At 40.2% G+C, this 71,154-nt stretch overlaps 2 protein-coding genes, 1 long non-coding RNA gene and 4 other non-coding genes across 13 annotated transcripts; 4 read left to right on the top strand and 3 right to left on the bottom strand.

Moving 5' to 3' along the window:
* Positions 1–966: 966 nt before the first annotated feature.
* On the top strand, positions 967–1,039 carry TRNAM-CAU (transfer RNA methionine (anticodon CAU)). The gene has a single exon. It is a non-coding gene; the product is annotated as a tRNA-Met (tRNA).
* Positions 1,040–7,836: 6,797 nt separating this feature from the next.
* Positions 7,837–7,918, top strand: TRNAS-GCU (transfer RNA serine (anticodon GCU)). Its single transcript has one exon. It is a non-coding gene; the product is annotated as a tRNA-Ser (tRNA).
* A 2,984-nt stretch (positions 7,919–10,902) lies between these two features.
* On the bottom strand, positions 10,903–10,984 carry TRNAS-GCU (transfer RNA serine (anticodon GCU)). The gene has a single exon. It is a non-coding gene; the product is annotated as a tRNA-Ser (tRNA).
* Positions 10,985–15,584: 4,600 nt separating this feature from the next.
* On the bottom strand, positions 15,585–15,676 carry TRNAI-UAU (transfer RNA isoleucine (anticodon UAU)). The gene is given in 2 exon segments: positions 15,585–15,620; positions 15,639–15,676. It is a non-coding gene; the product is annotated as a tRNA-Ile (tRNA).
* Positions 15,677–25,869: 10,193 nt separating this feature from the next.
* LOC132538044 (uncharacterized) lies at positions 25,870–28,492 on the bottom strand. The gene is made up of 3 exons (XR_009549446.1): positions 28,308–28,492; positions 27,669–27,810; positions 25,870–27,379 (listed from the first exon to the last, which is right to left on the bottom strand). It is a non-coding gene; the product is annotated as an uncharacterized LOC132538044 (long non-coding RNA).
* Positions 28,493–29,382: 890 nt separating this feature from the next.
* On the top strand, positions 29,383–43,740 carry ZNF322 (zinc finger protein 322). 7 transcript variants are annotated; one of them, XM_060189235.1, is made up of 5 exons: positions 29,383–29,559; positions 29,642–30,013; positions 30,566–30,634; positions 35,861–35,948; positions 39,580–43,740. In XM_060189235.1, exon 5 carries the CDS (start codon positions 39,735–39,737, stop codon positions 40,941–40,943), a length of 1,209 nt encoding a protein of 402 aa, XP_060045218.1. In that variant the 5' UTR covers positions 29,383–29,559; positions 29,642–30,013; positions 30,566–30,634; positions 35,861–35,948; positions 39,580–39,734; the 3' UTR covers positions 40,944–43,740. The 7 variants fall into 7 exon arrangements, with proteins under 7 accessions (XP_060045218.1, XP_060045220.1, XP_060045217.1 ...); XM_060189237.1 differs by having other exon boundaries at positions 29,642–29,746; XM_060189234.1 differs by having other exon boundaries at positions 29,383–30,013.
* Positions 43,741–65,270: 21,530 nt separating this feature from the next.
* LOC103123937 (olfactory receptor 1361-like) lies at positions 65,271–66,225 on the top strand. Its single transcript, XM_007534608.2, has one exon. It carries the CDS (start codon positions 65,281–65,283, stop codon positions 66,223–66,225), a length of 945 nt encoding a protein of 314 aa, XP_007534670.1. The 5' UTR covers positions 65,271–65,280.
* Positions 66,226–71,154: the final 4,929 nt, after the last annotated feature.

Below are 71,154 nucleotides of genomic sequence, written 5' to 3' on the forward strand. Positions count from 1 at the left end.
GGCATAAATTAGTTATCTAAGATGTGAGGTAATATTTAATTCTTTATGCTTTATTTACATAAATGAATCTGTTGGAAAAGTTATTTATATGAGTGGTCTTGGTATTTATAAGTCTAGTCACCTGTCAGACATTTTGGCATCACATTGCTTATTCTAATATGTTAAGCCACGCCAAGTAATTTAAACCATTTTGTTGAATTTTTAATTCTATTAAAAATAATTTAATTTATATTCTATTAAAAATTAGTGTTTCAGAATGTTCCTCTACTCATTTTTACCCTTTCGGGAATAATGTAAACCTTACTATTCCAACTCCCATAGTGAAATGCATTTAATGTCATAGCTCCTATACTTCACTAGCCTATATAAATCAGGCAGCTTCATAACAGCTTCCTCATGGGCTAAATAGCAGCAAATATTTCTGGATTACAGTTGAGAAAAACTATCTCTACCCTTCCTGTATACTGGTAACTTCCTATTCCACAGGTGATATGGGAGTTTAGACTCCTCTTTCCACCTCTGAAATTTTTAGCTCTGCACCTAGTAGTCTCCCATCTCAATTGTCCTGGGGCAGGGAGGAGTGGGAGATGATGGAGTGGTGTCAGAAAGATAGCTGAGTGATACAATACAAAGATTTGCTGTGAACAGTCCCTGGTTCAGTCCTTGGTACCACCAATAGCCAGATCTGAGCAGTGGTCTGGTCAAATAAATAAGTAAATAATGTAAACACAAATAAGAGATACTTGAGTATCTAATTCTAGCTAATTTTGAGGTGTGGTATCTAGAAGACATCAGAAATAAGTCTTTTAGTGTTCTTGCAACAGCTGTTTGTTGATCTAAGTCAGGTCACTGTGAGTTAATTTAATTTACACAATGACTTGTTCCTTGCATTTCTTTCTGTTTTTTCCTTTGCTTGGACTTCATCCTTCTAAGATCCTTGATAGAAGCAGATACAAGAGTCAGATAGCCTCCTTAGCGCAGTAGGCAGCGCGTCAGTCTCATAATCTGAAGGTCCTGAGTTCGAACCTCAGAGGGGGCAAAGCTTTTGGTCCGACCTTTGAAAAAGGTCCGACTTATTTGAAAAAGTCAAGTCTGGCAGGAATAATCAAATCTCAGTGGCAATTAATTAATTAATTGATTATGCGATTAATTGGGGAGGAGGTTCAGAGCTGGGGGCAGAGGAAGCGGGAAGGAGGAGAGGAACGTCACAGAACCTAAAGTTTCCTCCAGTGAGGATAGAGTTCCGGCTCCAACTAACATAATGCACAGCACACACAAAAAAGCACACTATTTTACTGACCCCGTAAGTGTATATTTAAACTTAACGAAACAGACACACTATCCAATGCCACGGGCTCTAGTATGGACTCAGATCTGACCCTTAGTGAAATGTTTGTAACCCTGATGGTCAAAATTGAGGTATCTAGAGGCATCTTATCACTTACAGAAATGGGTTTTCTTGCCTGTTCCTAACAACAGGGCTTCAAGCTGAGGATGAAAGCTGATTTTGAAACTCACCCCATTCATCCATACTCAATTATGCAGACATAATACTTCCCCGACCCCTACCTGCATTCTTTCTGAGCGGCCACGAAGTCTCCTAATGTGAAGAAATGTGCTGAAGTAGTATGAAATCTAGAGTTAAGGAAACAACGGATTGTAACCTAAAATATAAATACTGTATAGAATGCCTAATTCTTGAGGCTCATTCTTGAGGCTCCAAAGTTGCAGGCTCCATCTCCTGCACCATCATAAACCAGAGCAGAACAGTGTTCTAGTAAGAAAAGAAGGGAGAGGGGATGAGAGAAGAAGGGAAGAGAAGGGAAGAGGAGAGAAAAGGAGAGTTGTCCAGGAGGTGGCGCAGTAGATAAAGCACTGAAGCATGAGCTCTTGAGTCCAATCCCTGGCAGCACATGTACCAGAGTGATGTCTAGTTTCTCTCTCCTTCTATCTTTCTCATTAATAAATAAAATATTTAATAAAAGCATATAAATATATTATATAAATATATATTTTATGAGTACATAAATATATATCCCATGAATACATGACAATAAGAATAAATAGTTAAATCAGTAAATACGAAGGTCAAATTGTTATAGGAGCATTCCTCATTCTTAAATAAATATCCTTCAGAAGACTGATCTCAGCTGTCTTTCCTCTCTCCCTCATTTAATGAAGTCAGTATAGTACTAACAGTATAAAAAGGGCAAACCTAGAAGAAATCTAACAAACACTCCTTTTGTTTGCTAATAAATTTTTTTAAATATTTTATTTAATTAATTTTGAGAGACAGACAGAGACAAAGAGAGATGGAAACACCAGAGCACTACCCAGCTCTAGCTTATGGTGGTGCGGGGGATTGAACCTGGGACTTCAGAGCCTCAGGCATGAGAGTCTCTTTGCATAATCATTATGCTATCTACCCCTACCTGCTAATAAAGTTTTTATTACCAGTGAGGAAACATGTTCATATCAAACCTTAAGATGTGAAGGAACATTTTATCTCTGTGGTATCCTCTCTCAAATTTCATAATTCCCACTGAATCATAAAGGAAAGTTCAGGCAAACTGAGAAATGTTATGCAGGTGCAAACTATTGTATTTACTGTTGACTATAAAACACTAATCTCCAATAAAGAAATTAAAAAAAAAAAAGGGCAGAGAGGGTAGATAGCATAATGTTATGCAAACAGACTCTTATGCCTGAGGCTCCAAAGTCCCAGGTTCAGTCCTCCACACCAGAGCTGAACAGTGCTCTGGTTAAAAAATAAAAAAATTTAAAATTTAAAAAGTCATAGAAAACATTTCCTTGCTTCTGGTTTTGTTTGCTTATTTATTTGCTGAGGATTGAATTTGAGATTTCAGAAACTCAGGCATGAAAGTTTTTCATATAACCATTGTACTACCTAGCCTGACTACAATATAATTTAAGTACAAATCAGTCAGTTACAGAATTCTAGCTTTAAAAAGTTTCTAAATATTTGGATATTGGGAAGCAAACATTAGAGAGGCAATAAAGAAATCTCAAAGAAAAATAGTAATTGTTTTCAACTAAATTAAATGAAACCATTACATGAAAATTTGTGAAAGTGACTTACAATGAAATTATTAGTATTAAATGCTTGTTTTAGAACAGTAGAACCTCACCAATGTGTCCTGGAACCCACCTCCCCAGAACCCTACCCCACTAGAGAAAGATAGAAACAGGCTGGGGTTATGGATCAATCTGTCAATGTTCATGTTCAGTGGAGAAGCAATTATAAAAGCCATACCTTCCACCTTCTGCACCACATATCTTTGGTCCATACTCCCAGAAGGATAAAGAATAGGGAAATTTCCAATAGAGGGGATGGGATACGAAACTCTGGTGGTGGGAATTGTATAGAATTGTACCCCTCTTATCCCACAATCTTGCTGATCATTATCAAAACACTAATAGTAAACAAAAAGAAAAGAAAAATAGAGATATATCAACCTCATCTCTCCAGTGCCCTACCCCACTAAGTAAAGATAGAAAGAATCTGGGTTATGGATCGACCCTTCAACATTCATGTCTAGAAGAGAAGCAATTACAAAAGTCCGAACTCCCACCTTCTACACCCCAAGAAGAATTTTGGTCTATACTCCCAGAGGGGTAAACAATAAGGAAGTTTCCCCTGGAGGGGATGGGACACAGAATTCTGGTGGTGGGAATTGTGTAGAATTATATCCCTATTATAATTATATCCCTTCTTCTTCTTCTTCTTCTTCTTCTTCTTCTTCTTCTTCTTCTTCTTCTTCTTCTTCTTCTTCTTCTTCTTCTTCTTCTTCTTCTTCTTCTTCTTCTAGCATTTGCCCTTCTTCCGTAGCCAGTCAACAGCGTCAGATTGAGCCTGATGTAAAGTTTCGAGACCTCCTTTGAATCTGGAGAAGTGGCAGTCATTGACTATGTGGGTCATAGTCTGTCTGTAGCCGCAGGGGCAGTTCGGGTCATCTCTGGCTCCCCAGCGATGGGACATAGCGGCGCACTGGCCATGGCCTGTTCGATAGCGATTGAGGAGGGCCCAATCATAACGTGCTAGGTCAAAGCCGGGTTGACGCTTGCAGGGGTCTGTGATGAGGTGTTTGTTCTTTACCTCAGCTGACTGCCAACTCTGTTTCCAAGAGACTGGAACACCCCTTACAATCTTGTAAATCAATATTAAATAATAAAAATGTCATATCAAAAACATAAACTTTCATCTAAGAATCTAGAAAGCTAGAAGAAAATGAAATTTGAAGCAAAGTAGAAAAAATAGAGAGTGTTCAACATAAGAACACCACCTGAAGAAGTGGTTCAGAAAATAGAGCACAGAAATTGTATATATGGACCCTCAGGTTAGATTCCTGCCAGGACATATATTGAACTCTGGATTCTCTCTTCTTGTCATAGAATATATAAATCTTAAAAAAAAAAAAAAGTGCAAAAATTCAGTAAGTTTGAAAACTGAAAAATGTGGATCAGTAATACTCTAGGAAAAGATCGATGAATGTTAAAAGTCTAGCCAGAGGGGGGTGGGGGAGGGTGGGTGGGATGGGACACAGTCTTGGTGGTGGGAATGGTGTTTATGTACACTCCTAGTAAAGTGTAGTCATATAAATCACTAGTTAATTAATATGAAAGGGGGAAAATTAATTGTATGTCTCAAAGTTTTAAAACACAGACTGAGTCTTTTTAATATATAGGCTGTGTATTTGATATGCGGACACTCTCAAAAGCCTAGACCAAGTAGATCAGAAGCAACCAATGGCACAGCTACATACAAGATACTGGGTACTATACAGCAAACCCTAACAAAAGGACTTTTCAAAGTTAACCCAATTACCAAATAATGTGATGATAACATTAACTATCCATTGTCTTTTTGAACCCTAAGACAGCAGGAACCTCACATCTCCACTACAGAGCCTCTACTTCCCCCAGTCCTGGAACCTTAGGATAGGGCCCACTTTCCCACATGCCTCTCCCAATCCATATCAAATAATATTGCATCTGCTGATCACAACCTAACCAAAGCAATGATTGCCACCTCAACATGCTTCAGCACAGATTGTGTCCAGAGACTTCACGTGTGGAATAACAACCCTTCAGCTTCATTACTCAGGTGAGACCTTTCCTTTCATAGTATTCTCTAATTCCATCTCAGGTGGTTCACTTTCTAACAAAGTCCCAAAACCTAGATATACACCAGTTTCTGTGAGAGAGAGCATATGTTCACACGTATCCGTAAACTACTGCAAAATATATACCTGAAAGCAAAAGTACACTAGAGTTTGCAGTAAGTACCCCCCTAACACTTCCTCTCCACTATTCCAACCTTTGGGTCCATGATTGCTCAACAATTTGTTTGGCTTTGTATGTTAACTCTCTTTTCAGCCACCAGGTTCCAGATGCCATCAGGATGCCAGCCAGGCTTCCCTGGACTGAAGACCCCACCAATGTGTCCTGGAGCTCTGCTTCCCCAGAGACCCACCCTACTAGGGAAAGAGAGAGGCAGACTGGGAGTATGGACCCACCAGTCAATGTCCATGTTCAGAGGGGAAGCAATTACAGAAGCCAGACCTTCCACCCTCTGCAACCCACAACAACCATGATCCCAGAGGGATAGAGAATGGAAAAGCTATCAGGGGAGGCGATGGGATATGGAGATTGGGTGGTGGGAATTGTGTGGAGTTGTACCCCTCCTACCCTATGATTTTGTTAAATTATCCTTTCTTAAATAAAAAATAAATTAAAAAAAAAGTCTAGCCAGATTGACAAAAAAAGAAAGAAAGAAGAGAAAAAAGAAAGGAAGAAAAAAATAAAAAGAACACCAATAGCAATCACAAAAGACAGCAGTCACTGTAAACTTCATATGGGATACAGGAGAATTCATTCCAATATTTAGTTGAACCAATTTTAAACACTTAGTTGAACTGAATGAATTCCTTAAAGCCAAAAATTAGTTACCAAAACTCTCTTTAAAAAAAGCAGATAAAGGGTGGAGGAGATAGCATAATGATTATGCAAAGAAACTTTCACTCCTGAAGCTCTAAGGTCCCAGGTTCAATCCCCCACACCATCACCACAAGCCAGAGAGCTAAGCAATGCTCTGATAAATAAATAAATAAATATTAAAATCTTAAGAAAAAAAAGCAGATAAATGATCTAGTCCAGGATTTATTACAATAACTGGTTTTCTACTCACTCTGGGAATAAAAACATGGTTTTACTTTTATATTCTTCCAAATACTTAAAGGAGAAATAAAACTAATTCTGCACATTCTCTTCCAGAATTCAGAAGAGAAATATTTGGCTAATCTACCTACAAATTTATGTTAATAACAAAAATAGGTAACGATACAGTACAATTTCTCTCCTACAGGTGCAAGCGGCAAGTAAAATCTGTCACTATGTAAAAATATTTTTTAAATAGGAATAACAACCAAATAAGGATTATCACAGGAAATGCAAAAGTGTCTCAAGATTAGATTAATCAATGTCATACACTGATTAATGTTGGGAGAAACTTGCATGATTATCATATCATTTGACTAAAAAAATGTTATACAGTTAAACATCTATTCAAAATGGACACACTGAGCTTTTTAGAGTAGAAATAACTTGAAGCTGAAAAAAAATGTTACCTACAAAAGCTTAGCATCACCCTTCGAGTTGACAGATTTGTTTTTGCCCTTAATATCATGAACAAGACAAAAACGTGTATTCTCATATTTCCTGTTCAATAACATGCTGGGCATCTTAGTGAAATAAATCAAGAAAAAAAAAAAAGACGTTTGTTGGAAACAGAACAAAGCTCTCATATTTGCAGATGAAATGATAGGCTATGAAGAAAAAGGCATGTTATCTACAGAAAAACCCCTAGAACTCCATGTTGAGTTTACGAAGGTGCTACAACCCAATGTACAAAAACCACTTGTGCTTTTGTATATTGGTAGTGAACAATGAGAACTCAAAAGTTATAAAACAATACTGTATGCAACAATTTAGTCAAAAAGATTGGAACAACACATTGATGAGACTATAGAGAAAAAGAGTTCTGATACATTGTTAGTGGGAATGTAAATTAATTTGTACAACTTCTAAGGAAAGTTGTATGAAATTCCTTTTAAAATGGCAATACTAAAGAAAGGTATCTATGGGAGATACAAAAAAGACAGGAAAAGAGGGCCACTGGTGTCTTCAGGCATGATGATGGAAAAGGACTTAGGTTGGGGAGAGAGTATTTTGCAAACACCTATCACAGTGAGATGAGAGATTTGTATTTATGTGTCAACAACTATACTGTAAACTAGCACGTGCACACACACACACCTTATAATATGTGTGTGTGAGGAGGGGATATCATATATTATTGGACTATCATTCATTTACCTGAAGGTTATGAAAACACCAATTTGAAAGGATATATTTATTCCTATATTCATAGCACCACTGTTCACACTCTAGGAACCCCTGTTCTTTTGTGGTATAGGACGTGCTCCCAGGCGCAGACAGGAGGTGGAATTTGACTTCCCTAACGCTGGAGGGTGACCACAACTCCCTTTCCACTACTTGGTTGGATTATGACCTGCTGGGACTTGACTTCTACTCCTCCTCCTACTCCTCCTGTAATCTAGCAGCCTGACAAAGGGGGCAGAGTACCAGACAAAGGTGTTTCTATCATGTCTTTCCCCCTTTTTAATACTCGAGAAGTATTGATAGATAAGCATGCTTTTCCCACCTCTACTTTCAGTCTATCCGTATGGAAACTAGCAAATGTGATCTAATAATGCCAGTCCGATATAAATTCTGAATGAGACACGACTTTCATGTGACGAGGTGGCCGAGTGGTTAAGGCGATGGACTGCTAATCCATTGTGCTTTGCACGCGTGGGTTCGAATCCCATCCTCGTCGTCGCATTGGAGTGTTCTTTTAATAAGAAGTATGCTAGGATTTTCCACTTTGCTGAGAGATTACAGATTGTTTAAAAGGATTTGCTCTAGTTGGTCTCAGGTCCCTAGGTAAAGTGGGGAGTATAGTGAATAACGAATGGTAAAATTGGGAGTAAAAACCTCTTAAAAATTAGCATTCCAACTAGGGGAAGACAGAAACAGGTTGGGGACTTTCCAATGTCCAGGTCCAGTAGAGGAGTAACTTCAGCACCTGCCCCATAACGAATTTTGGTCCATATTCCCAGAAGGGTAAATGTTAGAGAAAGATAACTAGAGGGCTCTGAACTCCGATTTCATCAAAACACGGAGAGAAGAGGGAAAAACAGATTTTTAAAAAAGAAGGACACTCAGAAGTAGTAGTTGTGACAAAGAAAGGAAGAGAAGGAATGGCATAGAAAAAAAATAGGCATATATATATAGTTATAGAGATAATTGTTAATCCATATATAATATCTTGGGAGAACTAATGCAGTTTCCAATGGAGGGAGTGAGGACACACAACTCTGGTGGGAAAAGTGTGGAATTATACCCTTGCTGTTTTTTTTATTTAAGATTATATCTATTGATTGATGAGACAGATAGCAGAGAGAACCAAAGATCACTCTGGCGGTACATGTGTTGCTGGGTATTGAACTCGGAACCTCATGCTTGAGAGTCCAATAGTTTATCCACTGAGCAACTACCCAGACCACAACCTCTGTTGTTTTATAATTTTGTAATTCAATATGAAACCACTAATAAAAAATGAAAAGAAATTCCCATGAGGTGTAAACTTAATTTACAAAATATTATCGCGGGGGTTGGGGTGAGGGTCCGGCAGTGGTCAGGGAGTGGCACACATGGTTGGGCGCACATGTTACACTGCTCAAAGACTCAGTTTCAAGCCTCCATCCCCAGCTGTAGGGAGGAAGCTTCGTGAGTAATGAAGCAGGGTTTCAGGTCTCTCTCTATATATCCAATAAATAATAAAAATAAAATAAAATAAAGTATGGTCAGCAGAAAAAAATACCCCAAGGTAGAATTTTAATTACGTTTTGTGGGCCCAGCACGCTTCCACTGCGCTACTCTGCTATCTGAATTTTAATTATATTTTAAGGGTAAAACCATGGACCGAAATTAGTGAAATTAATAGTACTGAAGAGGTAGTTTGTTCGTTTGTTTAAGATTAAGGAATTCAGAGGTAGGTTAATATAAATGAGGATCACACAATGCTACCACCACTAAAAAATATACCTTAGTACTAAGTAGTCAGATCCTCTTATCCAGGTCTTGGCTATATTTGTACAGCCTTTCCATGTCATCATAACAATCACCCTAAGGTAAAAAACCCACCTTTTCTCAAAGACAATGTGTCACATTATTTTTTTTTCTTTTAATCTCAGTCTTCTTCACTTCCATTTTAGTAGCTACATTCTTTAATGGTGCTGCTGAATGTTGGGTGCAGGGTAGATAACATAATGGTTATGCAAAGAGACTCTCATGCCTGAGGCTTCACAGTTAAACTACTTTTAGACATTCCCATTCTTTCTTTCATTATTGTTAATTTTCTTTTAGAAACGATATTGGTCAAAAGTTGTTTTATTGTTATTATTATTATTATTCCACCAGGGTTATCTCTGGGTCAAGGTGCCTGCATGAATCTACTGCACTGCTCCCAGGGCTGTAAACAGAGGAGGAGGGGAAGAAAAAGAAAGACTCTGGTTGCAGATCCCTTGTTGGTGGGGGCCAGGGGTTTGAACTTTGGTCTTTGAGCATTGTAACCTGTGCACTCAACCAGATGTGCACACCTGGCCCCTATTTCAGGGTTTTTGTTTGTTTGTTTTTTTACAGTTGAATTGTTTTTAAAACCAGATGAAATTAACAGAAAAAATTGCCATAAATAACTCTAAGTATTGGTAAGTGAATAGATAAAATCATAGTTAGAGAATAAAATTGGAAATAGAAATGAATATATCCAAAATATGCTATGTAAATATATAGACACTTCTTTGTAAAGTGTATTTGGGAGTGGGCAGGGAGGTGGCACAATGGATAAAGTACTGGACTCTCAAGTATGAGGTCCTGAGCTCAATCCCCAGCAGCATATGTACCAGAGTGACCTCTGGTTCTTTCTCTCTTTCCTCCTATCTTTCTCATTAATAAATAAATAAAATATTAAACAAATAAAATAACCAAAGTATATTTGGGATAAATGGTTTGGTGATCATATACAGAGAAAGAACATAAACTGAAATAGAATTGACTAGTAGCAATAGACGAGATGATGAGTGCATTTAATCTTTCTATAAAGAATTTCTTTGAACACTAACTTTTGAAAAAGAAAAACAATGAAGAAATAAAATTAAGAGTGCTAAAATAGATTGTAGTATGTCAATTCTTTTGACTATATTACAGGTAGTAAATAAGCACAAAGATTGCACCACCATAAACCAGAGCTAAACAGTGCTCTGGTAAAATAAATAGATAAATAAATAAATACATAAATAAATAAATGGAGAAAAGGTGGGTTTTATTTAAGTGAGGTTGTGACGATAGTACAGAAAAGCTATCCAAATACAGCCAAAACCTGGAAAAAGAGAGTCTGCCTACCTACAAGAGTAGTCAATTCTATTTCATCTTAAAATTTCTTAATTTTTGAAAAAGCTCTATCCTTCTGTTCAGTCCTATAAGTTTTACCGATTTTGGCCAATGGTTTTGTTCTTAAGGTCTACTTGAAATCCTAAATAGGTGTGTGTTTTTTTTCAGCGACCTTTACTTTTTGAGAAATTTATCGCTTCTTGGAATAACAACTTTTTGAGGGGACTGTAACTCCCGGTCCTTCTATTTCCTCCCCATACATAGTGTAGGACTTGGAGAGCTGGCTGAATGGAATGTATCCCAGTTTTTTTTGTTGTTGTTGTTTTCGTTTCTTTAACCATTTCACCTGACTAAAAAAAACCGTACTAACGACGAGGATGGGATTCGAACCCACGCGTGCAGAGCACAATGGATTAGCAGTCCATCGCCTTAACCACTCGGCCACCTCGTCACATCTGGTGAGAATGTTACTCAGAGTTTACAGTGGAGTACGAATATTGGCTGAGCAGTGGATTAAAGACAGCTGGGAGATGCGAAAACTGCTAATACCCATACAGAAAAACTGAATGGGAACACCGCAATGTGGTTGATGGTGGGGGTGGGGGTGGGGTGCCCTTAATTTTTTTTCTTTTTTTTTTACCCCGCCCCAGTAGGCTAATTTTTACGGAGTCTTAAAAGTGGTCAGAAGGGACAACATAGAAACACATTTGCTTGCAAATTAAGACAAGTGAGAACTATAGTGGTTATCTTTGAGAAGTGGGAGGGTGGGGATACAGAACTCTGGTGGTAATCTTAGTCTTGTAACCTACTATTAATCACAAATAAAAATTTAAAAAAAAAAAACACATTGGCCTGGGATTCCATTTCGTTTTTCAGACTGCCACGTCCCTGGCTGGAGGTGCTTGCGAGTCAAATTTCAGCAAAGATGGGCGTGGCCCAGCCCAGAGGGCTCACAGGGTCTCAGCCATCCTTTCCTCCTTAGGGAATGAATTCACGTCCAATCTCAGATTCCCGCTTCCAGAATCTCACTGAAAGCAGAAATTTCCAGAGTAGTTTTCACTGAAGTTGATTTCAAGGGACTTTAGGGAGCTGGGCCAGTCCCGACTTCTAATGGAGGTGAGCTGAATTCTAATGCTCCATTTCAACTCAGTGGTACTGCTGCTTCTCCAGTGTAATAGAAAGAAACTGCCAAGAGAAGAATCCTTCACTTGTGAGATTCTCATCCTGGATTGTCCACATCAGAAGGACAATAATTCTGTCCCTGAGCCCCCCACTCCACCTCCTCCATGTCCCACAAATACCTGTGTTTCTGGATGGTTCACTAGGGGGAAAATTACAGCTTTGATTAAATTTTCATGGAGTGTGATATTGAAAAAAAAATTTTAGTGGTACTCATCTCTAATGAGAAAATGTTTTAGGGAGAAGGGAGTAAAAAGCACTTGAATTGCCCTTTTCAGTTTTTTCTTTTTGTGACAAGAATGCACTGTGCAGGAGTAGGAATTAATTCTAATGAGAGTGAATCATAAATGCCTGGGGAAAGAACATTGAACATAATCCCCCCCCCCCATTACCTCTTTTTTTCTCTCTCTCCTCCTTTTCCTTCTCCATCTTTCTTCTGTTCCTCCTCCTTCTTCTTATTTTAAATATTTTATTTATTTATGAGAAAAATAGAAAAAAAAGATATTACTCTGGTACACGTGCTGTCAGGAAATGGACTCAGAATCTCATGCTCAAAATGCTTTATCAACTGCACCACCTCCCAGACTACCTTCTTTTTTTCTTCTTAGATATCTTTGTTGTGATACAGGTCAGAGCACTGCTCAGTTTAGGAGTAGATGGTGCTTGGCATCCAAACTTGTGTCTTTTCAACATGGGTCACTCTTGTTTGTTTATTAAGTTTCTATTTATTATATTAGCAGGCTCCAAAACATAACAATTCATTTATGTAAATAATTTAGAAATAGGTATGTGAATCATAATAATGATATTTGTAAAATGGTTCTTCAGTGTTTGCTAGGAACTATGCACACCAATTTATTTAATAATTCCCATACTTTACTTATTTTTGAGTGACACAATAAAAAATATCTCCATTTGTGACTCTCTTGATTAATATGCTCAGTATCCCAATTTGAAGTCCACATTTATAAGGGCTGACTCCATCAGCCCTTATATCTGAATTTGTTCTGTTTCTTCTCTGGCACTCAAAAAACAGAGCGCTGTAGTAACACACATTATAAAGAGATGTACAACTGTACTCCTGGGACATAGTCTTGTTAACAAATGTTACCTTAATGAAAATAAAATGAGTGGCTGGCAGTGGTGTACCTGGTTAAGTGCACACATTACCATGTGCAAGGTCCCAGGTTTGAGCCTCCAGTCCCAACCTGCAAGGGGGAAGCTTCATGAGTGTTGAAGCAGGGCTGCAGGCATCTCTCTGGCTCTCTCCCTCTCTATCTCCCCCTTCCCTCTCAATTTCTGGCTGTCTCTATCCAATAAACAAAGATGATAAAAATTTTATAAAAAAAGAAAATGAGATGTATAATAAATGTGAGTATAATACAAAGCAAAATTGTTCTCAGTGGATTTCTGTAAGAATACTACAAAATGGCGCAAAGCACAAAGTGAACCCAGCAAGGGGTTCACTTCACAACCAGTGAAGCAGGTCTGCAGATGTCTTTCTTTCCCCCTCTCTGTCTCCCCCTTCTTTCTCTATTTCTCTCTGTCCTATCTACAACGATGATAATAACTACAACAATAAAACAACAAGGGCAACAAAAGGGGATACATAAATAAATAAACATTTAAACCACAGAAGAGATCCAAAAGGCCGAGAAACACATGAAAAAATGCTCCAAGTCTCTGATTGTCAGAGAAATGCAAATCAAGACAACAATGAGATATCACTTCACTCCTGTGAGAATGTCACACATCAGAAAAGGTAACAGCAGCAAATGCTGGAGAGGGTGTGGGGTCAAAGGAACCCTCCTGCACTGCTGGTGGGAATGTCAATTGGTCCAACCTCTGTGGAGAACAGTCTGGAGAACTCTCAGAAGGCTAGAAATGGACCTACCCTATGACCCTGCAATTCCCCTCCTGGGGATATATACTAAGGAACCCAACACATCCATCCAAAAAGATCTGTGTACACATATGTTCTTGGCAGCACAATTTGTAATAGCCAAAACCTGGAAGCAACCCAGGTGTCCAACAACAGATGAGTGGCTGAGCAAGCTGTGGTATATATATACACAATGGAATACTACTCAGCTGTAAAAAATGGTGACTTCACCGTTTTCAGCCGATCTTGGATGGACCTTGAAAAAATCATGTTGAGTGAAATAAGTCAGAAACAGAAGGATGAATATGGGATGATCTCACTCTCAGGCCAAAGTTGAAAAACAAGATTAGAAAAGAAAACACAAGTCGAACCTGAAATGGAATTGGAGTATTACACCAAAGTAAAAGACTCTGGGGTGGGTGGGTGGGTGGGGAGAATACAGGTCCATGAAAAATGATGAATGAAATAGTGGGGGTTGTATTGCTAAATGGGAATCTGGGGAATGTTATGCATGTAAAAAAAAAAGAAGTAGAAACACAAAGCAGAAACTGACTGAGTTTGGAGTATGGCACCAAAGTAAGAAAGCAGAAGTATACTAGAGTTTGCAGTGAGTACCTCCCTAATACTTCCTCTCCACTTTTCCAAGCTTTGGGTCCATGATTGCTCAACAATTTGTTTGGCTTTGTATGTTAACTCTCTTTTTAGTCACCAGGTTCCAGGTGTCATCAGGATGCCGGCCAGACTTCCCTGGATTGAGGACACCACCAATGTGTCCTGGAGCTCAGCTTCCCAGAGACCCATCCTACTGGGGAAAGAGAGAGGCAGACTGGGAGTATGGACCGACCAGTCAACGCCCATGTTCAGCGAGGAAGCAATTACAGAAGCCAGACCTTCTACCTTCTGCAACCCTCAATGACCCTGGGTCCATGCCCCCAGAGGGATAGAGAATGGGAAAGCTATCGGGGGAGGGGGTGGGATATGGAGATTGGGCGGTGGGAATTGTGTGGAGTTGTACCCCTCCTACCCTATGGTTTTGTTAATTAATCCTTTCTTAAATAAAAAAAATAAATTAAAAAATAAATAAATAAAATAAAATTAAAAAGAATGCTACAAAATTAGGGAAATAATTGTCCAAATTCAAAACTACTACTTCCCTAATGGTCTGTCATTCTTCCCACTCCCCTCCCTCATTGTAAAATCAAAACTCAATCTACACTCTTTCATGGTACTTCTGTTCCTCTCCCAATGTCTTTTTGGCATCTAGTCAAAACTTCTTGCTGAAATTGAACTCCAAACATGAGTCCTCACACCAATGAGACTAGTCTAACAGCTGTGCTAAAAATCTAAGCAGCCACCTAAATAGCCAACTAAAAATCCAAGTAGGGCTGGTTGGTGGCACACCTAGTCAAGTGTACATACACATCACCGTATGCAAGCACCTGGCTTCAAGTCCCCAGGTCCCACCTGCAGGAAGCAAGCTGGTATTTCTCATTCTCCCCCTTCTTTCTCAGTTTTTCTGTTTCTTTAAAAAAAAAAATTGAATAAGTAAAGTCTAAGAAATTAATATCATATTAAATATTTAAAATATTTGCATGTATCATACATGATTCTCTTAATTATGCTATAGAGTGCATGTGTATGGGTTTAATTCCACAAAAAAAAAAAAAAAACTTTTCAAGTCAATGCTTGGCATAAGGCATATGCATTGGGGGTAGGGTTGTTGAACTATGCTGATTGCTTGACGGTTAGTCATGAGGGTATGATAGACTGAATTAGTGAATTAGTAAGATGCCAATCTACTTTATAAGGCATAGTGTAAATGAGAGAAGAGTATCATATAGAGTCAGAATTGTAATCAAGCAGAAACCTCATACAATATTTTATCTGAGCTTTCTGTAACGGAGTTGAGTGCTAAATAGGAAAGAATAAAGGCCATGGAGTAAGTTCAAACACACAAAGCAGGAAACGGTAAAAGGTTGCTCTAAAAGGCTGCTCCAGGTGAGGATCGAACTCACAACCTCGGCATGACCCGCAGACACTGTCATATAAGTACCGCGCGCTAACCGATTGCGCCACTGGAGCACTTGTACCTACTTCCGGTCATTTAGTACTCGACCTACACAAGACTGTTATGCGCTCCAGTCGCAGCAGTCTAAGTGATTACAATCAAGTGGACACTGAGACGTCTGGCTTCCCCTGAAGACTTTAGGAGCCACCTTTTCTGAATACTCAGAGAATACAGAAGAATAATAATGAATAATGAAGGCGGATGCTTTCTAGGCGACCGGAAAAAGAACAGAAGCTCTGGAGACTTCGATTGCCTCCGAGGTCCCCAGCTAGATCTTTGTGGGTAGAAGTTTCTGCAGCAGCTTCAGTTCGCCCGAGTTTTCTCCTTCTTGGATGCTTCATCGCTCGGCTTGCTTTCTGATCACCCAGATGAGGTAGAATAACCACGAAATCCTACCTCATTGGATTTACCAAGCCATTCCTTTCCCGGTTTCTCTAGTTCTCGCCGATCAAAAGAATTAGAAACTAAAGGACTCTAAGGGGAAGTTGTACTGGCCTGCATTTTTCTGTGTTTTACTGGACGTGGTAAACTATCATTGGAAAGGTGTAGTGGGGGCGGGGTGGTGGACAGCAGCTTTTATTCTCCCTTCCATTATCCCTGTCTGACAGCAGACAGTTGAAACTATCTCACAGTTCAAACAAGTGTGAATCTAGATCTCTGAAATTCTGGGAGATCGTTATACTAGGATAAAGTAGGGGTTTTTGTGTGTGTGCTTTAATTTCTTTATTGGGGAATTAATGTTTTACATTCAACAGTAAATACAATAATTTCTACATGCATAAAATTCCCCAGTTCCCCATATAACAATACAACCCCCACCAGGTCCTCTGTCATCCTTCTTGGAGCTGTATTCTCTCCACCCATCCACCCCAGAGTCTTTTACTTTGGTGCGATTCGACAATTCCATTTCAGGTTCTACTTGTGTTTTCTTTTCTGATCTTGTTTCTCAACTTCTGCGTGAGAGTGAGATCATCCCATATTCATCCTTCTGTTTCTGACATATTTCACTTACCATGAATTTTTCAAGGTCCATCCAAGATCGGCTGAAAACGGTGAAGTCACCATTTTTTACAGCTGAGTAGTATTTCATTGTGTATATATACCACAACTTGCTCAGCCACTCATCTGTTGTTGGACACCTGGGTTGCTTCCAGGTTTTGGCTATTACAAATTGTGTTGCTAAGAACATATGTGTACACAGATCTTTTTGGATGGATGTGTTGGGTTCCTTAGGATATATCCCCAGGAGGGGAATTGCAGGGTCATAGGGTAGGTCCATTTCTAGCCTTCTGAGAGTTCTCCAGACTGTTCTCTACAGAGGTTGGACCAATTGACATTCCCACCAGCAGTGCAGGAGGGTTCCTTTGACCCCACACCCTCTCCAGCATTTGCTGCTGTTACCTTTTCTGATGTATGACATTCTCACAGGAGTGAAGTGATATCTCATTGTTGTCTTGATTTGCATTTCTCTGACAATCAGAGACTTGGAGCATTTTTTCATGTGTTTCTCAGCCTTTTGGATCTCTTCTGTGATGAATATTCTGTCCATGTCCTCTCCCCATTTTTGGATGGGGTTATTTGTTGTCTTGTTGTTGAGTTTGGCAAGCTCTTTATATATGTTGGTTATTAAACTCTTGTCTGATGTATGGCATGTAAAGCTCTTCTCCCATTCTGTGAGGGGTCTCTTGGTTTGGGTAGTGGTTTCTTTTGCTGTGAAGAAGCTTTTTAATTTGATGTAGTCCCATAGGTTTATACTTGCCTTAGTCTTCCTTGTAATTGGATTCGTTTCATTGAAGTTGTCTTTAAAATTTATGCAAAAAGAGTTCTGCCAATATTTTCTTCGAAGTATCTGATAGTTTGTGGTCTAACATCCAAGTCCTTGATCCACTTGGAATTTACTTTTTTATTTGGTGAAATACAGTGGTTCAGTTTCATTCTTCTGCATGGTTCAACCCATTGTTTGCAACACCATTTGTTGAAGAGACTCTGCTTTCCCCATGTAATAGTCTGGGCACCTTTGTCAAAGATTAGATGTCCATAGGTGTGGGGGAAACTAGGGTTTTAAAGACCTCTGTCATGGCAGAGTTTGGAGATGAGAGGAATGTGTGTGTGTGTGTTTTCCCGCATATCTTTTGGATGGGCGATGTGTACATCAAATGTTATGTCCAAAAAACACCCACTTTGTAGTTTAAGATATATATAAAAAAAGTTCTCTCAGTTTCCATTACTTCTGTAATAGGAATTTGGGTGTCCAATAGATCAGCTGAGCCCAGTACAGACAGACTTTCCTTGAGCATCATTTCCTACTCAGGAATCTTACCATCTTTTTCTCGTTTTTTTTTTTTCCATCGTCTATTTACAATCTGTTAAAGTTTAAACTAAGATATTGCAACTCTTTCCGTGTGTGTGTGTGTGTGTGTGTGTGTGTGTGTGTGTGTTTGGAGGGGGCGACGAAAGAGATAATAACTACATGCCCCATACTTCCTCATCCTCTCTGTGTTCCAAGAGTTACCTCCACCACCCTCCCCCGACAAAAGTCAGTTTTCTACATCTGCACTGAGGTGTGAAACTCTCAGGTTCTCCCCTGAGAGACTGCTGTTACCAGTTACAGTAGGATATACTTGTAGGCAGACTTCATCCAGTGAAATGAGTGTTTTGTACTTCTTGCTACCTGCCCCTATGCAATAGGCTCTTCAGAGCTTGAATTACTTTTGCACTCTACAACAGTACAATGTTGTATCTCGTTTTGCGGAACTACTTAGTACTCCTTAGTTTCACTATCAGCTAAGCAAAGTCAGCACTTGAATGAAGGTGGAGAGTCTACAGAATTCCAGTGCAGAATGCTGAGTGGGTGTGAAACACTCCCCTGAAGTCACTCAAGGGAAGCTCTGGCCCTTAAGCAATTTGACTTTCTTGAGATCTCAGAACAGAAGATACTAAGTTTGGGTCCAAAAATACATGCAGTTGTTTCAGGATCACTTGAATAATCTCCTCAAAAAGATTGGTCGCTATACAGTTAAAGGAAAAACAAATGTGTATACCTTATGTTCATAGCAGCACAATTCGTAATAGCCAAAACCTGGTAGCAACCCAGGTGGCCAGACCAGGTTGAGAAAGTTGTAGTGTATATACACAATGGAATACTACTCAGCTATTAAGAATAATGAACCCACCTTCTCTGACCCATCTTGGATGGAGCTAGAAGGAATTATATAACTGAGATAAGCTAGAAAGAAAAAGACCAGTGTGGGATGATCGCACTCATAAACAGAAGTTGAGAAAGAGAAACACAAAGCAAAATTTGACTGAGTTTGGAGTATTGCACCAAAGTAAAAAACTCTGGGTAGAGAGAGAAGGGTAGACTTTGAGATTCACTATAGAAGGGTGGGGTAGGGACATAGACCTTTGGTGACAGGAATGGTGTTAATATATACTCCTATAAACCTAGTGTCTTATAAAACAATATTTAATCAATATGAGAGGAGAAAAATAGATTGAATATCTCAAGTTTTCTGATGCATAGTCCCCAGTTCTGAGAATATATTCCTTCAGTCTAAGCACTTAAAGCTTCAAATTGGTAACCTGATTGAATTTTAACATTTGGCTTAAATAATTAATATATTTCTATTAATGACTTTTTCTTTGAAATATTAAATCATCTATAATCTTAGACCAGGGAGCCAGAAGCAACTGGTTGTGTCACTACATAAGATACAGCTATATGTAAATAGCATATTGACATAAAATGTGGTGAGGCCTTACATGATACAGCAAGTCCTAACCATGGAATTTGCAAAGTAAACCAAATTTTTCCAAATAACTTTGTTATAGTAATAACTATCTATTTCCTTCTTTAGCCCTAAGACAGCAGGAACCTTCCCCATTCTCTATAAAACCCAGTCTCTATTTCTCCCAGTCCTTGAAACTCTGGAGTGTGATTCATTTTCCAGCATACTTCTCTTGATCCATACCAACTGATACTACATCTGCTGATCTCAACCTAATCAATGCAACCAGTGCCACTTTGACATGTTTCACTTCAGATTGAGTCTAAAGACATGGAATGGCATGGAATGTCAACCCTTCAGCTCCATTACTCTGGTGAGACCTTTTCTGGATCATAGGACTCCTTAATTCTACTTCATATAATACACTTCCCAACAAAGCCACAGAACCTAGATATAGACCAGGGTCCATGAGATAGAGCACATGTGCACATGTATCCATAAGTTAGGGGAAAATATAGACCTTAAAGTATAAGTGCACAATAGTTTGCAGTGCCTCAACAAGTTCAGCAAGCAAGTAGAAAGACCTGAAAAAGGCACCATTAAGTACTTAGTCAAATAGTTTCTACTAAGACCTAGATACCTTCTCACCTACTTCCTATTTCACTTCCCTCAATCATTTCAAGGCTAATCTTGTCAGACAAAGGACTACAAAAGCTGGATAATAGCAATAGACCAGCATAAGTTAATGATGGTTCTTTTGGTCACTACCATGCCACCCCATCATCCAGGGCCCTAGTCAGGGAATCCTGGGATTCCCACACAGACATGATGGACCTAGACCTCTAACAGATCCCTCTCTCCACTGTCACTGGTCATCTCCATCAGGAACAACATAGTGGACCTTCTTGTGGGTCTCTACAGGACCTCGCATTATATAGGGGAACTTACAGTTTCCTAATATTCCCAATATTCAGATTTATTTGTTTATATTTACGATGGTGCAAATGAGTGTCCTTTTCTGTTTCTTTGATATTATATATTGAAATATTTCAACATTTGGAAGAGCTATCTATGTATTTCAGTGAGTCAATATGACCAAGATGTTTTTATATAATTTTTTAAAATTTTTATTTGTAAAATGGAAACACTCACAAGACTATAGGATAAAGGGGTACAATTTCACAAAATTCCCACCACCAAAACCTCATATCCCTTTCCTTCCCCTGATAGCTTTCCTATTCTTTTTTTTTTTTTTTGCCAAGTGTCTTCTGTACTTTCTTATATTCTTTTTTAATATTTATTTATTTTCCCTTTTGTTGCCCTTGTTGTTTTAGTTATTGTTGTTGTTATTGATGTCATTGTTGTTAGATAGGACAGAGAGCAATGGAGGCTTGAACCGGGATCCTTATGCTGGTCCTTGCCCTTCTCTTCTGGCAGGGGTCCCAGTTCAGTCAGTTCCACGGTGTTAAGTTTCCCTGGTTCTCGCAAAAGTCCCATTTCCCTGTGCCACCACAGAGCCCTTATGAGAAGACAGCTGGCTGGTATTCAATACCCTAAAAACTTCAGCTTGACAAAAGGTTGGGAGTCTCTCAGCCACAGAGGACAGAGGTCTCCTTGTGATGGTATACAGGCCGGCCGAGGGGACTCTGTTGGGGGCCACGGTCTCCTGCACTACATCCCATGACACAGAAAGTGGCCTGGGATCTTCACTGCCTGCCCTGCCAGCTTTCCTATTTTTTAACACTCTGGGAGTATGGACCCAGCGTCATTATAGGGTGCAGAAGGGGGAACATCTGGCTTTTGTAATTGCTTCCCTGCTGAAGATGGACATTGAGAGGTTGATCCATACTCCCAGCCAGTCTCTCTTTCCCTAGTCAAGCAAGGATCTGGGGAAGTGGGGCTCCAGGACACATTGGTGGGGGTCATCTGTCCAGGGAAGTCTGATTGGCATCATGGTAGCATCTGGAAACTGGTTACTGAAAAAGAGTTAAAATAGAAAGTAGAGCAAATTGTTGACTAATCATGAATCTAAAGGCTGGAATTTTGTGGATGAAGATTTGGGATCTCCCTTTTGGAAAAAGCTCGTAGGTCTATTTTAAATATATTCCAAGGGGCCCATGACCCAACTAGTTTTTGCCTATGCCTATCATTTAATATGCAGGTGACCTAAGTTATTGTCTGGGGGCATGGTGTCATAGTTGGAAAAAGGACCAGAAAGCTGGATCAGGGAAGAGAGGAGCTTCCAAATACGGTAAAAGTATATAAATATTGTTAACTGTAAACCTCATCGATTTGATCTGGGGCCCATAGTCAACACAGGAGCCTATGTAACCTCTGCATCCCTGTAGGTCTGAGCTCACATTCTCTGGTCACAGCTCTGGTCACAGCTAGGAACATTCCAGACTGTGCCAATTTCAGGACCCATCATGCTTGGATGATAGGCAGAGAGAGTATGCCATCCAACTTCTTTTCGGAGAATGGAACATTCTCTACCACTGTTGAACCAAATTGAGAGCCAGGTCCCACAGGGTTCCATTATGTTGTTCCTGATGGAGATGACCAGTGACAGTGGTGAGAGGGATCTGTTAGAGGTATGACCAAGATTTTATCAACTCATGCAAAAATAAAAGACACACTCAGAGTTACAGAGGGCTTCAGATTAAACCCTAAAGAAATTGTCAGCTGTCAGGTGAGGGTAGATAGCATAACGGTTATGCAAACAGTCTCTCATGCATGAGTTTCTGAAGTCCTAGGTTCAATCCCCTGCAAAAAAAAAAGGAATTATCAGCTGTCAAACTTGGGTATAAAATCAAATTAAGAATGTCCACACAAGCTGGAAGTATGGATTGACCTGTCAATGCCCATATTCATTGGGGAAGCAATTACAGAAGCCAGACCTTCAACCTTCTGCCTCCCACAATGATCTTGGGTCCATACTCCCAGAGGGTTAAAGAATAGGAAAGCTATCAGTGGAAGGGATGGTATACGGAGACCTGGTAGTGGGAATAGTGTGAAGCTGTACCGCTCTTATCCTATGGTTTTGTCAATGTTTCCTTTTTTTTTTTTAATTTTTAAATTTTCTTTTGTTGTCTTTGTTTATTGTTGTAATTGTCATTGTTGTTGGATAGGACAGAGAGAAATGGAGAGAGGAGGGGAAGAAAGAGAGGGGGAGAGAAAGAAAGACACCTACAGATCTGCTTCACCGCCTGTGAAGTGACTCCCCTGCAGGTGGGGAGCCAGGGACTCAGGATCCTTAGGCCGGTCCTTGCACTTTGCACAACGTGTGCTTAATCCGCTGCGCTACTGCCCGGCTCCCCAATGTTTCCTTTTTATAAATAAAAATAAAAATAAAAGAATGCCCACAAAAATCCCTGAAAAGGCTAGTGTAAAACTTTTCTTTTCTAGTAACACATCTTCATGAATTCAAACTTTCTTCACATTCTTAAAAAATTGTATATCGAGAGTTGGGCGGTAGAGCAGCGGGTTAAGCACAGGTGGCGCAAAGCACAAGGACTGGTGTAAGAATCCCAGTTCTCAAGCCCCCGGCTCCCCACCTGCAGGGGAGTCGCTTCACAAATGGTGAAGCAGGTTTGCAGGTATCTATCTTTCTCTCCCCTTTTCTGTCTTCTCCATTTCTCTCTGTACTATCCAGCAACGACGACATCAACAACAACTACTACAATAATAAAACATCAGGGCAACAAAAGGGAATAAATAAATAAATATTAAAAATAATATATCAATATCTTGGATGTGGCAACAGAAATAAAAATCTATCTTTTGGGAGTTGCGTGGTTAGCGCAGCGGGTTAAGCACACATGGCGCAAAGCACAAGGACCGGCATAAGTATCCTGGTTTGAGCCCCCGGCTCCCCACTCTCAGTATCTCTATGATTATTACATTTATTTATTTATTTATTTTACCAGAGCACTGTTCAGCTCTGGTTTATGGTGGAACCTGGGACTTCAAAGCCTCAGGCATGAGAGTCTGTTTGCATAACCATTGTGCTATCTACCCTCCGCTAATTATTACTTTTAAAGAAGATATTTTATTTTATTCTACCAGAGCACTGCAAAACCTTTGGTGCCTCAGGCATGAGAGTCTCTTGCATAACCATTATACTATCTATCCCATTCAGTCTCCTGCATGTTATAATTACATTTACATCAGAAGTCTATTAGAATTTCTTTGTTTTTTATAATTTTTTAAAATATTTATTTATTCCCTTTTGTTGCCCTTGTAGTTTTATTGTTGTAGTTATTATTATTGTTGTCGTCATTGTTGGATAGGACAGAGAGAAATGGAGAGAAAGACACCTGCAGACCTGCTTCACCGCCTGTGACTCCCCTGCAGGTGGGGAGCCGGGGTTGGAACCGGGATCCTCATGCAGGTCCTTGTGCTTTGCGCCACCTGCGCTTAACCCACTGAGCTACAGCCCAACTCCCTCTATTAGAATTTTTAATATGTGCTACATATTTTCCCTCTGGGGTTATTTTGTGTGTTTTGTTTTTTAATATCAGAGCACTGCTCACTGTAGCCAATGGTGATGCCAGTGGGACCTCAGAACCTCAGGCAAGAGAATCTTTTTGCATACCAATATGCAATCTGCCCCACCCTGTCTCACACATGTTGTACTCTTTCACTGCTTTTCCTCTGTTCCTCAGTTTGGACAGTATCTCTCTGATTTCTAACACACTAATCATCTCCTTTGCTTGTGGATATTTGCATGCTATTCAAATTATAGAGATATTTTCATTGATTATTATGTTTTCATTCTCAGTGAGTTATTTTTAAAATATTTTTTATATATTTAATTATCTTTATTTTTATTTATTTATTAGAGACAGCCAGAAATCAAGAGGGAAGGGGGAGATAGAGAGGGAGAGAGACAGAGAAACACCTGTAGCTCTGCTTCGCCACTTATGAAGCTTTCCCCCTGCAGGTGGGGACCAGGGGCTCGAACCTGGGACCTCACACACTGTAACATGTGCGTTCAACCAGGTGCGCCACCACCTGGCTCCCCCCTTTTAAAAATATTTTTATTTATTATTGGATAGGGACAGAGAGAAATTGAGAGGGGAGGGGGAGAGAGACAGACACCTGCAGCCCTGCTTCACCACTCGTGAAGCTTCTCTCCTGCAGGTGGGGACCAGGGACTTGAGCCTGGATACTTGTGCGCTGTAATGTGACTGCTTAACCAGGTGCGCCACTGCCTGGCCCCGAGTTATTTATTTTTATTGTAGATTCTTTTTCACTGAAGGAATGTCATACAACTTTATATAATTTTTGTCATGTCCCTCATTTCAACCTTTAAAATAATTGTATTGAAATCTTTAACTCCAAATTCTATCTGTGACAGGCAGTAATAAGCTGTTACATTGAAACACCCTTCTGAATTAGATTTTAAATTTCTTAAAGTTTCTCCCTTTTAGTTTTAGGGTTTAAGTGTTAAGTTCCTTTTTCCTTTTTAGAAGTTAAGTTGTTTGCTGAGGGAGATGGAAAATTCCTTGCCCTTTCCCCTTGAAAAACAAGACCTAGTCAGTGAAGGCCACCCATTGTTTTGTAAGTTGTTCGAAGGACCCTGCATGGGGACAAGCCTTATCAGGACCTTTGCACAGTTTGTGGCATGCTGTTTACCAGACGGGTGGTCATAGCTGATGGTAGGGGGATGTGGTGACCCTACCTGGCTAGATTCTATTGGTTGTGTGATCTTACTATATTTGAAACTAGCCCGCGCTTTGCTTTGAATGGATCATGCTTTTGCTAAGTTTGAAATGATTGGATTTTGTGTTTACTATAGCCTGTTATTGGATGTAGGTTGATAAGGTGATGTGTTCCCCCTCCCTGAGTGTAGTCTAAATTCCTATAAATTGTGTGGTTTGAGCCCTGTTCAGGGTCGAGCTTGGTAGACTAACACCAGTCACCATCTCGGCCCGGATTGCAATTCGTCAATAAACATCTTTGCTTCCTTGCAGTGGATGGTGGTTTGATTTATGCTCGCTAACACTATCCTACTAGATATCTGTTAGCGAGCAAAATCAAACCACCATCCACTGCAAGGAAGCAAAAGATGTTTATTCACAAATTCGAATCCGGGTCAAGAGGTGACTGACAGCAGTTCACCAGGCTCGACCCTGAACAAGGCTCAAACCACACAATTTATAGGATTTCAGAATACACTCTGGGAGGGGGAATGCATAACCTAATCAATCTATATCCAATAATATGCTATAGAAAACGCAGAATCCAATCATTTCAAACCTAGCAAAGCATGGGATCCACTCAAAGCAAAGGGCGGGCTAATTTCAAACATTGCAAAGCCACACAGCCAATAGAACCTAACCAGGGTAGGGTCACCACATCCTCTCGCCATCAACTGCAACCATCTGGTAAACAGTTTCCTTGTGCAAAGGTCCTGAGAAGCCTTGCCCTTATACGGGGTCTTGCTAAACAACTAATGGTTTACTGGTTAGGTCCTGTTTTCTTTTTCTTTTTATTTATTTTATATTTTTATTTAAGAAAGGATTAATTAACAAAACCATAGGGTAGGAGGGGTACAACTCCACACAATTCCCACCACCCAACCTCCATATCCCACCCCCTCCCCTGATAGCCTTCCCATTTTCCATCCCTCTGGGAGCATGGACCCAGGGTCATTGTGGGTTGCAGAAGGTAGAAGGTCTGGCTTCTGTAATTGCTTCCCCAGGTCCTGTTTTCAAGGGGAAAGTGCAAGGAATTTTCCATCTTACATTCCCCACTAGTCTTATCCAAGAATCAAATCCTTGATTCATCCACCTCTTCTTCCTCCGTATAAGCCTCACTAAGGATGTATAACCTTAGGGCCTCAGATTGTCTCCAGATCATGGAGGTCAATGATTTTAATAAGTAGGGTCCTATGGTACACATCAGGAGTAGAATGATTATGGGCCCCACCAAGGCGCTGATGGAGGTGTGGGTGGACCAGTATAGGTCTTAGACTTGGTGACAGGTGGCTCAGTGGGAGGAGTCGTCAACATGGGCTGGGGGTCCTTATTTAAGATAACAGGTCTCATGAATTTTGAGTCCATGGTATTATCCGCAATTGGATAGTGAATAGCGCCCCTGGATCTTTCCCTGTGAATACTATCCGGATGCCCCACATTCTTCCTCCTACCCATGATTCAGCTTCATGCCAAGTCTTAACCTTCACTTCCACAGGGTTGCAGTCCCCTATGTTGCAAGTACCCTGTTTAGTCGGGGCGCCTGGGCGGATCACTCTTGTAAACATCAAGTGTTTATCACCGTCCTTCACCGGAGATGCTGTCAAACATTCCCCCCATAGGCCACAGAAAAAATATTTCTCTCCTCTGCACTCACTGGGGCGGCCTTCCCTGGGACAGACATAATAGGGCCTGTCCCAAAGGCGACTCTCTAGAACAGTGGAGCCGCACCCTCCGTCCGTAGTAATTAGGCTGGACCAGTTTGCACCGGTCCAGCTTGCCCCAAACAAGTCACACAGATCAAAAGAGAATACAGGCTGCCCTGTGGTTGACTGGTTGGCAATTATCTTCCCTTCAGTATTTCTCAGCTCCCATAGGAACAGCGAAGGCACTTGGGGATGGGTGGCGTGAGAGTTCAAGCTGGAGTAGAGCAAAAGCACAAGAGTCAACAGGAGACCAGTCGGACCTTCATTGGGTCCATGGTGGGCACGGCACGCCATCTTCCTAGGTCCTCTGTCCTCGGGGGTCAGCTACAGCCCTTTTCAGACGAGTGTGGTGAACCCAGTGAGCTTTCCGGCGACTCTCACAGCAGTCGGTGTGCTCAGGATCACAGTGTAGGGTCCTTCCCACCGGCCTCAAGTTGATTGGGATGCAGTTTCTTTATCAGCACCGAATCACCAGGTTCAAACAAGGGGCTGCGATCTCGACCCTCCTCTCTCCTGGTTCCAGGCCTCACGTCTCGGACAGTGCCTCTTGCTTTCCCCCACACCACCTGTAAGGCCTGTAGAGACTTAAGGAAATTGCCATGCGATATTTCAGCCAGTTTCTCAACCCCAACTCTGGGTACCAGAGTTGGCTGCTTGCCATACATGATTTCAAAAGGGGTGAATCCAGACACATATGGAGTGTTTCTACATCTGAGCAAAGCAAAAGGTAAAAGAGAAACCCAGTCCCCACCAGTCTCTATTTAATTCCAACGTAGCCTCTGCTGGGTCTTCCCTATTTTCTAATGACCGTGAGGCACACAACACACAAGCATTCACACCAAGACACTCACTCAGTCAAGAGGGAGTGATTACCTGACCAGCCGCCGCAACTTCTTTTTCTTCTAGCGTTTGCCCTTCTTCCGTAGCCAGTCAACAGCATCAGGTTGAGCCTGATGTAAAGTTTCGAGACCTCCTTTGAATCTGGAGAGGTGGCAGTCGTTGACTATGTGGGTCGCTACAAAGATATTACAAATCAGGCCTTCAGGAATCACCGGAGAGTAGCTCCGGCCAGACTCCGTCAGTTGCACTGACAAGGTCAATCTTTTCGCGAATCGCCAAAGCATAGAGAGAGAGAGTCAGACAATAGAGAGACACGACAAAGCCACAGGGGATGTCTCCTGTGGGATCCGAACCGGGGGTCCAGCTTAGGCGTCTCCAGGAAAATTCCCGTCTGGAGAGACCTCGGGCTCCGGCCGGCGGCTACCAAACCCAGGGCACTTCTCCTAGCACTGGCGTGCCAGGATACTACTTCCTGGCTATAGTGTGGCGTGGCACACTCACACACTCTTCAGGACCCTACCTCAGGAATTCCCGTCTGAGGTGGCCCTGGACCCAAGCACTTCCCAATGCTGTGGTCTGGGATTTCAACACGGCGTCCAGCAATCCACAGACCCCACGCCCCATGGGGACACACAAGCGGTATACCGTGCACAAAAATCAGGCCTGACTTACCAGCGCCGGGCAAGGCTTCCAAGGATCCGGATCTGGGATGGGGTGTCCTCAGGAATCCCCGTCTGAGGAGATCTTGCTGGAGCCTCTAAATGTTAGCCAGCAAAATCAAACCATCATCCACTGCAAGGAAGCAAAAGATGTTTATTCACGAATTCGAATCCGGGTCAAGAGGTGACTGACAGCAGTTCACCAGGCTCGACCCTGAACAAGGCTCAAACCACACAATTTATAGGATTTCAGAATACACTCTGGGAGGGGGAATGCATAACCTTATCAATCTATATCCAATAATATGCTATAGAAAACGCAGAATCCAATCATTTCAAACCTAGCAAAGCGCGGGATCCACTCAAAGCAAAGGGCGGGCTAATTTCAAACATTGCAAAGCCACACAGCCAATAGAACCTAACCAGGGTAGGGTCACCACATCCTCTCGCCATCAACTGCAACCATCTGGTAAACAGTTTCCTTGTGCAAAGGTCCTGAGAAGCCTTGCCCTTATGCGGGGTCTTGCTAAACAACTAATGGCTTACTGGTTAGGTCCTGTTTTCTTTTTCTTTTTATTTATTTTATATTTTTATTTAAGAAAGGATTAATTAACAAAACCATAGGGTAGGAGGGGTACAACTCCACACAATTCCCACCACCCAATCTCCATATCCCACCCCCTCCCCTGATAGCTTTCCCATTTTCCATCCCTCTGGGAGCATGGACCCAGGGTCATTGTGGGTTGCAGAAGGTAGAAGGTCTGGCTTCTGTAACTGCTTCCCCAGGTCCTGTTTTAAGGGGAAAATGCAAAGAATTTTCCATCTTACAATATCCAGTAAGTCTATACATATTGTTCTTTAACTCTTCATATTAAATTATATGATTCTGTCCCTTTTTAAAAACAAAACAAAACTTTTTAACGTACTTGAGGGAAAAGAACAGAATTTGGAAACTGAAATAAAAAGTGCCGCTATGGACTCATCTTTCCTTAAGGTGGCAGGCTAATTCACCCTTCACTCCTTCCTGTCCCTGACCGTAGAAGCGCAGGCGTCTCAGAGCCACGCCCCATCTCTGGGAGTCGTTTCCTATTGGTCTAAATGCCAGGCGGGTGGGGTGGGTCGGCGAAACTCCCAGCTAAATGTTGCGAAGTGTTCACGTGGGTATCGAGGCGGGGCTACGGCGGCCACTTCCCATCCCGGCAGAAAGGGCTTTCATAGCTGGCCTTTTCGGCCCTTCTATCTCCCTCTAGGTGATCTGGCCACAGGTCCGTTCGCCTAACCGCTCCAAAGGAGTTGCTGCACGCTCTCGTCGATAGCCCCTACAAAATTTTCTTTCTTTCTCCGAAGGTGGGCCTGTAGGTCCTGCGACCGCTGGGAAACCCAAACCCCAGTGTCCAGAGAGTAACCGGAAGTGCTACCCCAGGCCTAGGGGCGGCGCCAGTGGCTTCCGGGGTAAGCGCGGCCTGCGGGGCCTGGGAGGTACAGGACCGGTGGGGCCTGAGGCTGGAGAGAAGCGCGGAGGGACTCGACTGCCGTCTTCCCTGTTCACCAGCCCTTAAGTCTCCGCCTCAGCTAGCGAGAGCTGCCCCTGTTTTTTGTTTGACCGAGCGGGTTCCGGGTTCACGAGCTGAAAGGCGGTCAGAGAAGTTGAAAGCAGCTTGGAGTGGCCATTCCTGGAAATAATCATTAAACACTGTCAGGCACTTTTCTAAACGATCTGTATGTATCTTTCATATGGGGGGCGGGGCGGGGCGGGGCGGAGCCCAAGGATCTTAAATGGATTCCCCTCCCCAAGCTTAATGTAGAGATTATAAATATTGCAATTGAATCTATTTGCAGAAGAATCCTCTTGTTTAGTCATTTGATAATTGTTTCGAAACCCTTCTGGATATATAATTGCGCATTATATGCATTTACCATGTACAGCTTGGAATTTATTTATTGTGGTAGAAAAATGGAACCTAGACCTTAGAAGTTGAGTTAATGCAAACAACAGCAGCAGGAGGGAAATTGCAACAAACTACCAAGATAAACACAATCTGTGACTTTAGTACGAAATTAAAGTTAGTCGTTATCTGGAAGAATTCTTGATGTATCTAGAGCTTGTTGGAAAGGAAGTGATGACTACCAGTGGAGGAGAAACAATGTAAGCAAAGGTGGTAAGAGGTAAGATGGTTTGGATGATACTGACTAGACTAGGGAATAAATAAAATGTTGGTGTCATTATAATTTTAACAAAATCATCTTATATATTATTAATTTTTCCTCCAGGAAGGGAAAAAACTGAGTAGTTGTGGACTGGAGACATTTTGGAGCCAGTAGGATCACAGCATTATTTTGGTATGTGGCATACTGGACTCAGTGTTTTTATATAAATATGATAGATTCGGCAGAATAAAAAGAAATAGGGAGGAGTCGGGCTGTAGCGCAGCGGGTTAAGCGCAGGTGGCGCAAAGCACAAGGACCGGCATAAGGATCCCGGTTCGAACCCCGGCTCCCCACCTGCAGAGGAGTCACTTCACAGGCAGTGAAGCAGGTCTGCAGGTGTCTATCTTTCTCTCCCCTTCTCTGTCTTCCCCTCCTCTCTCCATTTCTCTCTGTCCTATCCAACAACGACAACAACAATAATAACTACAACAATAAAACAACAACAAGGGCAACAAAAGGGAATAAATAAAAATAAAATATTAAAAAAAAAAGATGAATGCTATGGAGAGAAATAAAACAGTATACCCCTGTTATTTTTGATAAAGTACTTGGAGTGTACCCTTTTTATGAGGAAGCAGTTTTTTAAAAGATTTTTAAAATGTATTTATTAATGAGAAAGGAGAGAGAAAGAACCAAACATCACTCTGGCACACATGCTGCCAGGGATCAAATTCAGGACCTCATGCTTGAGAGTCCAAAGCTTTATCACTGTGCCACCTCTCGGATCACAAGGAAGTGATTTGAATCGTATAAAGGTGCAAGCTACTTGGGGTGGGGGGATTCTAAATACGACCAGTGCAAAGGTTGTAAGTAACCTTTGAGGCTGATGATAGGTTTAAGTGTCACCATCTCTGGAGCAGTGAAAACTTTGGACCTCATTCTGCATGTGATAGAAAACAATTATAGTTTTTATTTTTTAAGATTTTATATATTTATTTACTTTACCAGAGCACTGCTCAGCTCTGGCTTATGGTGGTGTGGGGCATTGAACCTAGGACTTTGAAGCCTCAGGCTGGAGATTTTCTGCATAACTATTATGCTATCTTCCCTACCCTTAAGATTTATTCATGGTAGTGTGGGTGGTCAGAGCATTACTCTGGCACATTCTATGCAAGTATCAAACTAAGTGCTTGAGGCTTGAGTCTAGCACTTTCTCCTAGACTGCCACTTAAACTAGAGAAGTGTCACAGGCTACTTTTAAGTTCTGATAATCGGGAGTCAAGCGGTAGCAAAGCAGGTTACTCGCATCTGGCCCAAAGTGCAAGGACCGGCGAGAAGATCCCTGTTGGAGCCCCTGACTCCCCACCTATAGGAGAGTAGCTTCACAGGCAGTGAAGCAGGTCTGCAGGTTTCTATCTTTCTCCCCCCCCCCTTCCCCTCCTCTCTCCATTTCTCTGTCCTATACAACGATGACATCAGTAATAACAACAGTAATAACTACAGCAGCAATAAGGGCAACAAAAGGGAAAATAAATAAATAACAAATAATAAGTTCTGATAATCAAACTGTATTTTGTTTTCTAGATTCTGACATCTTAGAGATGTAAATATGAACTAGAAAATTGTTCTCATTTTTTTAAAACTTTAACTTAGTTTGGTGCCCCATAATTTATTGTTATTTAGGGCAACTATAATACTATGTACTGATAACTGTAGGAAATACTCAGACTCATCTACCATAGTATGACTCGCTTAGAATCTCTATTCCTACCATACTCTACTTTTGGCCTAACAGTAAAAGACAAAACTCACATTAACATCTTTACATAACTGTTTCTCTATATTGTCATACCTTAATTGTGATTCTTAATTTTTTTCATCCTAAAACTTCTCCACAAATATTGTTAGAATTTTCATAATCTTCTCATTAATAACTTTAATTTATTATTTAATTGTTTATATTAAATAGATTTCAGCAACACTTTATATGAGGCAGTCACAGAGAATGAGTTCAAGAAGGTTGAGAGTTTTGTGAATGTGGAGACAGAATTAAGAAGAGAAAACCTAGTATTACTGAGTACCTTTGAGAAACATGTATTGAACTGAGTCCTTTTTCTTTATTTCTTTTTACCAGAGAACTGCTTAGCTCTAGTTTATGGTGGTGTAAGGGATTAAACATGGTACTTCAAAGACTCAGACATGAGAATCTCTTTATATAGCCATTTTGTTATTTGCTCCTGCCCTTGAATTGAGTCCTTTACTAGCAAGTCCCTGGGATATATAATAATCTTACGTTTTTAAAAAATATTTATTCCCTCTTGTTGCCCTTGTTGCTTTATTGTTGTAGTTATTGATGTCATTGTTGTTGGATAGGACAGAGAGAAATGGAGAGAAGAATGGATGACAGAGAGGGAGAGAAAGATAGACACCTGCAGACCTGCTTCATTACCTGTGAAGCGACTCCCCTGCAGGTGGGAAGCCGGGGGCTCAAACCGGGATCTTTACGCTCGTCCTTGTGCCTTGTGCCATCTGCCCTTAACCTGCTGTGCTACCACCCGACTCCCAATCTTACATATTTTATTAGAGGAGAAATTGAAGCTGAAGGAAGTTAAGTAACTTGCCCAAATTTTTTTAAGATTTCATTTATTTATTAATAAGAAAGGTAGGAGGAAAAAGAAAAAGAACCAGACATTGCTCTGGTATATGTGCTGCCAGGGATTGAATTTGGGACTTCATGCTTGATAGCCCAATGCTATATCCACTGTACCACCTCCTGGACCATACTTGCCCAAGTTGCTACAGCTACAAAAATATCTTTTAATTTTGGGATAATTTCAGATGTCCAAAAGGTTACAAGGTGGTACAAAGATTGCTTATATACAATTTGCCAATAGTCCTTAAATGTTAACATTCTACCATGTTTGCTTTATGATTCTGCTTGCTTCCCTATATACACACATACATAGAAAGATATGTGGTATTTTTTCTCTGAGTCTTTGAATGTAGGTTATAGATATCGATATCATGTCTCTTAAATAATAAGAGAATTAAGTCCTAAAATATTTTATGTATTTATTTTATTTTATTGCCAACAGGATTGTAGCTGGGGTTCAGTGTCTGCATGATTAATCCACCACTTCTAGTAGTCCCTGACCCCTATTCTTCTTGAATAGAGTTAGAGAAATTGAGAGGGAAGGGCAAACAGAGTCTAATGCCTTAGCCACTGCACCACCTCCGGGACCACAGGGAAGGGGAAAACCGAGGAAGAGACACCTGCAGTACTGCTCCACCACTAATAAAGCCCCCCCCCCCCACATTCACAGATGGGGATTTTTGGCAATGTTGCACATGATAATGTATCCTTTAGTTGGTACACCACCACCAGGTAGGTCCCAAATCCTAAAGTCCTAAAATATGCTACTCACAGAAGTTTTAAAGAGATTAAGCCCTGGCTAGGGATATAGCATAATGGTTATGCAAAATAATCTCATGCCAGAGCCTCTGAAGCCTTAGGTTCAATCCTCACCACCATCATAAGCTAAAGCTTAGCAGTGTTTTGGTTTAAAAATAAATATAAGTACTTTTTTAAAAAAGGAAAGTCCTAAAGTATATAGTGAATTAACTTCTCAGAGTTGGGGAGATGACTCAGTGTGTTAGGACACCGGACTTGCATGCTTGAGGACTCAATTTCAATCATTAAAAAAAGGGGGTATGCTGGGTGGTAGCACACTGGGTTAAGCTATAAGCATAGTACAAAGTGCAAGGATCCAGTGTGAACCCCTGGCCCCCCACTTTCAGGGGGTTCACCTTACAATCGGTGAATCAGGTGTGGAGGTGTTATTCTTTGTCTCTCCCTCTATCTCCCTACTCTCTCAATTTCTGTGTCCTATCCAAATGGAAAAAATGGCCTCCAGGAGCAGTAAATTTATAGTGCTGGCACTGAGCCCCAGTGATAACCCTAGAGGCAAAAAGAAAAAAGGAGAGAAGGAAAGAAAAGAAGGGAGTCACAGCAGGTTAAGTGCACATGGCGCGAAGCTCAAGGACCAGCATAAGGATCCTGGTTCCAGAACCTAGCTCCCCAACTGCAGGGGAGTCACTTCACAAGCTGTGAAGTAGGTCTGCAGGTGACTATCTTTCTCTTCTTCTCTGTCTTCCCCTCCTCTCTCCATTTCTCTCTGTCCTATCTAACAACAACAATAAAAACCAACAAGGGCAACAAAAAGGAAAATGAATATATATAAAAAAGAAAAAAGAAATGTACTTATAATAAAGGTCACACTTTGAGTCTACAAAAATAAATTTTTTTTATTTAAATGATTCTGAAACAACTCACAATTTGAAAATAAAATTTTAGCTGTCTTAAGCACAATAGAGACTCAGGTATATGTCCCTATATATTATCTGGGTCTTTAAAATTCCATTTTTGCTTTTAATCCCCGGTAGCTGAAACATCACTGAGGGAATTGAAAGTCTTAGCGAACTAGAATAAGAAATAACACAGCTATGGGAAAGACGTCAGGAAACAATAGGAATCTTTGACTTTTTTTTTTTTTTTTAACCAGAACAGCTAACTGAAATAAAAATTAAGCTGCTGTAAATTCTCAATAACCAAAATTATGATTATTGCATGCCTTTCAGTGAAGGAAGAATGCTAACAATTAGAAGGTGGCTTGTTACATTAGCTAGTAACAAGACTTTGTTATACTATGCTAACTTGAGTTCCTGTGGGAAAGTAATGCCTTGGTGTTATGCTGTCTACCCCTGCTCACCCTCTACTTTTTTTTTTTTTGTAAGAGACTTTTTTAAAAAAATTTATTTATTTATCTATTAGATAAAGACAGCCAGAAATTGAAAGGAAGGTGGAGCTGGAGAGGGAGAGAGGCAGGGAGATACCTGCAGCACTGCTTCACTTGTGAAGCTTTCCCCCTACAAGTGGGGGCTGAGGGCTTGAACCAGGGTCCTTGTACGTTGTAACATGCTCAGCCATGTGTGCCACCACTCAGCCCCCAGACCCCCATACTCTTTTTCTTAAAGAACTATATCTTGGGCTTTGGGTGGCACAAAGCATTAATGGACCAGCATAAGGATCCTGGTATCCTGGTTCAAGCCCCAAGCTCCCCACCTGCAGGGGAGTTGCTTCACAGGCGGTGAAGCAGGTCTGCAGGTGTCTATCTTTTTTTCCCCCTCTCTATCTTGCCCTCCTCTCTCCATTTCTCTCTGTCCTATCCAACAACGATGACATCAACAACAGCAACAACAATAATAACTACAACAATAAAACAAGGGCAACAAAAAGGGAATAAAATATTTTTAAAAAAGAACTATATCTTGACCATTTTCAGGTTCTTGGAGTTAAGTGATCTGGCACACTAAAGCAGTATTTCTGACTGTCCTTTTCTTGTCCTTATGTCTTAACAGAATTTCAGTTTCCAGAGAAATTAAATCCTTAGGACTAGAATGTAGATGCTGGTTGTCTTCCATCTAGATTCTGGGTAAGCTATAGTTTGTTCAGTCTTTTGAAATGTACCATCTCACCTCATCATAATAGCACCCATCTTTTTCAGTCTTTTATTTCACTAGATAAAATACACAAGTATTTTGTCCTTACCTATTTTGAAGATTATTCTAGAAGTTTATTGAGTACTAATTATGCACCTGATATTCATTGTTTTATGTGCTAAGGAAGAACAACAGACAAAATAAGAATTTTTGCTATTATTTTTAGCAATAGACAGTAAATGGCTGAGTGATGTTGTTTGTTTGAAAGTGCTAATCTCCATGGAGAATGATAAAGCCGCTGGAGGATAGGGAAAACTGGGCCATGGAAACTATTCAAGCATTTCTTTCTTTTTTCTTTTTTTAATTTTTTAATATGTTTTATTTATTTATTATTGTATAGAGACAGAGAGAAATTGAGAGGGGAAGATAGAGAGGGAGAGAAACAGAGACAGAGACACCTGCAGCCCTGCTTCACCACTCCTGACGCTTTCCCCCTGCAGGTGGGGACCAGGGGCTTGAACCTGGATCCTTGCGCACTGTAATGTGAGCACTTAATCAAGTGCACCACCACCTGACCTCCAGGCATTTCTTTCTTTCTTTCTCTCTTTCTCTATTTTTTCTTTATTGAGGGGATTAATGGTTTACAGTCAACAGTAAAATACAGTAGTTGGTACATTTGTAACATTTCTCAATTTTCCACATAATACTCTAAACCCCCACGTAGGCCCTCCTCCACCATCATGTTCCAGGGCCTGAATACTCCCCCCCACCATAGAGTCCTTTACTTTGGTGAAATACATCAAATATTTAGACTTCTTAATAGAATAGTTAAGACATGTCTCTCTGAAACGTGGCATCTTATTATTAAAGAAATTGAGAGTTTGTCCATATCTGGAGGAAGAATGGAGCTGCAAGGACAGAGGCCCCAAAAGAGAATGTTTCTTTTTTTCTTTCTTCTTTTTTTTTTCTTTCTTTCTTTTCTTTCTTTCTTTCTTTCTTTCTTTTCTTCTTCTTTTTTTTGCCTTTGCTTATCATTGTTGTTACTGTTGTTGTTGGATAGGACAGAGAGAAATGGAGAGGGGGGGAGAGAAAGATAGACACCTGCAGACCTGCTTCACCACTTGTGGAGCAACCCACCTATAGGTGGGGAGCCAGGGGCTCGAACCGGGATCCTTAAGCCATGTGCACTTAACCAGCTGCACTACTGCTCAGCCCCCCACCAACCCCCAAAGTGTTTCTATATAAAGAGTAGCTAAGAAGTCATTGTAGCTGTATTGGAACAAGTAAAGAAAGGATAGTAAGAGAGGAGATCCAAGAGGAAATGGAAACCTCTTGGGTCATTGTGAGGATTGAATGGGAAAGGAAACCAGCATAGGAACTAGAAGAACATATTCTGGCTTTTATTTTACCAAGATTACACTGCAGGGTTGCAGGCTGCAGGGTTGATAATTAAGAGTAGAAGGAGGTTAGTGATAGAAAAATGGAATATGAATTTCTTGTTTATTTATTTTCCCTTTTGTTGCCCTTGTGTTTTTTTTGTTGTTGTTGTTGTAGTTATTATTGTTATTGATGTTGTCGTTGGATAGGACAGAGAGAAATTGAAAGAAGAGGGGAAGACAGAGAGGGAGAGAAAGACACCTGCAGACCTGCTTCACTACCTGTGAAGTGACTCTCCTGCAAGTGGGGAGCCCGTGCTCAAGCTGGGATCCTTATGCTGGTCCTTGAGCTTTGTGCCACATGCTCTTAACCCACTGTGCTACCACCGACCCCCAGTATATGAGTTTCATAGGGCACTATAACAAAATACCACAGACCAGGTAACTGAGTGACAAATTTTTTTCTATTAATTCTGGAAACTAGAGATCCAAGAACAAGATATCAGGCTAGGCTTTTTCTTTTCTTTTCTTTTCTTTTCTTTTCTTTTTTTTAACATTTATTTATTTATTATTGGATAGAGACAGAAATTGAGATGGGGGAACGTAGAGAGAGATAGAGACACCTGCAGTTCTGTTTCACCACTTGTGAAGCTTTCTCCCTGCAGGTGGGGTCTAGAGGCTTGAACTTGGGTCCCTGCTCACTGTAATATGTGCGCTTAACCAGGCTAAGCTTTTTCTGAGGGTTTTTTTTCCTTGACTTGTAAACAGGAACTTTCTCTCTCTCTTATTTTGACATCTTTCTTTATTGAATAGAAACAGAGAAAATGGAGAGGGGAGGGGGAGATAGAGAGGGAAAGAAACAGAGAAACACCTGCAGCCCTGCTTCACCACTCATGAAGTTTTCCCCTGCTGGCTTGAACCCCTGTCCTTGCACACTATAATATGTGCACTTAACCAGGTATACCACCACCTGGCCCCTTAAAAGGTATCTTCTCTTTGTGCACTTATATGCCCCTTCCTCTACAACCATCTTTCTTTTTATGTCCTTATTTTTTCTTATTAAGATACCATTCAGATTGGACTGTAGCTCACCCTAGTGGCCTTATTTTAATTTTACTCTTTAAAGGTCTTATCTTCAAGTACAGTAACATTCTGAGGTAGTGGGCATAGGGCTTCAGTGTATGGATTGGCAGGGTGTGTGTATGTGGGAGTGGGGGGTGGTGGGTAGTAGGTGGGGGTGTACTCAATTCAATCCCTAAAAGTGAGGGCTATTTTGAAGTTATTCCAGTAATCCAAGTGAGAAATAAGAGTGGTTTGGACCAAGATAAGTGGCAGCAGTGGTTGAATTCTGGCTTTGAAAATGGAGGTAAATCCAAGTACAGTGGTTCTTCCAACGACTGTCATATCTGAGACTCTGAGGTCTCAGATTTATTCCTTCGTACCAGCATAACCAGAGCTGAACAGTGGTCTATTCAAAAAGAGGAAAAGATGGAGGTAATGGATTTGCTGATGCCTTGACTTGATTGCTAAGTGTGAGGAAGAAGAATACAGTATGACTCAACTGCTTTGACCTAAAAGGGATGGGTAGGCTGGGTTTTTGTTTGTTTGTTTGTTTGTTTTTTCCTCCCTACCAGGTTCAGCTCTGGCTTATGGTGGTGTACAGGATTGAACCTGTGACTTTGGAGCCTCAAGTATGACAGTCTGTTTGCATAACTATTTTGCTATCTACCCCCCACCAAGCTGCTTTTTTTTTTTAATGATCTGCGATGAAACAGATGATGAATTGGATAGATCTGGAATTAAGTTCCAGTACAGATCCTTTTTTGACTGTCTTTGGAGATCAAGAGCAGATATTAGACATATCTATAACTTGAGTTCATAAAAACTTGAGTTTTAAAAACAAAGCTGTATTTTTATAAATATCTGCCATTGCCTTAGAACACTTAATCTTCTAAGATTAGCTGACAAAGTGAAATCTGTGGCTTAGACTCTGATATTTGGTAGATACAGAGAATAGGATTTATTCTCCTTTTTAATAGGGATAGGAATAAGCTGATTTCCAAAATATGTTACTGTATAACGAGTCCATTTGTCGGGTCAGATTTGTACCCTTATTTCCTATTCATACTCATAACTTGTTCATATGTCAAGAACAGTCTCTGAGCTGAATTCCAGTCTTTTTTTCAGTTATATTATTTAGGATTCTTAATCATAGGAATATAAATAATATTTTACTTTTTCTCACAGGGCTGGAAATAAAAGTAAGGAGTGAGTATATATGATGCTGAAAACTTGTAGAAGAAAAATGCTGATGACTGAAATTCCTAAAACAGATGTCTTCTTCAAGTTTTTTTTTTTCTAGAAAATGATGGGTCAAAAAGACCAGTGGAAAACTCCCTAGAAGAGAGCCATAGAAAATGTACACTTCAGAAGAGAGATATAACCAGAGAACTCAAAACAGGAAAACATATCATGTATGCCCTCAGAAGGTTAAAAAGATTTTTATTCATGTGCATGAGATTACTCAAATAGATGATCAGATATACCAGTGCCTTGAACGTGAACAAGACTTCTCTGAAAACCTAGCTCTTATTATGTGTGAGCGAACCCATACTGGAGAGAAACATTATAGATGTGATATGTGTGAGAAAACCTTCATCCGAAATTCAGATCTTATTTCACATCAGAGGATCCACAACTATGAGAAACCTTATAAATGTAGTAAATGTGAAAAGAGCTTTTGGCACCACTTAGCCCTTTCAGGACACCAGAGAACACATGCAGGTAAAAAATTCTATACATGTGATATTTGTGGCAAGAATTTTGGCCAGAGCTCTGATCTGCTTGTCCACCAGCGGAGCCATACAGGTGAGAAGCCGTATCTATGTAGTGAGTGTGACAAATGTTTTAGTCGAAGTACAAATCTCATAAGGCACCGAAGAACTCACACAGGGGAGAAACCATTTAAGTGTCTGGAATGTGAAAAGGCTTTTAGTGGGAAATCAGATCTTATTAGTCACCAGAGAACTCATACAGGTGAAAGACCCTACAAATGTAATAAGTGTGAGAAAAGTTACCGACACCGTTCAGCCTTCATTGTTCATAAAAGAGTTCATACTGGGGAGAAGCCCTACAAGTGTGGTGCCTGTGAGAAATGTTTTGGTCAGAAATCAGATCTGATTGTACACCAGAGAGTCCACACAGGTGAGAAGCCATATAAGTGCTTAGAATGTATGAGAAGTTTTACTCGGAGTGCAAATCTAATCAGGCACCAAGCAACTCACACTCACACTTTTAAATGCCTTGAATATGAGAAAAGTTTCAACAGTAGCTCTGACCTAATTGTGCATCAGAGAATTCACTTGGAAGAGAAACCACATCAGTGGTCTGCATGTGAGGACAGCTTCCTCCTGGGCATGGACTTTGTGGCCCAACAGAAAATGAGAACTCAAACAGAGGAACTGCATTATAAATACAGCTTATGTGATAAAAACTTCCACCAGAGCTCAACCCTTCTTCAGCATCAGACAATCCACATTAGTGAGAGACCCTATCTCTGTAGTGTTGTTGAGAAAGGTCTTCAGCTCAGCCCTCCACCTGCATCAGAAACGTCACAAGTTTCTTGACCAAGAAAGTATGTATAGTGAAAAATGTACATGTAGACAACTAATTAAGAGCTTTAGACAAATCTCAGACATTTATCAGAGCTCAGATTGCAGTGGGGACCAGAGTCTGCAATTGTAGGGAGTTTGAAAAATGTTTTCTCTAAGAGCTGCTGCCTCATGGAACACCTTATCAGCTACTCAAGTGAGAAACCTTATAAAGTCCTTGCATTTGCTAAACCTGTAGTCTGAACTCTTATCTGATCACCCAAAAGAGGATTCATACAGATGGGAAACCTTACAAATGCAGTGATTTGAGCAAGCTTTCTACTTCTTCTCAGTACAAGATAGTTTACACCAAAGGACAACTTTTTAAATGCCCTCCCTATTAACATAGCTTCAGACAATATGCACATCTCACTGAACTTCTACAAATCTAATTTGGGAGAAACCCCACAAATGTCTAATAAACTTCTAACAAAATTTTGATTTCCATACCCATCAGCAAAGCCATACTTGTGAAAATTTGGACATTTGTCTTGAAGGTGGCAAAAACAAAGACTGAATGACAAAAACTGCTAGGAGGGAACTCATGTGAAAAACCCTTTCAGACTAATACATTGAATCTGGGTAAAGGGGAAAACTAAAAAGCCTTGCTAGACATACCTACCCTAATTCAGCCCAAAGAACCTATACTGCAAATAAATTTGCTCTAGTAAAAGATCAAATTATAGACTGTATATAAAGTAGGTATGAGAAGACCTGTTCTAAAGAGATGACTTTTAATGGAGTCAATATGTAAACAGTTTTTTAGATACCTAGAAGCATTTTCCCCCCCATAGGAAGAGCTCTAGGACAGGTCTGAGTAGGCCTGATCAGTAACTCAGGTAAAGATGACTTTCTTTTATCTGAACCATTTATTGACTGCTATACTTAACTCTTTTTAAACTTGGAAATCCAATAAAGAAAAGGACAATGCATTCTGTGATAGAGTTGTGGCATGTGTTACTGTTGGGGGAAAGGAATATATAAACTTTGCCTCTGTTAACTTTTTTATTCTTGGCTAGATTGGGGACTAGTGTGTTGACAGCATGGGAGCTTTTACTAGTAATGAAAAGCAGGTAGGGAGTAGTTATCCTAGATCAAAACTCCCAGGAGTTTTCCCTTTGGAGAATTAGCCTTATAAAGAGGTAGAATATTTAATTTTTTTTTAAACTTTAGAGTAAATTGAGGTATACCTTCAAAAGTTTCCTTTTCTTTAAAATATCTTTTAGATTATCTCTTGTATTTGAAATTTCAACTTTAGATATTTGTTGATTTTCAGCTCAGAAATTCAAATTCCAAAGTAGCCAGTGTTGATTTTAATAATTATTTTTTTAATTTTACATGTCTAAATTCCTTAAAAAATATTTGAGAAGACTAAAAAGAAAGAATTAAAAAAAAAAAAACTTTAAATTGAAGTAGAACAGAGTAAGCCATGTAACTGCATTATTAATAGAAGGACTAGGTATTTTAGTGTCCTGAGACCACAATTAGTATTCTTCTGCTGTTTTTGTCTGCTGGTCATAGAAGATCAAGTCCCATATGATATGTCTTTCATTTATTTTAGGTCTGCCAAGGCAAAAAAGATTCTGAAATGTATAATCACTCCAAGAGAAGGTATATATTCTTGTTTGGAATGCAAAGTTCTAAATACTAAAAGGGAAAAGTAGTCAGTGGGTTCACCATAGTTATAAGGATAAACAGTTTTCTTCAGTTTATCCTATTTAATAGGATAGTTAGAATTTTTCATCAGTGTTCTTTAGAAATACTGTAATTCAGGGATTTATACATGGACACATCTGAGTTCACTTTTTCCTTCCCTCAGATTAAAAAACATTTAATGTGGATACTTAAAGTTCCTGCATTTGTGAATCTAAACTAAATATTTTGTTACTAGTTCAGACTTCTGTTTGAGCTTAACAAACCTCTGGACTCCAGAGCATTAGCATTCAGACTCATGAAGGGCTAAACTGTCATATTGCTTCTCTGCATGTGGCTCTAAGATTTGATCCTAATGGCTGGTTGATGATAACCTTAAGAGTCAGTGGATAGGATGCATTAATGATACTAAGGAATCAATTTTAGAGCTTTTTTTTTTTCAATCTAGAAAACATCCTGGAAGTTTGTGTTTTACTAATGTTTATAAATAGCTTATACTGTGAAAAGTTGCCCAATGTAATTAATCACAAAGTGCAATGTTTCTCTTTGGGGAAAATCATGCCTATCACTCACATATGTTTGACAGTTGTTAGATTTCAGGTAGGATTGGGTGCATGGCATGATGGTGATGAAAATTTGTATGGCTACTTCTTGGTCATTAGAAAGAACTTGCAGAACAAAATAGAGTTGCTATCATTGGTAGAGCAATCAAAAATGGCTTACCCCTAATTTCAACAAATCTTACTGGTAATTAATTGTCTAGTCTATAAGTTACAGCTGAATCTTCAAAGAACTTTAAGGGTATGTCCAGGTCTGAGAGCTTTTCTTTTAACCATGGGAGAACAGGTTCATATTTCAAATAGCACAACCTGAGGTTGGAGAGGACCACTAGGAAGACTGTAATCAAAACTGAAAGGTAACTTCTGGGATGGATGATGGTCCTCTTGAAATAATGCCAACCAAATTCTACCTCAGGTAAGTAAGTAGAGTAACTTTTTCAGTATTTCAGACCAAATAGGACACTATATTCAGTCAGTGTGTTCTTATGCATTAATGTTTTTGTTTGTTTGTTTTGTTTTCCTCTAATTCTTAAATAAACATTTGTTGTGAAAAAGTCCAATTTTGTCTTCATTACTACTAAGAAAAAGCATCTCTCCATATTACTCGCATTGGGCTAAAACAGTTGTTCAGGAGTCCTTTCACACTGAATATGGACATCAAATCATTACCAGGAGCCAGACGATGGTGCATCTGGTTAACCACACACATTACAGTGCACGAAAACCCAGGTTCAGGCCCCAGATCCCCACCTGTAGGCAGAAAGCTTCACAAGTGGTGAAGCAGGGCTGTAGGTATCTCTTTCCCTCCCTACTTCATCTCCCCTCTCAATTTCTGTTTCTATCCAATAATAAGTAAACAAAAAATATTTTAAAGAGAAATTAAAATATTGGGGTTAGGCAATGGTATATCTGGTTAAGCACTCATGGTGTGCAAGGACCCAGGTTCAAGTCCCTGTTCCCCAACTGCAGGGGGCTATTTTTTTTTCCCACTCTACAGGGAGATATCTTCACAAGTGATGAAGCAGGGCTGTAGGCGTTTATTTCTGTCTCTCTCTTTCGCGTTTATTTCTGTCTCTCTGTTTCCTTCTCTCAATTTCTGACTCTATCCAATAATAAAAATATTTTCTCAGGCCAGGCAGTAGTGCAGCAGGTTAAGCACACATGGTACAAAGCACAAGAACCGGTGTAAAGATCCCCATTCGAGCTCCCGGCTCCCCACCTGCAAGGGAGTCACTTCACATGTGGAAAAGTAGGTCTGCAGGTATCTTTCTCTCCCCCATCTGCCTTCCCCTCCTTTCTCCATTTCTCTCTGCCCTATCCAACAAGACAATAATAATAACAAAGGCAACAAAAGGGGAAAAAATAGCCTCCAGGAGCAGTGGATTCATAGTGCAGGCACCGAGCCCCAGGGATAACCCTGAAGGCAAAGAAAAAGATTTTTTCAAAAGTTGTTATGTGTTTTGAATGTTTTTTTTAATTATTCTTCAATAAAACTAAAATAGTAATAAAGTGGCTATTCACATGACCCTTAGGCTTCGTAATAGTGTTAGCCTTTAAACCATCTCTGGAATTCCAGGTGTTTTTTTTTTCTTTATTGGGAAATTAATGTTTTACATTCAACAGTAAATACAATAGTTTGTACATGCACAACATTCCCCAGTTTCCCATATAACAATACAACCCCCACTATGTCATTTGTCATCCTTCATGGACCTGTATTCTCCCTACCCACACACCCACACCAGAGTCTTTTACTTTGGTGTGATACGCCAATTCCATTTCAGGTTCTACTTGTGTTTTCTTTTCTGATCTTGTTTTTCAACTTCTGCCTGAGAGTGAGATCATCCCATATTCATCCTTCTGTTTCTGACTTATTTCACTCAACATGATTTTTTTCAAGGTCCATCCAAGATCGGCTGAAAACGGTGAAGTCACCATTTTTTACAGCTGAGTAGTATTCCATTGTGTATATAGACCACAACTTGCTCAGCCACTCATCTGTTGTTGGACACCTGGGTTGTTTCCAGGTTTTGGCTATTACAAATTGTGCTGCCAAGAACATATGTGTACACAGATCTTTTTGGATGGGTGTGTTGGATTCCTTAGGATATATCCCCAGGAGAGGAATTGCAAGATCATAGGGTAGGTCCATTTCTAGCCTTCTGAGAGTTTTCCAGACTGTTCTCCACAGAGGTTGGACCAACTGACATTCCCACCAGCAGTGCAGGAGGGTTCCTTTGACCCCACACCCTCTCCAGCATTTGCTGCCATTACCTTTTCTGATGTATGACATTCTCACAGGAGTGAAGTGATATCTCATTGTTGTCTTTATTTGCATTTCTCTGACAATCAGAGACTTGGAGCATTTTTTCATATGTTTCTCGGCCTTTTGGATCTCTTCTGTGGTGAATATTCTGTCCAAGTCTTTCCCCCATTTTTGGATGGGGTTATTTCTTGTCTTTTTTTTTTTTTTTTTTGCCTTTTTAAAAAAAATATTTCTTTATTGGGGAATTAATGTTTTACATTCAACAGTAAATACAATAGTTTGTACATGCATAACATTCCCCAGTTTCCCATTTAACAATCCAGGTGTTTTTTATTCCAAGGAAGAGTAAGCAGAAATGTGGTCTATTGTAGATATTGAGTCCTTTTGGGTCCTCCTGCTTTGCAGAAATAGCATAGGGAGCAACAATAGTTAAATTTGTTAGTATTTGTGAACAAAATCCAGTAACAACAGAGATGTCTATTATCCATGAAAGTAACTGACACCCTCAAAATTAAGGAAAATTGGCTGGGCAGTAGCACAGCTGGTTAAGAGCATGTGGCACAAAGCTCAAGGACCTACAGAAGGATCCTTGTTCAAGCTCCACCTGCAGGGGGGGCCACTTGACAGGCAGTGAAACAGGTCAGCAGGTGTCTTTCTCCCCCCCTCCCCCCCCCAGATTTCTCTCTGTCCTATCCAACAACAAGAACAGCAATGGTAACAATAACAACAAGAGCAACAAAATGGAGGAAATGGCCTCCGGGAACAGTGGATTCGTAGTACAAACACCAAGCCCCAGCGATAACTCTGGAGGCAGAAAAAAAAAATTAAGGAAAACTTTGAATTTGTGATCCCAGTAGAATCCACATATAGTTCCAGTTCTATCACTTTCCTCCTTGTCATTTGTTGAAGTGGGACAAATAAGTGGTCCATCAAAAGGCCAGATGAACCATTTTGCCAGATTCTGTTTGTCTTTAAAAAAAAAAAGTTTCTTGATGTCTGTTGAGACATGTGAGCATCACTAGCTCTTCCTTCTGGTACCAGGGATTGTACTTGGGACCTCTGAGGTCTCAGACATGCAAATGCTCTGACATATTCAAGTATATTCCTGGCCCTCTTATTTTTCATACCCCTTTCAAATTTTCTGCAATCCTTTTGTCCCCAGAACCCTGGGTTTTTAATTTTCCTGATTCTGAAATTTGTATTAATAGATCTGAAAATAAATATACTTGTGTGGAAGTCTAAAAGGACCTTCAGTGTTGAATCCAGTGTCTCTTCTACAAAGGAAGTGTCAAGTGTAGCAGCTGGATACAGCTGTAACTATTTTTGAAAGATGTGGAATGAGCCTGCAGGCAGTAGGGTGTTATGGGTTAACAGTTTAAATCAGTAAATTGTTTGGGCTGGGCAAGGGACAGATATAAGTTATATGGAATAGCACTGCAGTGATTTGCTGTCTCTCATGTCTCTTCTTCCATTGTCCTAAGCCCACACTCTGAGCCTTTATTCTCCAGTCTTCTTCAGTTCCACATCTGGCATTCCAAACCAACCCAATCAAATATTTTGTTGTGGCTTTCTTTTCCCAAAGGAATGAGTGTTCTGGTGTTTTTGTTTGTTTGTTTTTTGAATAAGTGTTGGGACTGACTTCTTTAACATGCCATGTGCTCTCTCTTTAATGACCTCTGGGACTTTTTCCATTTGTCTTTAGGGTTTTTAATTCATTTTTGAGAGGCTTACTGCTTTACAATACAGTCATTGCGCATGAGTATAACTTCATAATGCACCAGGCCCCAAAACTTCTCTTCCACCCTTCCCTCCCCCTTCCTTCAACAGAGTTCCTTGCTTTGTTGTTATACACTGATTTTTTAACTCATGTCCTGCACTTAGATTTTTTTCTTGTTTCTAAATAAACTCTTTTATTTATTTATTTTTCTTAAACCAGAGCACTGTTCAGATCTGGCTTATGGTGGTGTGGGGGATTGAACCTGGGACTTTGGAGCCTCAGGCATGAGAGTTTGTTTGCATAACCATTATGCTATCTACCCTCCACCCTAAATAAACTCTTATTTCCTGTTTTCTTAGGAATGATTTAAGTTATGCTTAATAATACTAGCTTTCCTTTTCTTTTTTTCTCATTCTAGAATCCACCAGCATAAAATCAGTACTACCTTCATGTCTAAGTATTCATATCTAAGAGTTTGAAATATGCTCTAACTACAACAATAATTTTTTTAAAAAAGGCAACAAGAGGGAAAAATAAATAAATAGAGCACTATGAAATATGCTCTAGTCTGGCTTCTCAGTTTTCTACCTACCTGCTCCCACAAAGATCACCAGTAACCTTTGAACCAACAAAGGAAGGTGTTCTCTTCATCAGTTTTCAACCTCTCCTCTCTAACAATACCTGATTCTCACCCTGTCTTCCTAACAATGGTTAACACTTATGTTGGCTTCTTCCCCTCCCATCTCATAAACCACAAGGTCCTTGATAAACTATTGTCTCTTCCTCAGAAAATTTGTACATTTATATTCTTGTATTCTAATATATATCACACAAATGTTCACTCCTTAAAATGTTAGTCTTCAACAAGGGCAACAAAAGGGAATAAATAAAATAAATAAATAAATATTTTTAAAAATGTTAGTCTTAAGTTTCCAGCATCCTCATTTTTCTCCCACTCCAACTTTATTCTATTCTCTATTCCGTTATGATCATTGATCCATGACATATAATTCTTCTATTAGAATTGATGTTACTGCAATGGTTTTCTGGACCACAGATCATCTTTTGTTCCTCTCCTTCCCACTATCATTTACTCCTGTTAGACTATATGCCTTCCACACTATTCCTCCACTTGTGTTCTCTTAATAACACCTGTAGTTTTATTAATGTGTTAATTTATTTTGCAGTTATTTTAGTTGTCCTTTCTATTCCCACCCTACTTAGATCAGTAGGTTTATCTGATTTTATAACAGCCTTATACATCCTTAAGTTATTTTCCATTGCATATCACACAAACTATATGTATTTAAAAATAAATTATTATTATTATTTTAATCTTTATTTATTTATTGGATAGACATAGCCAGAAATTGAGAGGGAAGGGGGTGATAGACAGGGAGAGAGACAGAAAGACACCAGCAGCCCTGCTTCACCACTTGTGAAGCTTTCCCCCTGTAGGTGGGGACCAGGGACTCAAACCTGGGTCCTTGCGCACTGTAACATGTGCGCTCAACCAGATGTGCCACCATCTGGCCCCCTATATGTTTTTTCTAACCTAGTTTTTTTTAATTATTGATTAATGAAATTATTACAGATATAATTTCACACCTTCCCCACCACCAAATTTCTGTGGTTCCCTTTATTAGAAACTGTATTAGTTCTCCCAAGATCACAGATGTGGTTTGAATATTATTTCTATAGCTATATTTGTATATATGCCTATTTTTTCTGTGATCTGTCTTCCTTTCTAAATCACACCTACTACTTCTGAGTGTCCTCTCCCACCCACACCCCACTTCTCTCTCAAGGTTCAAATGGAATTGGAATTTACAAACTTTGTATATTTTGGTCATTAGTCTCATGTCTTATGTATGGCATGTGAAGATATCCCACTTTGTGAGGGGTCTCTTTGTGTAATGGTTTCTTTGGCTTTATAGAAGCTTTTCAATTTGATGTAGTCCCATTGATTTGTTTTTGTTTTAGTCTTCCTTGCAACTGGGCTTGTTATCATCAAAGATGTCCTTGAGGACATATAAGTCTATTTAATTAATATGAGAGGGGAAAATTGATTGAATATCTCAAATTTTTTAATGTACAGACCACAGACTGTCTTTGAGATGTTGACTCTCCTAAAAGCTTAGACCAGGGAGAACAGAAGCAACCAGTGGTGTTACTCTATAAAAGACAGCTATAGTGATCTGGGAGATGTGCAGTGGATAAAGAATTGGACTCTAAAGCGGGAAGTCCTAAATTCAATCCCTGGAAGCACACGTACCAGAGTGATGTCTGGTTCCTTCTCTATCTCCTCCTATCTTTCTCCTTAATAAATAAGCAAAATATTTTTAAAAATAAATAAAATAAAACAGCTATATATAAATAATATCAAAGGAAAATTATGGTGATCTCATGTATGGTACAGCAAATTATAACAATGGTATCTTCAAAGTTAACCCAATTGCCAAATCATTTGATTATAACAATAACTATCTATAGCTTTCTTAAAATCTAAGACAGTAGGAACCTCCCACTTTCTCTGTAGAGCTTATATTTGCCCCAGTCCTAGAACCTCTAGGGTGTTGACCACTTTCCTGTATGCTTCTCTCAATTCATACCAACTGACACTGCATCTGCTGATCCCAACCTAATCAACTCAATGAGTAGCACCTCAGCATGCTTCACTTCAGACTCTGTCCATCTGTCCAGTGATGGCAGACATGAAATGTCAGTCCTTCAGTCTCATTACTTGGGTGAGCCCTTTCCTTTCTCATAGGATTCTCTAATTCCATATCAGGTGGTTCACTTCTTAACAAAGTCCCAAAACCTAGATATAGACCAGGACCCATGAGATAGGTCATATGTACATGTATCTATAAATTAGGGCAAAATATATACCTGAAAGCAAAAGTGCACAATAGTCTGCAGTGAGTCAATATATGCAGCAAGCAAGTAGAAAGACCTAAAAAGACACCATAAAGTTCCTAATAGTTTCTGCTTAGACTTAGATACCCTCCTCACCTACTTCCTATTACACTTCCCTCAGTCACTCCAAAGCTAAGCTTATCAAAGTAAAAGCTGCAAAAGTTGAATAAGGGCAAGAGACTGGCATACTTTAACAATGACTCTTTTTTTATTTTTTATTTAAGAAAGGATTAATTAACAAAACCATAGGGTAGGAGGGGTACAACTCCACACAATTCCCACAACCCAATCTCCATATCCCACCCCCTCCCCCGATAGCTTTCCCATTCTCTATCCCTCTGGGAGCATGGACCCAGGGACAATGACTCTTTCTTTAGTCACTATCAGGCCACCCCATTACCTGGGTTCTAGTCGGGGAATCATGAGATTCTCAAACAGACATGATGGGCCTAGACCTTAAATAGATCCCTTTCTCCATTGTTACCAGTTATCTGCATCAGAAACAACACAATAGACACCTTTTTGGGTCCCCATATGACCTTGCCCTCAACATAGATCAACAATGGTAGAGAATGTTCCATCCTCAGAAGGGAGGCTGGACAACATACTCTATCTACCACTTGAGGAAGATGGGTCTTGAAATTGGGGCATCTTGGCACGTTCCTACTCATGACCACAGTATTTGAGCTCAGACCCACAGGGATGCAGAGGATACACAGGCTCCTAAGCTGCATATGGGCCCCAGATCAGATCAAATCAATGGGGTTTATAGTCAACAATATTTATGTACCTTTCCCATATTTGGGAGCTACTCTCTTCCCTGCTCCAGCTTTCTAACCCCTTTTCCAGCCAAGACATCATCTCCCCAGACAGTAATCTGGATCCACCTGCATATCAGATGTCAGGCTCAGAAGAAAAAAAAAAAAAACTATTATAATCATGGGCCCTTTGGAATATAACTAAAATATGCCTACTAGCTACTTACAAATGGAGACCCCCAAATCTTCATCTGCACTATTCCAGCCTTTCAGTTCATGATTAGTCAACAATTTGTCTGCCTTTATATGTTAACTTTTTTTTCAGCCACCAGGTTCCAGATGCTACCATGATGCCAACCTGACTTCTCTGGGCAGATGACCCCAGCAATGTGTCCTGGAACCTCACTTTCCCAAAGCCCCGCCCCACTAATGAAAGAGAAAGACAGGCTGGAAGTATGGATCCACTTGTCAGTGCCCATGTTTAGCGGGGAAGCAATTACAGAAGCCAGACCTTCCACCTTCTGCATCCCACAATGACCTTGGGTCCATACTCACAGAAGGATAAAGAATAGGAAAGCTATCAAGGGAGGGGATGGCATATGGAGTTCTGGTGGTGGGAATTGTGTGGAGTTGTACCCCTCTTATCCTATGGTTTTTGTCAGTGTTTCCTTTTTATAAATAAAAATTTTTTAAAAAAAGTAATTCCCAACTGCACCACCACCCCTTAGTCTTTATCTTACTTCTTATCTCTAAGAGTTTGCTTAGTCTATACACTTCACACAAAAATTGTTCTCTGATGTCTGGTTTACTCTCTTCCATAAAATAAATGGAAAAAAAAAAAGTAGGGGAGAAAAAAGAGCTACACAGTATATCCTAATTAAGTACAAGAAAGGACATACTAGTAAGCATTCAATGTTTTTCATCATTAAATGTAATATAGATTTTTTATTGATGTACTTTTTCATGTTGAGATTCTAATTTCTAGCCTTTTGAGTATTCTTATCAATAAATTGTAATTTTCAAATAAAATAAATGGAATTGAATTAGTTTCTCACTAAAGTACTTTAAACCTAGCATTCTGTGATATTTTTCCAAGTCTAGTCTATGGGTTACAGCTCAGTCCTAGACACCCATGTACACTGCCTGTCACCCCCACAGATTGTAAATTTGGATGTTATAATCTGAAGAAAATCTCATAATACTTTTTGATTTTTGCTATGGTCTATCAAACTTGTTGGCTTATCTTAGAGGGATTTTGATTCAGCAAGGAAAATAGAAAGTCATAAGCAAGCAAAGATCCTAAACTTAGGGTTGTTTTTCTGACCCATATGTTTTGAAAGAAAGGCAGGCATTTTTATACACAACGGATCAAGAAACAACAGACTGTGGAGAAACCTGTACCACTGTTTCACCATTCCTGAAGTTTCTTCCTTGAAGGTAGGATTGGGGCTTAAACCCTAGTCCTTGCACATTGTGTGCTCCGTGCATCACCTCTTAGCCCCCTGTGTCTCCCCATCTCCTTCTTCCCTCTCAATTTCTTTCTGTCTCTATCCAATGAATAAATAAATTAAATATTTAAAAAATACTTGGTGTGGTGTTGGTTATTACACCAGACCCCCTGCATTGCTTAACTGTGGTCTATTTACATAATCATTGTTTTGTCTGAGACCAGCCCTGCCTGCAGGGCATTGGTTTAATCCCCACTGCTTAGAACCTTCCCAACAGCTGAAGACCCGCCCTGCCTGCAGGACCTTGGTTTAATCCCCACTGGTTAGATGGAAGTTTGCTAATTTTGTGCTCTCCCTCCCTCCCCCCTCTGCCCCTCTCCTAGCCATTTCCTTTTTCCGACCTGCCACTTCTGTCTCAGTTCTTTTCTGATCAATAAAGGCAGCATTGCATTGCCTTCCGCTCAGCCACAAGAGTTCCTGGTTCCTCTCCTGCAGTCACTAGGTTGGCTCCGAGAGCACGTGCCCGGGAAGAAACAACCTCAGGTTAGCCTGCCAGGTGTGGTATAGTGTATTGCACTAAACCAAAGGACTGTGGAAGGAGGGGAAGGGAGAGGTGCAGAGGATGCTGTCATCTTGGTACATGATGATACAAAAGGACTTGAATTAAGGATGAGAGTTTTATAGAGAGCTATCACAGGGGAAATGAGAAATTGTACCTATGTATCAACAAGTGTATTGTAAACCATCAACTCTCCAATAAAGTGATTTGGGAGAAAAAAAGAAGACTCTTGAGATTCATGAGGCAATCACTTTGAAAATTTATATGAGAAGGAAATATTTTCCTGTGGAAAATATTAATATGAAAATATTATTATAATTATGCCACTTCTACTCCCCAAATCACGAGTTATTGAATCTGTTTCAGGGGGAGCGGGGCAGGTGCTGGCACACATGTTACAATGCAGCCAGTCCTCACCTGCAGGGAGAAAGCTTTGCAAGTGGTTAACTAGTGCTGCAGGTGTCTCTTTCTCTCTTCCTCTCTAACTTCCCCACCCTCTTGATTTCTGGCTGTTTCTATCCAATAAGTAAAGATAATAAAATAATTTTTAAACTGTTAAAGCATTTCTTAAAAAAAAAAAACATTGAGGGAGTCAGGTGGGAGCACTGCAGATTAAGCACAAGTGGTGCAAAGTGCAAGGACAAGATTAAAGATTCCGGTTCAAACCCCCCAGCTCCCAGGTGGGGAGTCACTTCACAAGTGGTGAAGCAGGTCTGCAGGTGTCTATCTTTCTCTCCCCCTCTCTGTCTTCCACTCCTTTTCTCTCTGTCATATCTAACAATGGTGACATCAATAACAATAATAAGTAATACAATAAAAGAAAACACAAGGGCAACAAAAGGGAAAATAAATAAATAAATAAATGGGGGCTGGGTGGTGGTGCACCTGGTTAAGTATACATGTTATAATGTGCAAGGACCCGGGTTCAAGCCCCCAGTCCTCACCTGCAGGGAAGAAGCTTCACCAGTGGTGAAGCAGTATTGCAGGTGTCTATCTCTCTCCTTTTTTTTTTAAAAAAAATGTATTTATTTTCCTTTTTGTTGCCCATGTTGTTTTTTATTGTTGTAGTTATTATTGTTGTTGTATAGGACAGAAAGAAATGGAGAGAGGAGGGGAAGATAGAGAGGGGGAGAGACAGACACCTGCAGACCTGCTTCACCCCTATGTGAAGAGACTCCCCTGCGGGTGGGGAGCCTGGGGCTTGAACCAGGATCCTTAAGCCGGTCCTTGCGCTTCACACCCTCTTCCCTCTCAATTTCTGGCTGTCTCTATCAAATAAATAAAGATAATTTTAAAAGTTTTTTTAAGTAAGTCTTTTAAAAAATAAATAAATATAAAAAAATTTAAAAACATTGAATCTATTTCTGGACAGTCTCATACACATAGAAATTCTTTTTTTTCTAGTTTTATAAGCTGTAAATCATGATTGTCAATTTTAGATATTAGTTCTTTCCTGATATATGCCATAAATACTAAAAGTTCTCCTCTAAGCACTGTTTTCATTGTATCCTACAAAGTTTAACACATTGCTTAATTTTCATTTAGTTTAAAAGCATTAGACTCTCAAGCATGAGGTCTGAGTTCAATCCCTGGCAGCACATGTACCAGAGTGAAGTCTGGCTCTTTCCCTCTCTCCTCCAATCTTCCTCATCAATCAATAAATAAAATCTTTTTTTAATATTTTATCTATTTATTAATTTTTCCTTTTTTGTTGCCCTTGTTGTTTTTATCATTGTTGTGGTTATTATTGTTGTTGTTATTGATGTTTTTTTAATAATTTATTTCTTTATTGGGGAATTAATGTTTTACATTCAACAGTAAATACAATAGTTTGTACATGCATAACATTCCCCAGATTCCCATTTAACAATACAACCCCCACTATGTCATTCATCATCTTTCATGGACCTGTATTCTCCCCACCCACCCACCCACCCCAGAGTCTAGCATTTTTTCTATTCTCCTAAAAAATGTACTTGGGATCTTTTTTTTTTTTTTTTTTTTTTTTAGTTTTTTTTGTGTTTTTTTTTTTAATTTAAGAAAGGATTAATTAACAAAGCCATAGGGTAGGAGGGGTACAACTCCACACAATTCCCACTGCCCAATCTCCATATCCCACCCCCTCCCCCAATAGCTTTCCCATTCTCTATCCCTCTGGGAGCATGGACCCAGGGTCATTGAGGGTTGCAGAAGGTAGAAGGTCTGGCTTCTGTAATTGCTTCCTCGCTGAACATGGGCGTTGACTGGTCGGTCCATACTCCCAGTCTGCCTCTCTCTTTCCCTAGTAGGATGGGTCTCTGGGGAAGCTGAGCTCCAGGACACATTGGTGGTATCTTCAATCCAGGGAAGTCTGGCCGGCATCCTGATGATACCTGGAACCTGGTGACTGAAAAGAGAGTTAACATACAAAGCCAAACAAATTGTTGAGCAATCATGGACCCAAAGCTTGGAAAAGTGGAGAGGAAGTATTAGGGAGGTACTCACTGCAAACTCTAGTGTACCTCTGCTTTCTTACTTTGGTGCCATACTCCAAACTCAGTCAATTTCTGCTTTGCGTTTCTACTTCTTCTTTTTTTTTTTTACATGCATAACATTCCCCAGATTCCCATTTAACAATACAACCCCCACTATTTCATTCATCATTTTTCATGGACCTGTATTCACCCCACCCACCCACCCACCCCAGAGTCTTTTGCTTTGGTGTAATACTCCAATTCCATTTCAGGTTCGACTTGTGTTTTCTTTTCTAATCTTGTTTTTCAACTTCGGCCTGAGAGTGAGATCATCCCATATTCATCCTTCTGTTTCTGACTTATTTCACTCAACATGATTTTTTCAAGGTCCATCCAAGATCGGCTGAAAACGGTGTAGTCACCATTTTTTACAGCTGAGTAGTATTCCATTGTGTATATATACCACAACTTGCTCTGAATGACTCTGAAAATGTCCAATAGTTCTAGGTTATCTATCTCTTCATTTAGCTCCCTTATGTCTTTACTGATTTTCTTCCTGGATGATCTGTCAAGTTGAGATAGTGGGGTGTTGAAGTCCCCTACTATGACTGTGTTACTGTTAATATATTGCTGTAGCTCTTTCAGTAGAAGTTTGATGTATTTAGATGGCTTCTCATTGGGTGCATAGATATTAATAATTGTTAAGTCCTCTTGATTGACTGATCCTCTGAGCATTAAGTAGTGTCCATTCCTATCTTTTTTAATCTTATGTATTTTAAAGTCTATCATGTCAGATATGAGAATAGCTGTTCCTGCCCTTTTTTGTGGGCCATTGGCTTGAATGATAGTTTTCCATCCTTTCACTTTAAGTCTGTGTTTGTCTTGTTACGTTAGGTGAGTTTCCTGTAGACAACATATTGTTGGGTTGTGTTTTCTGATCCATCTTCCTACTCTGTGTCTTTTAATAGGTGAATTCAGGCCATTCACATTTATTGATATCAAAGATTGAAGATATTTTAACGCCATTCTTGTAGAGTTTTAGAGTGTTTTGATATATGTTCTATTTGTGGTGGTCTGGTTGTTTATAGGAAACCTTTCAGAACTTCTTTCAAGGCAGGCTTGGTGATGGTTGCTTCCTTCAACTGTTGCTTGTCTGAGAAGGTTTTGATGCTTCCATCTAGTCTGAATGACAATCTAGCAGGATATAGTATTCTTGGCTGAAAGCCTTTCTCATTGAGCACTCGATAGATATCTTGCCATTCTCTTCTGGCCTGTAGTGTTTGTATGGAGAAGTCTGCTGCTAATCTTATGGGTTTTCCTTTGTAGGTGACTCTTTGTTTTTCTCTTGCAGCCTTGAGGATCCTTTCTTTATCCTTATTCCTTTCCAATCTAAGTATGACATGTCTTGGTGTCTTTAGGTCTGGGTTAATTCTGTTTGGGACCCTCTGGGCTTCTTGAATCTTTATGTCTTTGGTGTTGTCTAGACTAGAGAAATTTTCAGCTATTATGGCCTGGAGAATGTTTTCTTCCTCCCCTTCTCTTTCTTCCTCTGGTAAGCCAATAATGCGTATATTGTTTCTTTTGAAGTCATCCCATAGGACTCTGTTGTTGTTTTCAGCATCTCTTAATCTCTTTTTGAGATCTCTTACTTCTTTTTTAGTTGTCTCTAATTCATCCTCAATCTTGCTAATTCTGTCTTCAGCCTCATTGATTCTATTCTCTCTGCCCTCTACTGCTTTCTGGAGTTCATCTATTTTGTTGCCCTGCTCTGATACTGTTTTAGCTTGTTCAGCTAGTTGCCTTCTTAGCTCAGCGATTTCAGCTTTCAGCTCTCTAATAACCATGAGATTATTAGAATTTTCTTCCATATTCTCATTTGTTGTTCCTGCATTTCTGATTACAATTTTTTCAAATTCTTTACTCACTCCTGTTATTATTTCCTTGGCTAATGTTTGGATGTTGAACTCGTTGTTTTGTGCTTCACCCTCTGGAGGACTTTTAGCTGGACTCTTGTCCTGGTTCGAGTCTCCAATATTTTTTCTTGTTGTTTTAACCATTTTATATAAGTTAACAGTTTTTTCAATCCCTGAGTTGGAGTTCAGTGGTGTAAAAGCCTTTTCTTTTTCCCCCTGTAGGCTATGGGAGCCTGAGGGCTTTTAAACTATCAATAGGCTTCTTTGTTTAATCACTGACTCCTGACCAAGAAATAAAGCAGGGTGTGGCAGAGATAATCCAGTAGTTATGCAAAGAGACTTTCACAGCCCCTCAGCTATGCCACAAAGGTATAGGTCTTCTCCTGAGTTTCCCGGTTAGATCTCTGTCCCCTGGTGTCCCTCCCTGTTGCTGCTCCAGATTCTGAGGGTAGTAGCAATGGAGACTCAGAGTTGCACTTGGTGAGTCTCTGGGGAGTCCTTTCCTCCCTTCAGCTGTCCCCTTGTTGGTGGAGCAGACTGGAGGTGGTGTCTCCACTGACAAACTGTTGAACTGTGAGCAGTCACTTAATCTCTCCTTAGGCCCCTCTCTCCTCTCTGTCACCAGCCACGCGTGTTTGTACTCACGGGTGATTTACTGGGTTCCTGTGGTCATTCTAGTCCTGTCTTGTTTCGGTCCGGGTGGTCTCCTTTGGTATTCCTAGTTGATCCGGGAGAGGATAGGAGAGGAGAGAAAGCGATCTGCTGCTCGTAGCTCCACCTCCGGAAGTCGAATCCTGGGATCTTGATGGGGATAGCATTAAATTTGTAGATGGCTCTGGGTACTATATTCATTTTGATGATGTTAATTCTTCCAACCCATGAACATGGAATATCTTTCTACTTCTTTGTGTCTTTTTCAATTTCTTTGAGTAGTGACTCATAATTTTCAGTATACAAGTCTTTCACTTCTTTGGTTAGGTTTACTCCTAGATATTTTATTGTTTTTGTTGCTATACTAAAAGGAATTGATTTCTGGATTTCAATTTCTTCTAACTTAGTGTTTTCATAGAGGAATGCCACTGACTTTTGAATGTTAATTTTATAGCCTGACACCTTACTGTATTGCCTGATGATTTCCAAAAACTTCTTGCTGGATTCCTTAGGTTTTTCCATGTATACTATCATGTCATCTGCAAATAAGGAGAGTTTGACTTCTTCTCTTCCAATCTGTATGCCTTTAATTCCTTGCTCCTGCCTGATTGCTATGGCAAGAACTTCCAACACTATGTTGAATAGTAATGGTGATAGTGGGCAGCCCTGTCTAGTACCTGATCTGAGGGGAAATGCTTCCAGTTTTTCACCATTGAGTATGATGTTGGCTGTAGGTTTGCTATACATAGACTCCACTATCTTCAGGAATTTTCCATCTATTCTCATTTTTTGTAGTGTTTTGATCATAAAGGGATGTTGTATTTTGTCAAAGGCTTTCTCTGCATCTATTGATATGACCATGTGGTTTTTGGTCTTACTTTTGTTGATGTGGTGGATCACTTTGATTGACTTACGTATATTAAACCAACCTTGCATGCCTGGGATAAACCCCACTTGGTCATGATGAACAATCTTTTTGATATACTGCTGTATCCGGTTGGCTAGAATTTTGTTCAATATTTTCGCATCTATGTTCATCAGAGATATTGGTCTGTAGTTTTCTTTTTTGGTTGTGTCCCTGTCTGCTTTTGGTATCAGAGTGATGTTAGCTTCATAAAAGCTAGCAGGGAGTATTCCAGTGTCTTCAGTCTTCTGGAAGACTTTTAAAAGTAGAGGTATTAGTTCTTCCTTGAAAGTTTTGTAGAATTCATTTGTAAAACCATCTGGTCCAGGACTTTTATTTTTGGGAAGATTTTTGATAACTGTTTCAATTTCATTAGCTGTGATGGGCCTGTTCATGTTATCCACTTCCTCTTTACTTAGTTTTGGAAGTTGGTAGGTATCTAGGAAATCATTCATTTCTTCCAGGTTCTCTAGCTTGGTGGCATATAGTTGTTCATAGAAGCCTCGCATGATATGTTGAATTTCTGCAGTGTCTGTTGTGATTTCTCCTCTTTCATTTACTATCCGATTTATTTGGGTCTTCTCCCTTTTTTGTTTTGTGAGTCTGGCTAAAGGTTTTGTTTAAAGGTTTTGTTTACTCTTTCGAAGAACCAACATTTACTTTCATTGATCTTTTGTATGGTTTTCCTATTCTCAATGTTATTTATTTCTGCCCTAACTTTAGTGATTTCTGTCCTTCTGGTTGCTTTAGGATTCCTTTGTTGTTCTTCTTCTAGGTCTTTAAGATGTGCAATTAGGCTGTTTATTTGTGCTTTTTTCTTGTTTCCTAATGTGTGCTTGTATAGCTATGAACTTCCCTCTTAGGACTGCTTTAGCTGTGTCCCAAATATTTTGATAGCTTGTGTCTTCATTTTCATTGAACTCTCGAAACATTTTGATTTCTTCCTTGATTTCCTCTTTGACCCAGAAGTTGTTAAGAAGTGTACTATTGAGCTTCCATAATTTGGGACTGTTACTAATCTTTTGTTGATTGTTAAGTGTTAGTTTAATTCCACTGTGGTCTGAGAAGATGCTTGGGATGATTTCAGTGCTCTTGAATTGGCTGATGCTGTCTTTGTGGCCTAACATATGGTCTATCCTTGAGAATGACCCATGTGGATTTGAGTAAAATGTGTATTCCAGTTTCTTGGGATGAATGACTCTGAAAATGTCCAATAGTTCTAGTTTGTCTATCTCTTCATTTAGCTCCTTATGTCTCTACTGATTTTCTTCCTGGATGATCTGTCAAGTTGAGAGAGTGGGGTGTTGAAGTCCCCTACTATGATTGTGTTACTGTTAATATATTGCTGTAGCTCTTTCAGTAGAAGTTTGATGTATTTAGATTGCTTCTCATTGGGTGCATATTGATGTTGTTGTTGCTAAATAGGACAGAGAGAAATGGAGAAAGGAGGGGAAGAAAGAGATAGGGAATGAAAGATAAACACCTGCAGATCAGCTTCACCGCTTGTGCAGCAACTCCCCTGCATATGGGGAGCTGGGGGCTCACCCGGGATCCTTATGCCGGTCCTCAAGTTTCAAGCCACCTGTGTTCAACCCGCTGCACTACAGCCCAACCCCCAATAAATAAAATCTTAAGAGAAAGAAAGAAAGATTGAGAGTGTTTTCTAATATTAAATTGTTTTTAAATGGAAATCTTGGGTTTTGGACCAGGTGTTTGATGTCCTAAGTACTGCTCTGAACTGCTAACATAGAGTCTTGGAAATAAGGTCTTCTCTAGTAATTTTATCTTTGCTTCTGTGGGATTGATCAATATGTATAGGTAATTTATATAATTAATAAACAAAGGATTTACCTTACTTGATAAATCAAACCTCATTGACAATGAAAGAATAAAGAATAATCAGTATACATTTGTGATGGTAAATAGTTCTCTGATTCAGTTTTTCGATTTCTAGTACACTGAATAAAGTGACATGCCGAGCTAGCTCTGTGGGTGGGAGACAGACAACCAGTGACTCATGGCTGAGCTGGGAAGTTCAATCTTTATTGAGCGGGAATGCAGTGCAGTCTATCTAATCTCTATTCATTAGAAAATCCTGTCCTTTATATCTCCTGAGGCAGAAGTGTCAGGTTGGAAGAGGAAGTACTTAGGATAGGGGGTGGGGAGAAGGAAAAAGCTCTCAGAAGTATCAAGCTTGCATCTAACCAGTGGGCATTAAACCAACACCCTGTAGGCAGGGCGGGTCTCAGGTAAAGCAGTGATTATGTAAATAGACCACAGTTTAGAAGCAGAATTAGAAACAGACCAACAATCTTCTTCTAGCATTTGCCCTTCTTCCGTAGCCAGTCAACAGTGTCAGGTTGAGCCTGATGTAAAGTTTCGAGACCTCCTTTGAATCTGGAGAGGTGGCAGTCGTTGACTATGTGGGACATAGTCTGTCTGTAGCCGCAGGGGCAGTTCGGGTCGTCTCTGGCTCCCCAGCGATGGGACATAGCGGCGCACCGGCCATGGCCTGTTCGATAGCGATTGGGGAGGGCCCAATCATAACGTGCTAGGGTTGACGCTTGCAGGGGTCTGTGATGAGGTGTTTGTTCTTTACCTCAGCTGACTGCCAACTGTTTCCAAGAGACTGGAACAGAGAAGTTCAGTGTAGGCATAGGGGACCAGATTGGGTGACGAGATGTCAAGTGTTGGACAGGGTGGGCGAAGATATCCACGTATATTGGCAGGTCTGGTCGAGCGTAGACATGGGAAATGAACTTAGATGATGCCGCATCCCGACGAATATCTGGCGGGGCGATGTTGCTAAGAACTGGCAGCCATGGAACCGGGGTGGAACGGATGGTTCCAGAAATTATCCTCATGGAGGAATATAATTTGGAATCGACCAAGTGGACATGGGGGCTACGGAACCATACTGGGGCACAGTATTCTGCAGTGGAATAGCATAATACCAGAGATGATGATCGTAGTGTGGAAGCGCTCGCACCCCATGAGGAGCTGGCCAGTCTTGCAATGATGTTATTCCTCGCACCCACCTTTGCTGCAGTTTTTATGAGATGTTTGTGAAATGACAGAGTGCGATCGAGAGTAACCCCAAGATAGACTGGCTGGGCTTCATGCTGGATTCTCGTGTTGCCAAGCTGCACATTAAGCTCACGCGAGGCCGAGGCATGGTGTAGATGGAAAACAGATGATACCATTTTTGCAGTGCTAGGGATTAGTCGCCATTTTTTACAGTAATCAGATATCAGAGACATGTCTTTCGTGAGTGTTTCCTCAAGGATGTCGAACTTTGATGCCTGAGTTGCACAGCAAATGTCCTCGGCATAAATGAACTTCCTTGAAGAAGTTTCTGGGAGGTCATTGATGTAAATATTAAATAGCATAGGAGCCAGAACAGAGCCCTGGGGGAGGCCACTTGAGAGAAGTCTCCATCTGCTAGACTTGTCACCCATAATGGTTATGTAAAGAGACTCTCATGCCTGAGGCTCCAAAGCCCCAGGATCAATCTCCTGACTTTGTAACTTAGGTGACTTTGTAATGACTTTGTAATGCTTCCTATATCCCTGTATCCCAATCTCTCTATCTGCAAATGAATCACTAACTCTGCACAACTCGTGGCCAGATAAGGGGGTGAGAGTGAGAATTCATAAACCATAAACCAGAGCTGAGTGGTGCTCTGGTGTTTGGTGTTTGTCTTTGTCTCTCTGTTTCTCTCCAAAAAATTGAGAAGAAGGAGGAGGAGGAGGAGGAGGAGGAGGAGGAGGAAGAGGAGGAGAAAGAAGAAGAAGAAGAAGAAGAAAGAGGAGGAAGAGGAGGAGGAGGAGGAGAAGAAGAAAGAGGAGGAGGAGGAGCTAGGAAGTCTATTTTAGGTATGTTCCTAGGGACCCATGTCTTCAGTAATTTTTGCTTGAGCTTGGTAGCTAACATGGAGGCAGTGACGCACTCAGCTGAGAGCTCATGTTATAATGTGGAAAGATCTGGGTCCCCTAGCTCCCACCTGCAGGAAGGAAGTTCCACAAGTGCTGAAGCAGTGCTGCAGATCTCTATCTCTCTCTCTCTTCCCCTCTCACAATTTCTCTGTCTCTCTCCAATAATAAATAAATAAATAAATATGCTCAAGTAATGCCAATGTGCAATCTTTAAATCCTGCTCTTAAAAGGAAAAAAAAAAACTGCAGTGGGGAAGTAGAGAATTATTTTGACTTATTAAATTTGATTCTTAAAGCATTGAATACTTGAGGGACTGTCTAAAAGGGCCAATTAGATTGTAGATAATGAAACAGGTTATCTCTTACACTAAATGCTTTAAAGGTTAAAGGTGACTCTTTTATTACATTTTTTATTTATTGGATAGAGACAGCCAGAAATTAAGAGGGAAGGGAAGATAGAGAGAGAGAGAGAGACACCTGCAGCACTGCTTCATCACTCACAAAACTTTCCCCCTGCAGATGGAGACTGGGGGCTCAAACCCAAGACCGCAGCATATGCGCTCAACCAGGTGAGCCACCACCAGGTGCCTAAAGGTGACTTTGTAATGCTTCCTGTATCCCTGTATCCCAATCTCTCTATCTGCAAATGAATCACTAACTCTACACAACTCGTGGCCAGATAAGGGGGCGAGAGTGAGAATTCATTCAGACCATACTGCAATAGCCTCAGGTTTTTGGTTGTTTTTTTTTTTTTTACTTATTTTTCCCTTTTGTTGCCCTTGTTTTTTCATCGTTGTTGTAGTTATTATTGTTGTTATTGATCTCGTCGTTGTTAGGACAGAAAGAAATGGAGAGAGGAGAGGTAGACAGAGAGGGGGAGAGAAAGATAAACACCTGCAGACCTGCTTCACCACCCGTGAAGCATCGCCCCTGCAGGTGGGGAGCCGGGGGCTCGAACTGGGATCCTTTCTTCCACTGTTCCTTGCGCTTTGCGCCACCTGCGCTTAACCCACTGCGCTACCACCTGACTCCCCAAGCTTCAGTTTTGAAAGAAAAATCTAGGGCCAGAAAGAGGTGAATTTAGTTGACTGCATATGTCAACTAAAGGACCTTGGTTCAAGCCCCCAGTCGCCACCTGCAAGGGTAAAACTTCACAGGTGGTGAAGCAGTGCTGCAGGTGTCTATCTCTCTCCATCTCTATCTCCCCACACCCCCTTAATTTCTCTCTCTCTCTACCCAAATAAATTAATTAATTAAATATTAAGAAAGATTTAAAAAAAGAATAAAAATCTAATACCAACTAAATTTAAGTCTCTAATTTTAAACCCACAACAAGTAGGTGATACAATTTGGAGTCTCGGGTGTTTACTCTGGAATATGTCTCTTCCCTACTGAATTATCTCCAAGATGTGAGCTACAAGTTATATAATATACTGAATACACTTTACTATCATTGCTGGATCTACAGGGACTAGGATATAAGTGGGATGATTACTTTCTGCTTGTGTCTAATGAGGCTCGCAGGAAATCTGGTCCCTGTGGATGTGGAAGCTACTGTAAATACCTGTCTCTCTTACCCCCCAAACATCCTTTCTGCATAGAGGGCTAAAATCATGAACTTTTTTTTTCTTGCACCTCACTTGCTAAGGAATTGACAGTATTTCTGAGATTTTTCCAAATCTCATGACAAAGGGAAACAGTGATCAGTTTCTCAAAGGTGAGGAACACTTGATAATCAAAAAACCCAATTCCTCTCAGGTAAGATTTAAATAGTAGAAATGTCAATGTGGTTTTGTTAATGAATAGAATTCTTTGAGAAATCCCCTTTTGTAAATCATCCTGACACAAAGAATAATAGTAAGAGTCTTATTCAAGGAGCCAGAAGTTAGCTTACCTGGTAGAGTATATACTTAACTATGTGTGAGGCCTCAGGTTCTAGCCCCCAGCCATATGAGAGTACCTTCTCTCAGACCTTATCTTAAAAAAAAAAAAAAAAGAAAAGAAAAAGAAAGCCTTTCAGGAGCAAAACAATTGTGCCCCAACAGAACCCTGGTTGTAAAATGAAATAAAATAATCAGATGGAACTTGAGAGAAACTTGGTAGGGGTGGGGGTAGATAGCATAATAACCAAAGAGAGTCTCCTGCCTGAGGTTTCAAAGTCCCAGGTTCAATCCCATGCACCACCATAAGCCAGAGCTGAGCAGTGAAAAATAAAATAAAATGTAAGCTGGTAGTAAAATTATAATAAAATAAAATAAAATAAAAAAATAAACTAGAGGGAGGGAGAGAGAGAGAGAGAAACTTGGTTGTAATCAGCTCCTTCAGATACTAAGAATTTGAATGTGTCTGTGTGTCATTATTACATTATATTTTTTAAAATTTCAAACAAAAAAAGTCTAGTAAGACCTTCATCTGAGAGTTGGAGGCTGAGGATGTAGGGACCAGGGGCAAATGATTGAGCAACTCTGGTACAGGTTTTGTTAAAATGACTCCAGCTGGAGCTTGGGATGTTGTATTCAAACCCTTAAATTCTAGGTTTCTGACCACTTCCTGTTTCCCCTGCCTCTGAGCTCATACCATGAGAGGGGCAAATCAATCAAGTGTCACTGAGTTCCTGCTCCTAGGGCTCTCTAGACAACCCCCACAGCAGCAGGTCCTCTTCATGCTCCTGTTCCTCACTATGTACCTGGCTACAGTTATGGGAAACCTGCTCATCCTCCTGGCCATCAGTGTGGACTCCCGCCTGCACACTCCCATGTACTTCTTCCTTGGCAATCTATCTTTTGTGGACATCTGTTTCTCCTCTACCTCTGTCCCCAAGATGCTAGTCAACCACATTCTTGGAAATCAGGCCATCTCCTTCTCCGGGTGTCTCACGCAGTTGTATTTTCTCACTGTGCTTGCTGACATGGACAATTTCCTCTTGGCTGTGATGGCCTATGACCGCTTTGTTGCCATTTGCCACCCCTTACACTACTCAACAAAAATGACTCATCAACTCTGTGCTCTGTTGGTTGCTGGGTCATGGGTTATTGCCAGCTTAAATGCCCTGTTGCATACTCTGTTATTGGTTAGACTCTCATTCTGTGCAGATAATGCCATCTCCCACTTTTTCTGTGATGTGTCTCTCCTCCTGAAACTGTCCTGTTCTGATACATACCTAAATGAGATGATGATTCTTATTGAAGCAGGGATGATAATGATTGCTCCATTTGTTTGTATCTTGGTGTCATACATCTTTATCACCTGTACTGTGCTAAGAGTTCCATCCACTAAGGGAAAATGGAAGGCCTTCTCTACCTGTGGTTCTCATCTGGCTGTAGTTTTTCTTTTCTACGGCACCATCATATTCTTATACTTCAACCCTTCATCCTTACACTCAGCTGAAACAGATTTAGCAGCTGCTATGATGTATACAGTAGTCACCCCCATGCTGAACCCTTTCATCTATAGTCTGAGAAACAAAGACATAAAAGGGGGTCTTGGAAAACTGGTCACTGTGAAATTGATTTTTATTCACTAGTAAAATGAGACAAAAAAATTATCAAGGTTACTACTTTCTTTTTTTTTAAATATTTTATTTATTTATCAATAAGAGGTATAGGAAGAAAGAGGGAAAGAACCAGACATCGCCTCTGGTACATGTGCTGCCAGGGATTGAACTCAGGACCTCATGCTTGGGAGTCCAGTGCTTTATCCACTGCACCACCTCCCAGACTACAAGGTTACTACTTTCTTGATAAATCCTGATTGCTCTTTTTTCCCCCCTATTATGTGAAATGTAGCATTTATTTTTACAAGAGAAGCCTTTATTGTCTACTTTGGGAGAGCAAAACTGTTAATACACACTGTCAGGTAAAGATGGAAAGAGCTTTCATAACCTGAAACTCTGAGGTGCCAGTTTCAATCTCCAGCACTGCCATAAACCAAAAGTGAGCAGTGCACTGGCAAAGTAAAAATAAATAGCCACATTACTTGACTATTCCAATGTCAATGTCCTCTTGGCAAAACCCACTAGGATCAGTCCTCTAGATGAATGATGGATTAGTTACTCATCAAAACATAGTAGGACAGAGTGTGAGTTAGTGAATCATAATCTGTTTTGTTTTTACAAAGGATTTATTTTGTATCTGTTAGTAGGAGATAGGTGGTAGAGAGAAATGAGAACCAGAGCGTCACTCTAGCACATGCAATTTAACGTTCCTCAGGAAAGCACCATGACATAAATGTAATGACAAGACAACCCCTGCATATGCTAGATATGAAAGCTGACTCACAACAGACAACTAGAGATATGAGCACATCTGATGAGGGTCAGATTGGTGTTGAAGGGTTCATTCAGGGCTCCAAGAAGCTCTATTTCTGTCATGAATTCAAACTAATCGGGTTTTTTTTTTTTTCCCATCTTATATGGGTTTTAGGTATCACACAACACTTTAACAGGAATATTAACAATGTAATTAGGAAAATAACACCTTTCATAATCCCAGCCATGCCAATCAACTGCATATTTTGGCCATTTGTCTCTTGTCAGTACACTTACCTGAGTGACTACGTACATCAGTAGCAATTTAGCATTAGTATCTAATTTTCCAGTTTTATAATAAAATTTTACTAATTTGCTGTAAGTGTCCACAAGTTTATTTTACCATACTATGTATTTCCATCTATTTTCTCTATCAAAATATACTTATTTGTAACTCTGCTTCTCAGTTTAAATATAAAGGAAATTTACTACTTAATTATATTTTACCTGCCAACACCCATGTACAGCAGAGAAGCAATTACAGAAGCCATACCTTCCACCTTCTGTACCCCAAGTAATCCTGGGTCCATACTCCCAGAAGGAGAAAGAATAGGAAAGCTTTCAATGAAGGGGATGGGATACGGAACTCTGGGGGCTGGGGGTGGGAATTGTGTGGAATTTTACACCTCTTATCCTATGTTCTTGTCAATATTTTTATTTATTTTTTATATTTATTTATTTTCACTTTGTTGCCCTTGTTTTTTTATTGTTGTAGTAGTTATTGTTGTTGTTATTGATGTCGTCTTTGTTAGATAGGGCAGAGAGAAATGGAGACAGGAGGGGAGACAGAGAGGGGGGAGAGAAAGACACCTGCAGACCTGCTTCACTGCCTGTGAAGCAACTCCCCTGCAGGTGGGGAGTCAGGGGCTCACACTGGTATCCTTATGCCTGTTCTTGCGCTTTGTGCCATGTACGCTTTTCGATATTTTTATTTTATAAACAGAAGAAAATTTTTTAAAACTTTAGGTTTTATTTATTTTTTTAAAATATTTATTTTTTATTTCTTTTTGTTGCCCTTTTTTATTGTTGTTGTTACTGATGTCATTGTTGTTGGATAGGACAGAGAGAAATAGAGAGAGGAGGGAAAGACAGAGAGGGGGAGAGAAAGACACCCACAGACTTGCTTCACTGCTTGTGAAGCAACGCCCCTGCAGGTGGGGAGCCTCGAACCTGGATCCTTACGCCCATTCTTGCGTTTTGCACCACCTGCACTTAACCTGCTGTACTACCGTCCGACTCCCCAGTTTTATTTATTTTTTGAAACATTGCATAAAATAAAAATCTACAAGTCTATGAATCTGGTTAAAATGTCACTGACTAAGATGCTCAGGATTTTGAGGAACAGAGTGTAAAACAGAGCAGTTTCACTTAATTTCAGAGAGATAAGTAATATGACAGTAATGAGTAAGAATACAAATTGAGAGAATTCAGGATGAGCAACTTCTCCATTTATCATATTTTTCTTTTCTATTTTTATTCACATTTGTGCACTGAGATATGTTTGCCTAGGGAAATAAATAGTAACATGTTCTTCTTTAAAATCTATCTTTTTAAAAAAATTAATTGTGTATGAGAGTTAGATAGCAGAAGCAGGGAGGGAACTAGAGCATCACTCTGGCATATGCCACTCTAGCAATCAAACTCAGAACCTTATGCTTAAGAGTCCAGTGCTTGATCGGATGTGCCACTTTCCAGACCACAATAGTTTTATTTTCAGTAAGTGATAAATGACTGAAATTCTATAAAGTAGATTCCTGTAATTCTTTGTATTTTTATGATATCAGCTGCAATGTCTCTTATTTTCATTTGTGATTTGACTTACTTGACTGCTGTTCTTAATAAGTCTAAAGATTTGTCAATTTTGTTTATCTTTTGACATTCAAGCTCTATTTCTATTGACTTTTTAGTCTCAGTCAATAGGGCTAAGAAGAAATCAAAAGAGAATTTTAAAAAATTGAGACAAAAGAAAATGGAAATTCCAGGGGGCCAGGTGGTGGTGCACCTGGTTGAGCTCACGTTACAGCGTTCAAGGACCCAAGACCCAGGTTCGAGTCCCTGGTTCCCACTTTCAAGGGGAAAGCTTTGCGAGTGGTGAAACAGGGCTGCAGGTGTCTCTCTCTGTTTCTCTCTCTCTCTTTCTTCTCAATTACTAGCGGTCTCTATCCAATAAATAAAGATAATTAAAAAAGAAAAAGGTTTAAGCCCCCCGGCTCCCCACCTGAAGGGTAGTCGCTTCACAAGCCGTGAAGCAGGTCTGCAGGTGTCTATCTTTCTTTCCCTCTCTGTCTTCCCCTCCTCTCTCCATTTCTCTCTGTCCTATCCAACAGCAATGACAACAATAATAATAATAACTACAACAATAGAGCAAAAAGGGCAACAAAAGGGAATAAATAAATTTTTAAAAATGTTATCTGGGTCAGGCAGTGAAATACCTGATTCAGTGCCCACACTACATTGCTTAAGGAAGGACCCAGGATCAAGCCTCAGGTCCCCCCTTGCAGGGTGAAAGCTTCATGAGTGGTAAGGTAGAGCTGCAGGTGTCTTTCTATCTCCCTCTTCCTTCTCAATTTCTCTCTGTCTCTATCGAATGGTAAACAAATAAAAATTAAAAAAAAAGAAAAGAAAAAAGTTATTTATGACCCAATGCACAGTGAATAAGGAGATGGATTTGCAAATATAAAGTTGAAAGTTCATTCCCTGGCATCACATGTGCCAGAGTGATGCTCTGATTCTCTCTCTCTCTCTTTCATTAATAAATAAATATTTAAAAAGAAATTCTTATCTATTCTAAATCATTGAACAACTTTTTTTTAAATGTTATATTTATTTATTTATTCCCTTTTGTTGTTTTATTGTTGTAGTTATTATTGGTGTCGTCGTTGTTGGATAGGAAAGAGAGAAATGACAGAGAGGAGGGGAAGACAGAGAGGGGGAGAGAAAGAGAGACACCTGCAGATCTTCTTCACCGCCTGTGAAGGGATTCCCCGTAGGTGGGGAGCCAGGAGATCAAACCAGGATTCTTACGTTGGTCCTTGCGCTTTGTGCCACGTGCGCTTAACCCGCTGCGCTACCGCCTGACTCCCTGAACAACTTTTTAATGTTTCCTTTGTTAACATTTTATCTTTGGGGCTTGTGTGGTGGCATATGTAGTGGAGCACACTCATTACTATGTCAGTTGGTGCAACCTCTGTGGAGAACAGTCTGGAGAACTCTCAGAAGGCTAGAAATGTGCGCCGCCCCGTCACGACCACCAGAGAGACTGACAAAGTCATCTCTTCTGGACCTGCATTCAGACTTCAAAGAAGCTGGGCAGAAAGACGGGAATGGGTCAACGCATTTTCCCCCCGTTATTGTTACAAACAATTATACTGTCACAATTGATTAATAATGTTTTGGCAGTGCCTGGTGGGAATGAAGAGTCAGAAGCACCCCCTCTCTCTTACACAGGAGCATATTTGAAAGTTACATTATTGAAAGTGGAGAAGGTGGGTCAGCATAGACGGACAAAACAAGTCATGTTATGACTTGCCCCTCATAGAAACAATACAGAGGTTGAGGCCTCCCAAATACAAGTTGACATATTGAAACAAAAAAAGATTAATAGTTAAACTAGACCAGACCTAGATGAGCAGTGGTCCACGACTAGGCAAAGATCTGTACGCCCCCATAGAAGATTAATGGTAGAGATAGCCCTCAGCAAAAGTCTAAAACAATTTTGGGTATGACCTCCCCTGGGAACAAAACGATACAAAGTATTGTACCCATTCTTTACAGTTATGAGGGAATAACATGTAGCCTGCCAAAGTCACAAGACTATTGTTACTTCTTTATGAGCTGGTTGCTTAGACAACCTGAATGTAACCTGAAAAAAGTATAAAAGTTAATGCAGTTTCACTATTAAAACGAGTCCAGATTCACCCTCCAATAGAGTGTGGTGTCTATCTGTTCTCCCTCGCCGACTCCTGACCCACCTGGGAGGTTGCCTTCAAGACCCCTGACCCTCTTGCTGCTTGTCCACTGAGTGGTCCGCGGCAGGTGGCGCCCGGACACAGGGACTTGGGGGAAGACCATCCAGGTAAGGTAGCAATCTGAACTATTAGGAAATTCAGGTCAGGATAGGACCCCGCACGTTAAGGGGACTGCAGC

The sequence above is a fragment of the Erinaceus europaeus genome, chromosome 4 (genome assembly GCF_950295315.1).
Source record: "Erinaceus europaeus chromosome 4, mEriEur2.1, whole genome shotgun sequence".
Lineage (NCBI taxonomy): Eukaryota > Metazoa > Chordata > Mammalia > Eulipotyphla > Erinaceidae > Erinaceus > Erinaceus europaeus.

Coding starts and splice junctions, on each gene's coding strand:
- ZNF322 (XM_060189234.1), top strand. CDS start 39,735: ATGTACACTTCAGAAGAGAGATATAACCAGAGAACTCAAAACAGGAAA.
- LOC103123937 (XM_007534608.2), top strand. CDS start 65,281: ATGAGAGGGGCAAATCAATCAAGTGTCACTGAGTTCCTGCTCCTAGGG.